General features: G+C 42.1%; 1 protein-coding gene and 4 pseudogenes across 1 annotated transcript; 3 read left to right on the top strand and 2 right to left on the bottom strand.

Moving 5' to 3' along the window:
• Positions 1-3349: 3349 nt before the first annotated feature.
• LOC149994666 (small ribosomal subunit protein uS5-like) lies at positions 3350-4186 on the bottom strand (annotated as a pseudogene).
• A 12490-nt stretch (positions 4187-16676) lies between these two features.
• Positions 16677-17712, bottom strand: LOC149994665 (small ribosomal subunit protein eS4, X isoform-like; annotated as a pseudogene).
• Positions 17713-35332: 17620 nt separating this feature from the next.
• On the top strand, positions 35333-36169 carry LOC149994664 (small ribosomal subunit protein uS5-like; annotated as a pseudogene).
• Positions 36170-36226: 57 nt separating this feature from the next.
• On the top strand, positions 36227-36868 carry LOC149994663 (pancreatic progenitor cell differentiation and proliferation factor pseudogene; annotated as a pseudogene).
• A 13895-nt stretch (positions 36869-50763) lies between these two features.
• Positions 50764-52985, top strand: LOC149994662 (galectin-10-like). Its single transcript, XM_090260071.1, has 2 exons — positions 50764-51075; positions 52771-52985. The coding sequence occupies exons 1-2, from the start codon at positions 50842-50844 to the stop codon at positions 52882-52884; spliced, it is 348 nt and encodes a 115-aa protein (XP_090116197.1). The 5' UTR covers positions 50764-50841; the 3' UTR covers positions 52885-52985.
• The last annotated feature ends 3841 nt before the right edge of the window (positions 52986-56826 follow it).

The raw sequence follows: 56826 nt of genomic DNA, 5'->3' as shown, positions 1-56826 counted from the left end.
CTCCGCGGCCATCTTGGTCCCCCTCACATAAACTTTTTAAGGTACAGGATACCGTCCCTTTGTCCCCCAAATCATACAAAATGTACATACAAAGGAAAATAAAGAAAAAGTTACCCAAATATACTGTTTATTTAGAGTTATTTTATTCATATAAAGGCTATATATTGTTACTATAAGTCAAATTGTGTACAAGTAGTAAAGTTCTGCTACCAAACATACATATTAAGGTATTTTATCTTTTCAAACGACAAGCTAGGAAATGCCAAAATGAGATACTTGAAACAGTCTCCTTCAGTTGGCAAAGCTTTAACAAATTGTTTCATGAGAGCCAGTTTTATGTGCAGAGGTGGGAATATAATGTTATTTCTGTCAACAAGTGGCTCATGTAGAATGTTTGGATCCCCAGGTTTGAGGTCAGATTGTGGAGGCCAATTCAACTTTATCCAATGCTTCTCATGAGCTCTGCTGTCCCACATACACAGAAAACAGGGATACTTGGTGTATCCGCGTTGCTAACCAAGAAGGAAGCAGACCATTTTAAGGTCAACACAGATAATCCAATTATGCTTGTGGTATTGCAACAGATCAATGACTCTTCATGTGTTAATATTCTTCACGAAAACAAACTGAATGGCCAATTGAGACTGCACCAAATAAATTGCTATTGTGGAGGAAGACACTCTTCATGGTCCACTCTGAGCTTTCGATGGACAGTCGCCATTCGGTTGCGTTATAGATTGGAATTCCCATTTCCTCCATTAAACAACGTATGTTATGGCGATACACAAAGCCACCATCACTTCGAATGTACTGCAGAAATGCACTTTCTCTTGATCAAAAGTAGGATGCCTTCGCTCCTTTTTCAAGCAAGTTTTTCTCATTCAGTCCTCCTGCTAGGAGTCCTGAAGCCTTTTTGGATAGTCCCAAATCTCGTGCCAAATCATTCCACTCATGCTGATCAAATTTATTATGAACTGAGTCATCTTCAATTTCAAAATCTTCATCGTTGCTGAACTTAGTTCTTCACCATACTTCTGTTTTTTGAAAGAGGGTAGTTCAGTGAAAACTGGCACTGGGATTTCAGACGAATGAGGCATTGCATGTACAGCTGATGGTAGACTTGGATACTCTATTTCACATTTATTTTTCTTGTTATATCTTGACGTTTTCACTATACAAAAGTAACAGTCATTTGAATGATCTCTGGGCTCTCACCAAACCAGAGGTATACCAAATGGCAATTTACCATATGTTCCCTTTGTCCACATCCATGAACTCTCAACACACTGCTTGCACACCTTGTGACGGGCCCAAGACTTATTTTGGTCACCAAGTTTTACTTTAAAATATGCAAAATAGCCTTGCCTGACAAATGCGCTGATGTTTGTCCTTTGACTGGGAATGGTGAAACTGCCACAGGTATAATAACAAAATGAATCAGGGTTGTTTAGGCACTAACGATGAGAAATAGCAGAGGCAGACATGATCTGAAGGAAAGGAAATAAGTACAAATGTAAATCAAAAAATAAATTCTGCTAACTCCTTGTATACAGACAAGAACTGAGAATACACTTCGGAATATGATTCACTATATAGAGCGCCACACAACCTCTCACCACACTGTCTCATGTGTAACTGAATAGCCTAGACAAGTATGAACCTGTCACTGGTCTCCAAGGTCATCCCCTATCGCTCCCTACTCGAGGGAGGTTTGCTCTCAGCCAATAGGAGAGCACTAGTGCTTCCCTTGATCCAGGCTCCATGCAGCCTAGAGTCATTGCATTAAGATAAGCTGTACAGATAAAACTTGACGTTACAGAAGAAAACTAACTGCAGTTTTGAAATCAGCATGCCTATTTAAGTCTAAAACAGCTGAAAAATAGAACTCAACGAGAATTTTGTTAAAAATTGTTCCCTTGTGTAATCTTTACCTAGATTTGCCTATTAATGTTTTACCTCATATATTTTCTCTCTGTCTGTCTGTCTGTCTGTCTCTCTCTCTGTCTCTCTCTCTCTCTCACACACTCACACACACACACAGTTTTTTTTCTGCACCATTTGAGGGTAAGTTACATACATTCTGGCTCTTTACCCCCAAATACTTTGGAATGTATCTCCTAAGAATAGGCATGTTCTCTGCTATAACCAAAGAATAGTTATCACTTCATCATTTCAACATTATGCCACACTTTCATCTCATAGTCTGTCCATATTTCAGTAATCTAAAGTGACACAGTAATGTCCTTTGTAGCATCTCTCTCCATTACATGAGCCAGCCTAGGATCAGGTATTTCCTTTAATTGCGACCTTCTTGAATCTGGAACATTCCCACAGCCTTCTTTTGTCATTTATGGCATTGCCATTTATGAACAACACAACCCCTTCCCCTTAATAGAATATTCTCATTTCGGGCTTGTTTGATGTTTCCTCATGATTAAGTGAGATTGTTTGTTCTCAGACAGAATACTGCAGAGGTGACATATGTCCTCTGGAGGTGACAGGTCCATTACGCCTCATTTGGTTCACTCAGTCACGGTGGTGTCCACTTCCCCTCTGTACAGTTCACTTCCTCCATCTTTTTGCAGCCAACAAGCAATCTGGAGGAGACGTGTTAAGAACGTGCAAATACTCTGTTCCTCATCACAAATTTCCCATAGCTGCAGTGTCCATTGATAACTTTTGTCTGACCCAGACTTTACCATGATGCTTACAACCTGATTTTCCATCTTCAGAGTTCATTCCACATCTTCTAGCCAGCGCTCTGCATCCTGGGCAAGAGCGCACATCTTCTCCCTCTTCATGCACGTGTGCACTTATTTATTATCAGTATGGGCTCATGAATTTCTATTTTTTTCCAGTGACTGCTAACTCATCTCTGTGAGCACTGTTTTTAAACATCCCCCTGTGTTTCTATGTGCAGGTATAGTTCACATCTGAGAGCTGGACAGGACTCCTTGGTGTGGGGCCCCCTCGTTACTCTCTCCAGTGTGGTGGACACGCAGGCTGTCTCCAGCTCTGGTCACCATTGTAAATGATCCTGAAGTGGACACCCTCATGCCCCTCCTCTTCTTTAGGATGACACCTAGGTGCAGAATTGCTGGGTCACAGGCTGCTTTGACATCAGGAGAGAGCATACTGTCCTCCAGGATGGCTGTTGCCACATTCCCACCCCCACGTGGTATTATCTAGCTTTCTGCTTTTGCCAGTCTACTAGGTGGAAATGACAGCTTCTTGTTCTCATCTGCATTTCTTTGATTACTCATCATGTATCTGATAGCCTTGTGTGTTTCTTTCTCTCTCTCTTTTTTTTATTAAGAAGCTTAATTCACTTTATTTTTCTTGTATAAGATTATGTGGTAAGCACAGCTGGGACCTGGGTCCTCTGCACAGAAAACCTAGTGCAGGTCTTAACAAGATGGTCAGTGAATCCCTGACAGGGAGACTTGGTGAACATGGCTTCTTTCCAGAGGTTGGGGGTGAGATAGCTGTAGGTCTTAGAGATGACATTGAACGTGGCCTTGGCGAAGTTGCCCAGGGTGGCAGTGCAGCCCCTGGCTGAGGTGCAGCAGTCATCGATACCGGCCATCAGTAGTAGCTTCTTGGGCACTGGGGCTGAGATGATCTCAGTGTCCCTGGGGGAGGGGCTGAGGCACACCAGCACAGAGCCACAACACCTGGTCATCTCGCAAAGGACAGTATGGAGCTTGCTGATCTTGTTCCCCCAGTAGCCTTAGCACACAGCGACAGCAGAGAGCTTGGACAGATTGATGGCCCCATGGACGGCAGTGGCTACTACCTTTGAGCATTTAACACCCAGGCCTACATGTTTATTGTAGTCCCTAATGGCAACAAATGCCTTGAACTGATCTTCTGGCCAGCGTGTGGCTGCTTTTGCACAGGCATAATTTTTAAAACCTTGCCCTTGAGGGATGCCCTCAAGAAAATGTCAATGATCTCAGATTCCTTGATGGACAAGGAGAAGAGGTAGATCTCCTTCAGGGACTTGATCTTCATGTCATTGACCATGCGACCCAGCTTGGTGACAGGGATCCACTCCTTGTCCTTGGCCTTGCCTCTGCGAACTCCAGGGCCTTGACCACGACCTCGACCTGTCCCTGATCCTGGCCCCTCGTTCCAGGGCCTCGGGGTCTCTGGGCCCTCCTGCAGCACTGGCATTATCTCCCATTTGGTGTTTCCTTGGAAAAGAAAGTGGCCTTGTGTGGTTATTCGGCAAGTTGTTCACATCTTGTGCTCTTTTTTTCTATAGGGATTTCTGTCTTGTTCTTGTTGATCTGCATAAATTCTCTGTATTGTTTAGATATTAACTGTCCTTTCTTTTAGAGATTACACATAATTTTTTCTGTCACCTATTAACTTTGTCCTGTGGTGAAAAGGAATGCTTTGTTCTGTTGTGATAAAATTAATCAGTTTGGACTTGTGGCTTTTGCTTTTGAGGCTGTATCTAAGATGCCCTTGCATGCCCTTTAGTGATCAAGATATTGTCATTCGCCAACTGAGGAATACCACAAGGGTCCAGCAGACATATTTCCTCCCTGTGGAGTCCTCTTCTCACTTGTTAAAACCTAACTTCTATAAACCTGCACAACCCATTTTTTATGTCACTTTCACAGGGTCAGGAAGTCCTGCCTGAAGTTTAACTACAGTTCTAGTTTTTGCCACTTCAGCTCATTCAGGCTGGGTGATCGGGACACTTACAAGGGGGCTGAGATGACTTCTCTGAAGCGCCCCTAGCTTTGCTATGACCCCTCTTTTTTTTCCCCTTCATCACCCCTGGCAGGGGATTCTACAAAATGCGAGTTTTGAGCTTCCCCGGAAGGTCACTGTGTGGCCCACTGTTGGGCTTATCTACAATATTTTGGGGAAAGGGGGAAGATGAGAGGGGGCTCAAAGAGGGCCAGGTCTTCTTCCTTTCTTATTCAGATGCCAGGACAGAGAGGAGGATCGAGAACATGGATACAGCTTCAAAGCCTCTCGCCCCACCGAAATAAGGAGCTCAGAGACATGGAAACACAAACACACACATGAAAAATGGGCTCACAGAGACACACGTCCTCATGCCAGGCCCCATTACTACACACGTAGTGTGACACACATAAACGCATTCAGACACAGATCCAACCATTCATTCATTCCTTCTATACATGGGCACTGAGCACCCTCTGTTAGCCATGCACTGTTAAGTGTTGGGCACATGTGGGACAAAATCCCCACCCTTGTGGAACACTCATCTCATGGGGGAGTTAATGAACAACTTAACTAACTGAAATAGAATATAGAAAGTGGTAAGTTCTATGGGGCAAATGAGGGACAGATTGAGAGAAGGGTCCACAAGCATTTTTGTATATGCAGTTGTATGGGGTCAACAAAGTGTGACATTCGAAGAGGTGAAGGAATGAGTCAAGCCTCTTAATAGTTTTGTGTGTAGGGAGCTGATCCTTGTGGTTTAGGGAATTGTAGCCCCAGCTTGAGCATGACCAGCCACCGGCATTCCGGCTGTGCTTGTCTTTAAGTCTCAACAACAGCTGCGTGGGAGACATACCCTAAAACTATTCAGAGGGTTTCCATGGGAATTGGATTTAAAGAATACTTATTATGCTTTAGAACTTGCTCTTCTTTTATTTATCTCTTAATTAAGTAGAAACAATCTGTAGTAAGGAATATATGAAATCTTGTACCTAGTGCCAGTGTGAGGTTAAGATGTTTGGTAGACCTTGGTACAGACCAGTCCCTGCTATACTTTAGCTTGTAATCTGTTATTGTCAATTATAATCCAGGCACCTGAAAGCCATTGATGATTTCTAAATTTTGATCTTGTAACTCCCATGCGTATTCTTCTCAATAAAAGGCAGGAGGGACGGAGGTCTGGCTACTGTTCTCCACTAGAGAGACAGACACCTTCCTTCCCCAAGACATAATATAGTGTCCTGGGTAGATTTGTTCCACCATGGTCATGAAACCTCTGCTGGACAGAGTGGCTTCCACCCGAGCCTAGGGTGTATGAGGCACCTCCGCCTCATTGTGAAAATAAGAAACCTGACAGGCATGTTGGTTGGTATATTTTCCTGACATGCTGTGGCAGAGGACAAAATACTATGAGCCTCACTGACTTTGATGGAGAAAAGTTCTGAACATTTATATTGACTGGGAATGCAGAGATGTCCACGCCACAATCATCACAACGGCAACCAAGCCTAAAATCTGTCAACTGAGTGGGCTCACACGTTCTTTCTGAAGGGTGTTTTCCTGGGACTTGGCACTAGTGTCTGAGGTTGTGTGAATCTGAGGGGAGCACTTTGTCAAAGGGTAGTTGCTGGAGCAGATTTTATCTTCACAGGGAACGCGGCATGCTGAAATAATTATGAACAGTCACACGTCTTGTTTTACTAAGATAGCTAGTGCTTCCCTTGATCCAGGCTCCATCCATCCTAGAGTGGTCACATTATGATAAGCTGTACAGAACAAATTTGATGTGATAGAAGAAAAATACCTGCAGTTTTGAAATCAGCATGCCTATTTAAGTCTAAAACACCTGAAAAATCACTCAACAGGAATTATGTTAAAAATTGTTTCCCTGTGTTATTCTTCTTAATCCTTGTATCTTTCTCCCCCTTCACCCCTCCCCACTGATAACCCTCCATATGGTGTTCATGTTTGAGTCTGTTCCTCTTCTAGTGATTAGTTTGTATTTCCTTTTTAGATTCAGATGTTGATAGTTGTGAGTTTGTTGTCATTTTACTGTTCATAGTGTTGATCTTCCTTTTCTTAAATAAGTCCCTTTACCATTTCATACAATAATGGCTGGGTGATGATGAACTCCTTTAACTTTACCTTATCTGGGAAGCACTTTATCTTCCCTTGCATTCTAAATGAAAACTTTGCTGGATAGAGTGGTCTTGGTTGTAGGTTCTTGCTTTTCATCACATTGAATACTTATCAGTCCGTTTCTGCCTGCAAAGTTTCTTTTGAGAAATCAGCTGATAGTCTTATGGGAACTCCTTTGTAGATAACTCTCTTCTTTTCATTTACTGCTTTTATGATTCTCTATCTTTAGCCCTTGGCATTTTAATTATGATCTGTCTTGATGTGGTGCTCTTTGGGTCCAACTTGTTTGGGACTCTGTGCTTCCTGGAATTGTATGCATATTTTCTTCACCAAATTAGGAAACTTTTCTTTCATTATTTTTTAAAACAATTTTTCAATTTCTTGCTCTTCCTTTTCTCCTTCTGGCATCCCTATGATTCAGATGTTGGCAGTTTTGGAGATGTCCCAGAGTCGTCTTATTCTCTCTCTCTCTCTCTCTCTCTCTCTCTCTCTCTCTCTCTGTCTCTCTTTGAATTCTTGTTTCTTCCTTCTGTACTTATTGTCTGTTTATTTCGTTCTTATGTTTCAATTCATTGATTTGAACCCCAGCTTCCTTCCCTTCACTATTAGTTCAATGTGGATTTTTCTTTATTTCACGTAGTATAGCCTTCATTTCTTCCCTTATGCATTTGCCATACTCAATCATTTCTCTGAGCATCGTTATCATCAGTGTTTTGAACTCTGAGTCTAATAGGTTGGATAGCTCCTTTTCACTTAATTCCTTCTGGAGTTTTGATTTCTTCTTTCATTTCGGCCATACCTCTTTGTCTCCACCATTTGAAAGCCTCCTTGTGTTTGCTTCTGTGTATTAGGTCGAGCTGCCCAACCTGTTACATTGTAAAGGGCAGAGCCTTAGGCATTCATCAGTGTGGAGTGACCCGTTTCACCACCTTGTGTTGCTGTATGTGGGGAAGGGGTTAGAGAGGAAACAATGCCACTTGCTCAGCACTTGCCCCTTTTCCAGTCACTTCACCTGCTTCCCCTATGGGACTGGAGCCCCACTAGCTTTTGCCCTAGTCATGGTTCCCAGAGTGGGTGGGTTTGCATGCATTCTAGGACCAAGGGGGCAATCTAAATGAACTCTCCTGAAAGACAGACAGTTTCTTCCACTGCCCCAAACCCCACTGGTTTCCACAGCCAGAAGTTATGAGGCTTTATTTTCCTGGCGCTGGAACCATGAACAGTGTGGTATAGATAGCCTGGAGCTGGGATTGCTCCCCAGTTTGCCCTCCCAGTTTTTGTCTGCCAAACATGAATGTGGTATCGCTTGTTACACTAGCTGCAGCCATTGCCTTGCTACCACCACCTTGCCTCCACCACACCATGTCTTCTCCATCCCAGCTCCCCATCTTCACCCCTCCTACCCATATGGATGAATATTTCTTCTTTAAATCTTTGGTTGTCAGACTTCCATACAGTTTGACTTTCTGGAAGTTCTGGTAGCTTTTTTTGTTTGTTTGTTTTGAGGTAATTGCAATCCTTTTTATGTTTGTTTGAGGAGAGGAAGCATGTCTACCTATACTCTATCTTGGCCAGAAGTCTTCTCATTATTTTTGTTTTAAATTTTATTTTTTCTCTTTCTATGACTTGTTTCTTTTTCTTTAAAAAAAATTGTTGTTTTATTACAGTAGTCCCAATTTTCCTGTTTCTCTCTCCTACCCCACCAACCTCCCCCCACCACTTCCACAGTTAATCCCCACCCTGTTGTCCATGATTCTATTCTGCACTCTTACTATTTCTCCTCCCTCTAGCCTCTCAAAACCATTTTTCTTGTCATAAATCATCTCATATTGTTTTTTCCTCTCTTACAATATCCTTATTCTCTCTCCATCTTTATTAATCTTTGCTCTTTGGTGGTTGATATGGTGTTTGTTTTTGCAATTCTTCAATTATATTCCTGGATGTTCACTATTTTTATATTTTAAATCTCAAATTTTACTGTTCCCCTCTCTAACTCCAATTTTCTTTCTCCTCCCCTTTCATTTTTCATTTTAAATTTCATTTTTCCCTTTATTAGCCAGTTTTTCATTCCTCACTTTTATTATTTCTTCTCCCTCTATCCTCTCAAAATTCCCTTTTCTTCCTTTAGACATTTCATAATCTAGTTCTATTTTTTCCTTCTTAGTAAATTTCCCCCTGTGTTAATCTTTGTTCATTTGTCATTGATATTGCCGTGTTGGATGTTTTTCTTCAGTTTTGTTCCTATTTTTCACTATTTTCAAATTTTTTTATACCTCATATTAAACTCTTTCCTTTTCTTACTACATGTTATCCTCATCCCTCCCTTTTTTATTTACAATGTAAATTTTATTTTCTTCTTTTCTTTGCATTGTTTCTATTCCCTACTCTTATTATTTCTCCTGCTTCCCTCTCAAAATTGTTTTTTCCACTAGTCACCTCATATTAATTTTTTTTCTTATAATAGGCTTGATCTCTTTACACCTTTGATAATATTTGTTCATTTGTTGTTGATAGTGTGGTTGTTGGCGGGGGTTATTTTTGTGGGTGTGAGTTTCATTTCCTGGGTTGTTTTGTTTTGTTCTGGCAGCACCTGTATAACAGTATTTGAGGCCTGGTAGGCAGTGGAACTCATAGTCAGCCAGCCAGAGGGAAGAACCCATCAAAGAACAACCCAACAACAACAAAAATCCAATTACAAGAAGAGAGCCCACACAGGTGGCATAAAGGGAATCCCAAGAGCATCATGCTCAGGAGATTAAGGAGAATGCACCACTGAGTCCCACAGGTCTACCACCACAGAAGGAAACCCCGTCAAGACAGAGAATCAAAGAAGATTAATCTAATATGCAGAAACAAACAAAAAGAGTCATCTAAAATAAGGAGACAAAGAAACAACCCCTAATTGAAAGGAAAGGAGGAACCCCCAGAAAGAGCACTAAATGCAATTGAGGCAAGCAATCTATCAGACACAAAGTTCAAAACAATGGCTATGAGGATGCTCAAGGAGCTCAGTGAGAACTACAAGAAACTCTATGGAAGCTACAAGGAACTTATTGGGAACTACATCAGCATGAAAAAGAACATAGAAATTGTGAATAAGAGCCAGGAGGAAATGAAGAATACAATGTCTGAAATGAAGAATACACTAGAAAGAATTAAAAGCAGTTAGATAAAGAGGAGGATCAAATTGGTGAGTTGGAGGATAAGGTAGGAAAAAACACCCAGACAGAGCAATGAAATAAAAAAGACTATATATATAATATTCATATCATAGGGATACCAGAAGGAGAAGAAAAGAAACAGGGGTTAGGAAACGTGTTTGAAAAAGTAATGACAGAAAACTCCCTTAACTTGGTGAGGAAAAAATTCATGCAAGTCCAGGAAGCACAGAAGATCTCAATCAAGATCAGAGCAGAATTAAATGACATAGAGACTAAAAGAACAATTTAAAGGATCAATGAATCCAGGAGCTGATTCTTTGAAAAGATAAACAAAATTGACAAGCTTTTAACCAGACTCATCAAAAAAAAAAAGAGGACCCAAATAAATTAAATCAGAGATGAAAGACAAGAAGTTAAAACCATTATCACAGAAATACAAAGGATAATAAGAAATTATTATGAACAACTATATGCCAAGAAATTGGACAGCCTGGGCATAGTGGACAAATTTCTAGAAACATACCAATCTTCCAAAACTGAATCAAGAAGAAGCAGAAAGCCTGAATAGACTGATAATAATTAGTGAAATTGAAGCAGAAATCAAAAACCTCCTGGCACACAAAAACCCTGGAGCGTACAGCTTCTCAGGTGAATTTTACAAAACACTTAAAGAACTAACTTTTATCCTTCTCAAACTATTCCAAAAAATTCAAGAAGAGGGAAGACTCCAAAAATCTTTCTATGAGGCCAGTATTATCCTAATTTGAAAGCCAGAGCAAGACAGAACAAAGAAAGAAAACTACAGACCAGTATCTGTGATGAATATACATGCTAAAATACTCAACAAAATACTGGTAATCCAATTCAGAAATACATTAAAGAGATCATATACTGTGATCAAGTGGGGTTCATCCCAAGGATGCAAGGATGGTACATCATTTGCAATCAATGTATGTAATACACCACATAATAAATTGAAGGACAAAAGTCACATGATCATATCAATAAATGCTTAAAAAGAATTTGATAAAATCCAGGACCCATTTATAATAAAAACACTTGGCAAAATGGGAATAGAGGGTGCATAGCCCAACATAATAAAGGCCATATATGAGAAACATACAGCCATCATTATACTCAATGGGAAAAAACAGAAAACTTTCCCCCTGAGATCAGGAACAAGACAAGTGTGTCTGTTTTCACCACTGTTATTCAACATAGTACTGGGAGTTCCAGCCACAGTGATTAGACAAGAAAGAGAAATAAAAGGCATCCAAATTGGAGAGGAGGAAGTAAAACTGTCATTATTTGTAGACAACATGATAGTGTACATATAAAACCCTATAGTTTCCATAAAAAAACTACTTGATCTAACAGGTGAATTTGGAAAAATAGTGGAATACCAAGTCAAATTCAGAAACCAATGGCATTTTTGCACACCAACAATAAAACAGCCGAAACAAAAGCTAGGAAAAAATTCCATTTACTATAGCAACAAGAAAAATAAAGTACCTAGGTATAAATTTAACCAAGGAATTAAAAGGCCTGTACTTGGAGAACTACAGAACACTGAAGAACTTAAGAAAGATACAAATAAATAGAAGTATATACTGTGTTCAGGGATTGGAAGAATTAACATCATTAAAATGTCCCTACTACCCAAAGCAATCTATAGATTCAACACAATTCTTATTAAAATACCAATGACACATTTCACAGATCTAGAACAAATAATTTTAAAATTTATATGGAATGATAAAAGACCCCAAATAGCCTCAGCAATCTTGAGAAAGAAGAACAAAATAGAAGGGATAACAATACCTGATATCAAATACTAGAAGGCCACTTTTCAAAACAGTCTGGTACTGGCTTAAGAATGGACACATAGATCAATGGAACAGACTAGAGAACCCAGAAATAAACCTAAGTCTCTATGGTCAATTAATATTTGGTAAAGGAGGCATGAACATACAATGGAGTAAAGATAGCCTCTTTTATAAATGGTGTTGGGAAAACTGGACAGGTACATGCAAAAAAATGAAGCTAGACCCCCAACTTACACCATACACCAGAATAAAGTCAAGACAGATAAAAGACTTAAATATAAGTCATAATGCCATAAAAGTCCTAGAGTAAAACATAGACAGAAAAATTTCAGATATCCCACATAGCAATATTTTTGCTAACATAAATGAAAAACAAAAACAGAAACAAATGGGACTACATTAAACTAAAAAGCTTTTGCAAAGCTAAAGAAACCATTATCAAAGTGAAAAAGGAACTGACTGTGTGGGGGAACATATTTGACAATAATACATAAGACAAGGGTTTGATCTCCAAAATATATAAAGGACTAATATGACCCAACATCAGAAAGATAAAAAATTGAATTAAACAATGAGCAAAGGATATGAAAAGACACTTCTCCCAGGAGGACATATGGTGGCCCATTGAGATATGAAAAGATTCTCAACATCACTAGCCATCAGAGAGTTGCAAATTAAAACAATGAGATATCACCTTGCATCATTCATAATAGCTATCATTAATAAATTAACAAACCATAAGTGCTAGCAAGGATGTGGAGAATAGGGAACCCTAATACACTGTTGGTAGGAATGCACACTGGTGCAGCCACTGTGGAAAACAGTAAGGCGGAGGTGCCTACAACACCCTGGGCTTGGTTGGAAACTACTCTGTCCAGCAGAGGTTTCATGACCATGGTGGAACAAATCTACCCAGGACACTATATTATGTCTGGGGGAAGGATGGTGGCTGTCTGTCTAGGGGAGAACAGCAATTAGACCTTCATCCCTCATGCTTTTTATTGAGGAGGATACATATGGGAGATACAAGGTCAAAATTCATGAATCATCAATAGCTTTTAGGCATTTGGATTACAATTGACAATAAACAATTACATGTACCAGTACAGAGGGCACAGTGACCCGTCTGTGTCAGGGTTTATCAAAGATCTTGATGCCACACTGGCATTAGGTGCAAGGTTTCATACATTCCTTGCTAGAGATTGTTTATGTTACATTAAAGATAAGAAAAGCAGAGCAAGTTCTAAAGCATAATAAGCATTCTTTAAATCTAATTCCCACGGAAACCCTCTGAGTAGCTTTCAGTTATGTCTCCCACACAGCCATTGTTGAGACTTAAAGACAAGCACAGCCGGGGTGCCGGTGGCAGGTCATGCTCAGGCTGGGGCTACAATTCCCTAAACCACAAGAAGCGGTTCCCCACAAAACAGTATGGAGTATCCTTAAAAAACTAAAATGGAACTGCTTTTTGACCCAGCAACTTCACTGCTGGGAATATACCCTAAGAATCTTGAAACACCAATTCAAAAGAACTTATGCACCCCTGTGTTCTTGGCAGCGATATTTACAATAGCTAATGCTGGAAACAATCTAAGTGCCTATCAGTAAATGAGTGGATCAAAAATCTGTGGTACATTTACACAATGGAACACTACACAGCAGAAAAAAAGAGGGAACTCCTACTTTTGCGACAGCATGGATTGAACTGGAGAATATTATGCTAAGTGAAGTAAGCCAGTCAGTGAAAGAAAAATATCATATGATATCACCTTTAACAGGAATCTAATGAACAAAATTAACTACAAACAAAATAGAACCACAGGCATGGAAACATGCAACAGACTGAAAGTGACAAGAGGGGTGGGGGAGGGAGATAATGGAGGAAATAAGGAGAAGGGACTAGACAAAGAGCATGTATGAATGACCCATGATATAAAAAACGGTGTGGGAATTAACTGTGGGAGTGGGGGTGTGATGCGTGGAGGAGGGCAAAGGGGGAAAGATTGGAACAACAGTAATAAAATAACAATAAAAATGATTAAAAAAAAAAAGAAATATACCAAGATCACCCAACTGTGGAAAGAGGGGCAAGCTGGAGGAGGAGGAAAAGGAGGAGGAGATGGTACTAATAAATACCCAATAAATTCTATTTCTATGTTGTGTCACACACAAAAAATCATGTATTCCAATAATTAAAATGATTTTACAGAAAATTGGCACTCTGATTAAACTTCATTTTACAGCCTGCAGGACACCTTGGACCAGCTTGGTTTTTACTTTTGATTTCACAATAGACAGTCAGCTCCAGATGGGGCATACTCAGAGTTCTCTTTCCATTTTCTCCACACTCTGGTGAATTTCCACTGTGGCTCTCTAGGTGACCCCATCATTCCTTTTTATCCCCATGAGTCCTTGAATAGGGAGGTACAAGAGGGATAGGACACTCAACAGCTTGACCTTGAGTGACTGGAAGTCTTTTGAGCAGCTCTTCCTGAGCTTGGAGCCATCACATAGCTTAGGGGATGTAGGGACAGGGAGGCCATTAGAAGATAAATAGGTGAGCTGTATTAATCTATGGGAGATGTCACAACAATACCACAGACCGTGGCTTAAACAATAGATATTTATTTTTGTACAGCTCTGAAGGCTGGATGTCCAAGATCAAGAAGCCAGAAAGGTTGGTTTCTGGTGAGACCTCTCTCTTTGGCTTGCAGATGGCTGACTTCTCTGTGTGTCCCTACAGGGTCTTTTTTATGTGCACACATGTCCCTGGTATCTCTTCCTCTTTTTTCCCATGCCATATTTTTTAAAGCATATTTTATTATGTTGTTACACTTCTCCCAATTTTCCTCCTTTGCTCCTCTCTGCCCAGTACCCCACTTCTCCCAGTAACCTCACCCCACCTTAGTTCATGTCCATGGGTCATGCACACAACTTCCTTGGCTTCACTCTTTCCTATATTATTAACATCCCCCTGTCTATTTTGTACCAACCAGTTATGCTTCTTAATCCCTGCACCATTTCCCCATTTCTCCCCCTTCTCCCTCCCAGCTGATAACCGTCCAAATGATCCCCATACCTATGATTCTGTTTCTATTATGGTTTGCTTAGTTGGATTCTGTTTTTATTTTTTAGATTCAGTGTTGATAGTTGTGAGCTTGTTGTCATTTTAGTATTCATAGTTTTGATCTTTTTCTTAAATAAGTCCCTTTAACATTTCATATAATCATGGCTCGGTGATGATGAACTCTTAGCTTTACCTTGTCTGGGAAGCACTTCATCTGCCCTTCCATTCTAAATGATAGCTTTGCTGGATAGAGTAGTCTTGGCATCACATTGAATACAGCTTGCCAGTCCCTTCTTGCTTGCGAAGTTTCTTTTGAGAAATCAGCTGACAGTCTTACAGGCACTCCTTTGCAAGTAACTCTCTGCTTTTCTCTTGCTGTTTTTAAAATTCTCTCTTTATCTTTCACCTTTGGCATTTCAATTATGATGTGTCTTGGTGTGGTCCTCTTTGGGTCTAGATTGTTTGGGGCTCTCTGTGCTTCCTGGATTTGTCTATCTATTTTCTTCACCAAATTTGGGGAGTTTTCCTTCATTATTTTTTCACATAAGCTTTGAATTTCTTGCTCTTCCTCTTCTCATTCTGGCACCCCTATGGTTCAGATGTTGGCACGTTTAAAGTTGTCCCAGAAGTTCCTAAGCCTCTCCTCAGGTTTTTCAATTCTTGTTTCCTCATTCTGTACTGGTTGACTATATTTTTCTTCTTTATGTTCTAAATCATTGATCTTAACCCCAGTTTCCTTCCCTTCATCATTGGTTTTGTGTGAATTTTCCTTCATTTCACTTAGCATAGCCTTCACTTTTTCCCTTATGCATTTGCCGTACTCAAGCATATTTATCAAGCCTGTGAGCATCTTTATCACCAGTGTTTAGAATTCTGCATCTGTTAGGTTGGCTATCTCCTAGTCTGTTAGGTTGGCTATCTCCTTGTCACCTAGTTCTCCTATTGGAACCTTGATCCATTCCTTCTTTTGGGACATACTTCTCTGTCTCCTCATCTTGACATGCTCCTGTGTTTCTTTGCCTCTGTGTCTTAGGTAGAGCTGTTGCTCCTGTTACGTTGTAAGAGGCGGAGCCTTAGGTATTCGTCAATACAGGGCGACCCATTTCACCACGTTGTGGCACTGTATGTGGGGGAGCGGTCAAAGAGGGAACAATGCTGCTTGCTCAGCACCTTCGTCTTTTCCAGGCACTACATCCACTTCCGTATGGAACTGGCACCTCTCTAGCTGTTGCCCTGGCCATCGTTCCCAGAGTCGATGGGTCTGTGGCTGTTCTAGCGCTGTGGTGGCCCTTTAAACAAGAAGACTGCTGAGAGACTAGCAGTTTCTTCCTCCACCCCAACCCCCACTGGTTTGCACAGTCAGAAGCAATGAGGCTTGATTTTCCCTGGCACTGGGACCATGAGCTGCAAGGTCTGGTCAGGAGCTGGGAACGCTCCCCAGTGTCCCTCCCCACTTTTTAAAACATGTGACTGCTTTCTGCTGACCTGCAAATGCTGCCGCCACCACAGCCACCACACCGCATCCTCTCCACTCGGGCTCCGCCCCTCCTACCTGTCTGGATGAGTATTTCTTCTTTATATCTTTGTTTGTTGGATTTCCATGCAGCTTGATTTTCTGGAACTTCTGGTTGTCTCTAGTTTTGAGGTAGTTGTATTCCTTCTTAGTTGTGGAGGGAGACCCAGTGTGTCTATCTAGGCCTCCATCTTGGCTGGAAGTCCTCCCATGCTGTATTATCTTTAATTATGTACAAAAACTTTTCCAATCATGTCACCGAGAGCTCATTTCTCCTCTGCTCTGTTTGGTGCCAGTCTCTTGCCCCTCTCTTCAGCAATGGTGAGGTAGATACCCTGTCCACAGGGAAGCAAAATCTATGGCTTTTTGCCTTTGCCAACAACAAAAATGTTGGAGAGCCAGGTGTCAAAGCCATTGTCATTGGAATCGTTCACATGAACTACACCAAATGAACCAGGGTGTCTTTCTCTGTTGGGTATCACACAAATTCTTCCCAAGTTAGCTCCTCCAGTCACCATACACAGGTTACCAATGTCATACTTGATAAAATCAGTAATTTTTCCGATCTCCAAATCAATCTGAATGGTGTCATTCACCTCAATTAGGGGATCAGGGTTGCGGATGGTGTGAGTATCATCGGTTTCCAGATGTGGGATTCCTTTTGTGCCCACAAAGATCTTCCTGACTTTGCACAACTTGGACCTGGCCTCCTCAGGTGTAATATGATGAACAGCAAAGCAACCCTTTGTGTCACAGATCAGATGGAAATTCTCTCCGGTCTTGTCAATGCTGATCACATCCACAAAACCAGCAGGAGCCCCTGGCTGCTGTGGCTCAGTGAATTGAGCGTTGGCCTGCAAGCCAAATGTCACTGGTTCGATTCCCAGTCAGGGCACATGACTAGGTTGCACGTCAGGTACCCAGTTGGGGGCGCAAGTGAGAGGCAATCACACAGCGATGTTTCTCTCCCTCTCTTTCTCCTTTCCCCTCTCTCTAAAAATAAATAAACAAGCAAACAAATAAAGAAAGAAATAAATTATTTAAAAAAACCCCAGCAGGGTAGGTTATATCGGTTCGGACCTTGGCATCAATCTTAATAAACTGCTGCATGCAAATCTTCTTTATTTCATATTCTGTTAGGGCATAGTTAAGTCTGTCTTTTAAGGAAATGAGAGGGAGCCATTCTCTCAGCTCCTGGGGACTGGGAGATGGCCAAGAAGCAAACACACCAGTCAGTTCATCCAGCATCCAGTGCTATGGAGCTGCTATGTGCTTCAGATGGTCCTTGGGACCACAAGTCATGGCTTCACTAGGCACAGAAAAGGACCTTCTATTTCTGGTGCATCCAGAAGAAAGAGTAGGAGGCTGTGCATCGGTGTTTCTTTCTCTTATTAGGACACCAGTTCCGTTGGATTAGGGCCTTACCCTTATGACCTTATTCAACCTTGATTACCTCCTTAAAGTCCCTATCTTTAGACATGGTCACATTGGAGGTAAGGGCCTCAACATAATAATTGGGTGGAGGCACATTCAGTCTATAACATGAACTAAAAAGTGTATCTAGTAAGTGCTCAAAAACGGGGAGCAATGGTAATAATAATGAGGTAATAATAATGAGATTCATGGGAGGAGAATCAGCACCATGAACCATGGTAACAGGGTTAATGTTCTTCTTGGCCTGTCAGTAATTGTGAGCATCAATTCACTAAATACTTAACCACTGGGCTGGGTTATGTGGAGGCCTCACGTTGATATCCAACAGCATCCTGTAGCCTGCACCTGGGAAGAGCAGGCTTCCTCCGCAACTTAATTAAGCTCCTGTTGGCTGGGGACTGAAGCTTAGAAAACTCACAAAATGGTGCTTGGACCCAGATCTGAATGTCCCAAAGTTCAAGTTTCTGGATATTTCAGCTTGAAATTTGAGTGTACCTGTAATACAAATTATTGTACATATTTCCTTGGGACATGGAAGACACTAATATTTCTCCCCTTTGTTATTATATTTGGCAGCTGTAGCCATCAGCTGGGAGATGGAAGAGCTGCTCAAGCATTTAGAAGACAACATCAGCCTCTTCTAGGGGAGCGGTCTCCATGGCTTGGCACCAGGACTCCCAGGAAACTACTTTCTGTGGAGAGAAGATTCCCAGGATTGATCTAGTCAGGAAACTCTGGCACTGCAGCTTGATAAAGGACTTGTTTAAGGAGGAAAATGGTTCTGTACTTTCTTGTCACTAGGGATAGAGTTTGCAATGACTCAGCCTGAGTTACTTATAATGCAGTTAAATTAGTAACTATTGTCACTCATTATTGGCTGTATTCATGAATATTTATTTTTAAAAAAGTGTTTGTGAAATTGCTAGGTCTGGGAAACATGAGGACATCTCTCCTGGGGGTAGAAAACAATAATTTCTCTGCAAGAGGACGCTGTCCTGGAGAGTGGACTTCTGTCAGACACAACCACAGTTTCATTTGTAAGCTTTGTGGCTTTACAGCTTAGAGAGAGAAGCAAAATATCCATCTTTAATACACCTTCTCCTGGTGAAGGAGGTGCAAATAAGAAACAGTGCATTAACTGAGTAACGATTTGCCAGGAAACACAATGTCACTTATATTGTTAAATTGAAGTGAAAAGAGAATGGTTCTGAGTATGGTGGAAATCTTGGTATTGTGAAAGAATATGTCCCCAAAATATGAATTCATTTATTCAACCAGCATACACTTTTGTCAAAACTGTTATTGGTGCTAAAATAAACAAGGGGGTGGGGGTATAGGTGTATTAAAGTGAAATATTTTATGGTATTTAAGTTGCCCAGTATTGTACATAGGTTTTCAATAATCAGAAATGAAGTATGATATAGAACAAGTGATATTCTCATTAGTTTTTAAACTGTAATTACTGGACTATTGCAAGAGTGGTTAGAACTGTGATTCTAGTGTGGACTACACATTAAAATGATCTGGAGAGCTGGAAGGTCTTGGGGTTCAATGATAGTGCATCTTACTCCAGATTAGAAGGTGGCATGTTCAAAATTACTTGGGGAGCTCTTAAGAACCCCAATTTTAGGCTACCTCTGATGATAATCAAGTCAGAATCTCTTGGAGAGGGACTCAGGCATCAGTAGTTTGTAAAACTTCCCCGTGATTCAAACACACCTGATATCTGGTCAGTGGGTTAGAAAAATAATTTGTTTATGGAGGTTTTGGAAAACACTTACCTGGGTGTAACCTAATTTTAACTGGCCTGGCAGAATGAATAAGCCCAGCTTCCATATCATTTTCTTTAGTGAAACATAAAGGGAAAAATGGTACTGAAACAAAAATGTGTTACCATATGATTTGTGTATTAAAAGTAATGGCATCAAACTTCCAGCCTTGATGGAGGCATAGGTAGATATGCTTCACCTCCATGGGAAGGATTACATCTACCTCAAAACAAAAAATAACCAGAACTACCAGAAAATCACACTGCATGGAAGTCCAGCAAACAAAGATATGAAGAAGTAATACTCATACAGACAGGTAGGAGAGGCGGAGACTTGGAGCAGGTGGGGAGAAGACGCAGTGTGGAGGTGGTTGTGGCATCAAGGCCATAGCTGCAGATGGCCAATGGAACAAGCAATCACACATTATAAAAGCCTGGAGGGACACCTGGTGAGCAATCCAAGTCCCAGGCCAGATCACACAGCTCATGGTTCCAGCACCAGGGGAATAAAGCCTTATTGCTCCTGGTTGTGAAAACCAGAGGGGGTTAGGGCGGCAGAAGAAACTGCTAGTTTCTCAGGAGAATCCACTTAGAGGGCCCTCATGGTCCTAGAATGTCTGCAAAACCACCTACTCTGAGAACCATCACTAGCACAATAGCTAGAGGGGTGCCAGTCACATACAGGAAGCAGGTGAAATGACTAGAATAGGGGCAAGTACTGAGCAAGTGGCATTGTTCCTTCTCTGACCCCTCTGCCACATATAACATCACAAGGCCATGAAACCAGTCACCCAACACTGATGAATATCTAAGGCTCTGCTCCTTACAACATAACAGGTATGACAGCTTTACCTAATATAGGAGGCTGTCAAGTTGAGGAGATAGAGAAGTATGACCCAGAAAAGGGAGCAGATCAAGGCTCCGGAGGGAGAACTAAGTGAGGAGGAGATAACCAACCTAACAGATGCAGAGTTGAAAACACTGGTGATAATGATGTTTCCAGAAATAATTAAGTATGGCAAAAAAAAAATAAGGCAAGAGTGAAAGCTACACTAAGTGAAATGAAGAAAAACCCACATGAAACCAATGGTGAAGGGACAGAAGCTGGGGTTCAAACCAATGATTTGAAACATAAGGAGGAAGTAAACATTCACCTACAACAGAAAGAAGAAATAAGAATTGAAAAAATGAGGACAGACTTAGGAATCTCTGGGACAACTTTAAACATACCACCATCTGAATCATGGGGTGCCAGAAGCAGAAGAGGAAAAGCAAGAAATTGAAAACCTATGTAAAAAAAATAATGAAGGAAAACCTCCCTAATTTGGTAAAGAAAATAGACATACAAGTCTGGGAAGCACAGAGAATCCCAAACAAGCTAGACCCAAAGAGGACCACACAAAGATACATCATAATTAAAATGCTAAAGGCTAAATATAAAGAGAGAATCTTAAAAGCAGCAAGAACAAAGAAGAGAGTTACCCACAAAGGAGTTCCCATAAGACTGTAAGCTGATTCCTCAAAAGAAACTTTGCAGGCAAGAAGGGACTGGCAAGAAGTATTCAAAGTGATGAAAACCAAGGGCCTACAACCAAGACTACTCTCTCCAGCAAAGCTATCACTTAGAATGGAAGGACAGATAAAGTGCTTCCCAGACAAGGTAAAGCTAAAGGAGTTCATCATCACCAACCCCTTATATGAAATGTTAAAGGGACACATTTAAGAAAAAGAAGATGATCAAAACCATGAACAGTAAAATGACAAGCAACTCACAACTATCAACAAATGAATCTAAAAAGCAAAAGCAAACTAAGCAAACAACTAAAACAGGGACAGAATAATAGACAAGGATATCACATGAAGGGTTATCAGCTGGGAGGGGGTAGGGGAGAATGGGGAAATGGTACAGAAATCAAGAAGCATAACTGGTAGGTACAAAATAGACAAAGGGGAGTTAAGAATAATATAGGAGACTTCTGGCCAAGATGGAGGCTTAGACTGACACGCTCGGTCTCTCTCTACAACTAGAAAGGAATACAACTACCTCAAAACAAAAAATAACTAGAAATTTCAGAAAATAAAACTACACGGTAGCCCAACGTATGAAGTTATAAATCAGCGGTGCTCGTTGGACAGGTAGAGGGGCGAGAAACCGGGCGGTGCTGTTTGTGGTAGCACCAGGGACAGGGGCAGGGGGAACAATCCTGGCTGCAGTCGAGCCCCGGCAGATCGTGACCCCACTGCTGGGAAAGACAGCTCCCTCATTGCCTCGGAGGGTGAGGCCCAGAGAGCGGGAGGATGGATCCTGGTCTCCCAGCGGAGAATAACGGCAGGAATCCATCTTGGACCCCTGTCCCTACACAAAGCGCCACAGTGTCGCGAAAAAGGTTGCAGATCACCACTGGTCGCCGGGTAGTGACGACAAAGCACCACAGCGTGGTGAAAAAGATAGCTGATCGCCGCTAGTCGCCGGCTTCTGACGAGTACACAGGCTCCACCCCCTATAGACGGCCCAAGAAGCAAAGCAAAACACAAATCTGTCAAAATGAGGCAGACAACTATAGAAATCCCTGTGACGCAGCTCACCAGGCAACAGATGAAGAATCTGACAGATGAACAAATAAAAAACCTGTCAGAGGCTCAGTTCAGAGCTATTGTTATAAGGTCGCTTACGGAATTAACAAAAGATTTGGAACAAGATGAGAAAGGATTGAAAGCCACTCATACTGAAAGGAACGAAAACACATATGAGACAAGTGGTGAGGAAATAAAATCCAGAGATCAAATCAACAAACCGGAACATAGGGAAGGAACAAACAATCAACCAGTGCGGAAAGAGGAAACAGAAAGCAAGGAAAGTGATGAGTGAATCAGAAACCTCTGGGACAGCTATAAGAGATCGAACATACAGATTATAGGATTGCCAGAGGGTGAAAAAGAAGAACTAGAAATTGAAAAATTATGTGAAAAAGTAATAAAGCAGAACTTCTTGAACTTGGGGAAGGAAATAGACTTACAGGTCCAGGAAGCAAAGAGAGTTCCAGAAAAATTGGACCTAGGGAGAAACACTCCAAGACACATTATAATCAAATTGTCAAAAATTAAAGATAAAGAGAGAATCTTAAAAGCAGCAAGAAAGAAGAAAAGAATCATGTACAAAGACGTCCCAATTAGACTATCAGCTGACTTCTCAAGGGACACCCTGCAGACAAGAAGGGACTGGCAAGAAATATTCAAAGTAATGAAAATCCAAAACCTACAGCCACAAATACTCTATCCAGCGAAAGTGTCATTCAGAATAGAAGGGCAGAGAAAGTGCTTCCAGGACAAAATAAAACTGAAGGAGTTCATTAGATCCAAACCACTATTATATGAGATGTTAAAGGGACTGGTTTAGAAAAAGGAGGATCAAAACTATGAACATTAAAATGAAAACTGCATCACAAGAACCAACAACAGAAGCTAGGGAATTGAAACAAAGGCAAACTAAAAAGGCAACGAGAATGGAAAAAGAACTATAGGTATGGGGAACATACTTGGGGAAGGTCAGCGGGGGGGAAGGGGGAAAAGGAGGGAGATAGTACAGGAATTAAGAAACATAGTAGGAGGGAATGGAATAGACAGGAAGAGGTTGAGAAGAACTATATGCACAACCAATGGACATGGACTAAAAGGGGGGAACAACTGGAGGGAGGGGGGCCACCAGATGGAGGGGAGCAGAGGGAAGGGAAATTGGGACAATTGTAACAGTATAATCAATAAAACATTTAAAAAAAGAATAATATAGGAAAGGGTGGAGCCAAAGAACTTATATGCACGACCCATGACATGAACTAAGGTGGTGGGTGGTGGGGATTGCAGGAGAGAAGGGAGGTACCAGGCACAGTGTGGCAAAGGGGAAAAAAATTGAGACAACTGTAATAGCATAATCAATATAATACACTTTAAAACACCATGGCAACAGTATATTTTAAACAGGGAACCTCAGTTCTACTTCTGAGGGGATGTCCAGAAACAGCCCATCTCAAAATACATACGAAATTTCAGAGGAGATCCCCACTCAACAAGTTAATGATAGAGGATGCACTAAATAACCTGACATGAACCTAAACACACACAGGAAGAAATGAACCACGCGTGACAGCTTGCATAGAATTTTCTCTCCTCATCAACAGTCTCAGAAGCCATGAGATCTGGGAAAGTCTCTTGGAACTGTTCTATCAAGCCCTGTTATCTATGAAGAATTTGACTTGGCTGCCCTCTAGTGGTCAGAACACTGACCAGGGTGACAATGGAGAAAAATGATGGGCTCAGCTATCGATACTCTGCACAGTGCTCCTAACTGGAGTGTGGATTCTGGGCAACTATCTCCAGGATCCTCTGAGTACTAAACTCTGTTTAGAGATTTATGTGGACATTTCTCTTTCTGAGGTCTGTTTATAGTAATGACTTCAGGGAAAGGACAGCAAGAAAAATATTAAACTCGGACAGCAGAAGAACACTACCGAAATTTTGAGTTAGCCATTGTATGCTAAAGATTAAAGCAAAATTGCCATCTTTTTCTAAATACCTTTTTTGAAGAAGAACCAAGAGGATGTCATGGATCTAGTAAATGATTATTAATCTGTCAGAAGCTCAATGTAACACAAATTATTTCTTTAAGACTTGGGAAGAGTTGTTGTGCCATGCTGGAAATATTTGGTCTGTGGGGAAAAAAGTTATTTTGTTTTAAAAATATATACTAAACATTTCATATGTACCAGACACTGTTAGCTGCGTTCAAGACAAAGGGTGGCCCAAAGTATCATTACGGTGAAATATTTACCAATAATTAGTAAGTTGGCCTTTATCATGGTGCGTTAGGAAGAACAAAGACTAAAGATTATACAACAGAATGAACATCACAGAGATCTTGGTCATATCACTGTTCATCTTATTAGCCATCAGAGAATATGACTGTGCCTTTTGCAAGCGTTTGGTTAGAAGATAATAACTTGTAGGAGAGATGTTATTACAACGTTGATACCCTCCTCTTTTTAAGATCCAATGGGATTTTTTTGGAAATGCTTCAACCTGTAAACCAATATTTAAGTGGACTAGGAGAATTCATGAGTAAAAACCTCCAACACATTGAGACCAAAGGGGGAATGTACAAAGGCAAGAATTTGTCATTGAATTCCTTGCCGACCAGAAGTCAGTGAAACAGTGAATTCGGGGTATGGAATCTCAGTCAAAGTGCATGGGTTATCTACTGAAATTTACAAAGAAGATCTTCACCTTGGCTGGTGTGGCTCAGTGGACTGAGTGCCGACCTGTGAACCAAAGGGTTGCCAATTCGATTCCCAGTCAGGGCACATGCCTGGGTTGCAGGCCAGGTTCCCAGTTGAAGGTGTGCAAGAGGCAACCACACATTGATGTTTCTCTCATTCTCTTTCTCCCTCCCTTCCCCTCTGTCTAAAAATAAATAGCTCTGGCTTGTGTGGCTTTGTGGATTGAGCGCTGGCCTGAAAACCCAAAGGTCACTGGTTTGATTCCAGTCGGGGCACATGCCTGGGTTGCAGGCCAGGGCCCCAGCTGGGGACATGTGAGAGGCAACCGATTGATGTACCTCTCACACATCAAAGTTTCTCTCCCTCTCTTTCCCCCTCTCTTCCCCTCTCTGTAAATATAAATAAATAAAATCTTTTTAAAAAAGAATAAATAGCCCTGGTTGGTGTGGCTCAGTGGATTGAGTGCTGGCCTATGAACCAAAATGTCACCAGTTCGATTCCCAGTCAGGGCACATGCCTGGGTTACAGGCCAGTCCCCCGTTGGGGGCGCACAAAAAGAAACCATACACTGGTGCTTCTCTCCCTATCTTCCCCCCTCTCTAAAAATAAATAAATAAAATATTTTAGATAAATAAATAAATAAAAGAATAAGTAAATATATAAAAATCTTTCTTAAAAAGAAGATCTTTATCCATCAGAGCTGGGACTCACGACCACATTTGTCTGATTTTTAACCACTGAAGAAGTATATGAGTCCCCTAGATCAATATTTAATTATATAGTTTAAATGAATAATATCTTGATACTGGCATAACTTTTTTCTACCTAAATAGAATCATAAACCCACTTCCAACTTGAAATCCAAAGCCTGGGGAAACCATGCTGGCAGCTCCTGAAAGCATTCTGAGTTTTCTGTGCTTCTTGCCTTAGCCCTGATGACAAGCAGAATTCCGCCTGAATTCTGGAGTTGTCCAGTTCTACTGAAAGGTGATTACAAACCATTAAAATTCCTGAGAACAAGGGGTAGCTTGATAGAAAATATGTTTAAGGAAACAACACTATACTTCCGGCCACGGTGGGGGCGTAGGTAGATACACTTAGTCTCCTCCCAACCATTGGAATGATTAATCTACCTCAAAAAAAAAAAAAAAAAAAAAAGAAAAAAAGAAAAACCAAGAACTACCAGAAAACAAAACTGCATGGAAGTCCAACAAACAAAGATATAAAGAAGTAATACTCATCCAGGCAGGTAGGAGGGGCAGAGCAGGAGTGTTGGGGTGGAGAGAACACGGTGTGATGGTGGTGGCAGAAAGAGCAGCCACACATTATAAAAGCCTGGAGGAACACCTGGGGAACGATCCCAGCCCCAGGGCAGACCATGCAGCTCATGGTTCCAGCACTGAGGAAATAAAGCCTCATTGCTTCTGGAGGTTGAGGCAGCAGAAGAAACTGCCCATCTCTCAGGAGAGTCCATTTAGAGAGGGTCCCTGTGGTCCTACAACATACACAAACACACCCACTCTGGCAACCATCACCAAGAGGGGCACCATACATATATGGGAAGCATGTGAAGTGACTGGAAAAGGAGTGAGTGCCCAGCAGGTGGCATTGTTCCCTCTATGATCCCTTTCCCATTTACACCACCACAAGGCAGTGAAACCATTCACCCAGCACTGACGAATACCTAAGGCTCTGCCCCTTAAAATGTAACAGGTGCAACAGCTCTACCTAATACACAGAGGCAAACACACAGGAGGCTGACAAGTAGAGGAGATAGAGAAGTATGGCCCAAAAGAGGGAGCAGATCAAGGCTCCAGAGGGAGAACTAAGCAACGAGGAGTTAGCCAACCTAACAGACACAGAATTCGACATCCCGGTGATTATGATGCTCACAGAAATGATTGGGTACAACAAACACCTCAGGGAAGAAGTGAAGGCTATACTAAGTGAAATAAAAAATCCATATGAAACCAGTGGTGAAGGGAAGAAAGTCAGGGTTCAAATCAATGATTTGGAACATAAGAAAGAAAAAACCAGTCAACTGGCACAGAAGGAAGAAAACAGAATTGTAAAAAATGAGGAGAGGCTTAGGAACCTCTGGGACAACTTTAAATATACCAACATCTGAATCATAGGGGTGCCAGAAGGAGAAGAGGAAGAGCAAGAAATTGAAAAATTATTTGAAAAAATAATGAAGGGAAACTTCCCAAATTTGGTGAAGGAAATAGACATACAAGTTCAGGAAGCACAGAGAGTCCCAAACAAGCTAGACCCAAAGAGGACCACACAAAGACACATCATAATTAAAATGCCAAAGGTTCAAGACAAAGAATCTTAAAAGCAGCAAGAGAAAAGCAGATCATTACCTACAAAGGAGTTCCCATAAGACTGTCAGTTGATTTCTCAAAAGAAACTTTGCAGGCTAAAAGGGACTGGCAAGAAGTATTCAAAGTGATGAAAAGCAAGAACCTACAACCTAGATTACTCTATTCAGCAAAGCTACCATTTAGAATGGAAGGGCAGATAAAGTAAAGGTAAAGACAAGGTAAAGCTAAAGGAGCTTATCATCACCAAGCCATTATTACATGAAGTATTAAATGGACTTACTTAAGAAGAAGAAGATCAAAACTATGCACATTAAAATAACAACAAACTCACAATTATCAACAACTGAACCAAAAAACAAGCTAAGCAAACACACAGAACAGGAACAGAATCATAGATATGGAGATTATATGGAGTGTTAGCTGGGAAGAGGAAGGGTGAGAATGGGGGAAATGGTGCAGGGATTAAGAAGTACAAATTGGTAGGTACAAGATAGATGGGGGGGGTGCTAATACAGTAATGTAAGGGGCAAGGAAATGGTGACTCTCAAACCAGTAGAAAATAATAAGCAACAAAGGACAAATGTTTTTAAATCTTGAATCAGGGCGTCTCCAAGCCAGAGTGAACAGTATCAGCACACTTATAAGTCAGGAATGGGCATTCTGCAGCTCAGCACAAATGCTTGAGGACAAAGGATATGTGAGATCAACGGCGGGGAGATATTCTTCACAAAACTCTGGGAAATGGGAAAATGTAGCTAGATAGCCCAGCAAACAAGATAGAAGAGCTGGAGACAGACCTATAACCAGATCACCTTGAGTTAATTATCATCCTCAGTTAATTTAGTTAATCACAGTAGATTGTAACTCCGGAGTATCCAGCATGGAAAAACGGAGGAGAAGGAGGGGGAGAAGGGAAGGGGGCGGTGGTTTACTTGTGTTGGGATAAAAACGGCCAGCTCCATTTTGTCAGTGCACGTTCCCCTGGCTGGCTGTGCGCCCGACTCTGCAGACTCGTGAATAAACGCCTCGCTTTGCTGCTCAAGTCCTGTGTCCCGGTGTTTTATTGTGAGCGTTTCTCACAGTAATGAAAATGGAGTAGTCAAAGAACTTATATGCACGACCCATGGATGTGAACTAGGTGGGTATTGCTGGAGGGGAGGGGGGCTACTGGGTGGAGGAGGACAAAGGAGAAAAAATTGGAACAACTTTAACAGCATAATCAGTAAAATATAGCTTAGAAAAACTAAAGAGAGAAGGAAAGAAGATGCCCTGGCCTATGTGACTCTGTTGGTTGGATCATCGTCCCACAACCTTTCGACTTGCATTCAGGGCATATACCTAGGTTGCAGGTTCAATTCCCAGTCTGGGCCCCTACAGGAGGCCGCCATTGATGCTGCTCTCTCAGATCAATGTTTTCCTTCTCTCCCTTCTGATGGGGGACTCAAATGTTGGAAAATTTTAGTTTCAGGTAACAGCTAATAATCAATGTATGTAAAAAGCTGATGTTTCAGGAACAGGAGGTATGGCCCACCCTGACTCCAGGAGACCATAAGCAGTTCCACCCTTGTGCCTCAGGGGGCCTGCAAGCCATCAAGGTGGTGTCTGAGCCATTGTTCTCCAGGGTGGACAAACGCCCACAACACGGAAGAAAGAATGCTGCAGCTTTTATCCGATTAAGCTTCTCTCTGAACTCCAAACCCCTTACCTACACTTTTCTTCTCCTTATAAAAAGGATCCATTTATAATGAAATTTACGATGGTCAGTTAGGGTAGAAACCCGCTGTCTTCTCAGCTTGCCGGCCATCTGAATAAAGAGCCCATAAAGATTCAGTCGCTGGCTCAGTGGATTGAGTGCCAAGTGTCGCTGGTTCGATTCCCAGTCAGGGCACAGAACTAGCTTGCAGGTCAGGTCCCCATTTGGGGGCACGCGTAAGGGGCAACCACACAGTGATGTTTCTCTCCCTCTCTTTCTCCTTTCCCCTCTCTCTAAAAATAAAGAAAGAAAGAAAGAAAGAAAACTAACAAATAAATAATTTTAAAAAATAAAAATAAAAACAAAATAAAAAGATTCAGTCCCTGTCTCTGCTTATTGGGTCTGGTAGGGGACAGGCAGCACAAACACCAGCTTTTCTGGTTTCACTTTTATATGTCCTATAATTTTCCTGTAATAAAGTTTTTTTTATCCCAGATATTATATTCTTTCCCTTATAAATATTACAATATTTAATGAACATAAAATATCTTTATCATAGCTAACAAAACTAACAGAAATTTTTGTCTTATGATACCCAATTCACATACAATGGCTTTTTACAGTTGGTTTTTAAAATCAGAACTCCAACAAAATCTACACTTGCATTTGATTGACGTCTCATAAGTCTCTTTTAATCTGTAACAGTTCCCCTTTACATCCTTTTTTGTGCCATTTATTTCAAGAAACTAGGTTAGTGAACTGCAGTTACGTTAATAAAATGACTTAGTTCCATTTTGCTAGAATGTACAGTTAAAATACTGTTTTAAAATCACATTTCTGTTTGGTCATGCCTTCAACTTGAAATACAGTTAGCTTTATTGGTTTCATTTAGTTTTGTATTTGTAAAGATTGCTTTGTTATTCTCTTATTTAATTTTAGATTTGTTAATACTCACAACTCAACTGGGTAGAACCTCTCCAAACACAGCGGAGACCCTCAATTTGGAAGGGGCCTTATGATGGGACTAAGGTCAAGGGGACAAAGGAAGTCTGGGGGCTCCCCCCAAACCCTCTTTGAGGTGGGATCTCCTGGGAGTCCTTCATGGCAGACGCTGTCATGATGCAGCCACAGCAGCGAGCCTCAGGAGAAGACCCAGGCTCATCTGGACAGGGTTTTCTCTGGAGCCTTCCCTTCCCTGGTGCCAAGAAGCAAAAAAGCTAACAGTTAGTTGTGTGACATGGTGTGAGCTCCTGGGTTAAGTGAGTGTGGCTGGATAAGTCTCCTCCTGCCTTTGAGTGACCATGTACACTCATGCGTTGCCTCGGTAAGTGTGACGAAGTGACAGTGGAGTGAGGGGAGGCTGTGTTTCTTGGTGTTACTTTGCGAGAGTTGGTGTGATTGAGAAGTTGCATAGGAGAGGAATAATAATAACTAGTATCCAGGGTTCAAAAGAAGGTTCCTTCACATTTTTCCAACATGACCCACTCACACTACAAAGCCTTTCACTTTGATAGACTTGAGTGAAGATCAAGACTTGAGGGGTCCACAGGGCTGGAGTCACCCCATGGAGGACACAGCCGTCCCATCTGGCCTGCTTCCACCTTCTCTGTACCTCAACCTTTTCTCCCCCTCTCCTCTTCCCCTTTCCTGTCAGGAGCAAAATCAAGTTCTCTTATCTCTCACAGAATTTTCAGGGGCTTGAACAACTTAGGGGGCATGTCAGCATGGAGAGTGATTTTGTTAAAATATTTTTATTTATTTTTAGAGAGGGAGAAAGAGAGGGAGAGGAATATCAATGTGTCAGAGAAATATCAATTGGTTGCCTTGCACACATCCCCTACTGGGGACCTGGCCTGCAACCCAAGGCATGTGCCCTGACTGGGATTTGAACCAGCAAACTTTCCGTTAGCAGGCCAGCCCTAAATCCACTGAGCCACACAAGCCAGCGCTGGTTAGTGACTTCTTACACCAACTCCCCAGAGTTAGCCCAAACTTCACAGGTTTGGGACAGAGTCCTCCGCAAGACTCCCTCACTCCAGACACTAGCTGCAAGTTCACGGTCCCCAGGCCACTCTCAGTTCTCACCAGGTTGCTACAAGTACAAGGATTCCCACCACCCCTTCAGGTTTGATAATTCACTAAAATAACTCACAGAACTCAGGAAAGCACTGTAGTCATAAACACAGCTTTATTATAGCAAAGAATACAGAGCATAAGCAGCTAAAGGGAAAGATGTATAGGGCATGGTCTGGGAGGTCCCAAACAGGACAGTTCCGTCATTGTTAAGGATGCATCACCATTCTTGCTCAACAACATGTAAAAACATGCAGTATTGTCAACCACGGAAGTTCATCAAGCCCTGAAGCCAGACTGATAGCATGGGGCTCAAAGCCTCAACTCTCTAAAACTATCAAGTGTGGTCCAATGGGCCCACCACCAATAAGAAAGACACCCCTATCACTGGGAATTCCAAAGATGTATAAGTTACCTTCTGGGGAACAGAGACAAAAGCCAGCCAAATTAGTCATTACACAGCGCGGTGGTTCTTCCAAACTAATACTGGCCTCATCCTGATCAGTGTAGCTCAGTTGGTTGGACATCATCCTGCAAAGTAAAAGGTTGCTGGTTTGATTCCTGGGTTGCGCGTTTGGTCCCCAGTCAATCAATGTTTCTCTCTCACATCGATGCTTCTCTCCCTCTTTCTCCCTCCTTTCTCCTCTCTCTAAAAATATTTTTTTTTTTTAAGAGAAAGAATTCTGATAGCGCTCTGGCTAGTGTGGCTCAGTTGGTTTGGAGCATTATGTCCTGTAAACTGGAAGGTTGCAGGTTCAGTCCCCAGTCAAGACATATACAAGAGGCAACTGACAGGTGTTTCTCTCTCACATCAATGTTTCTCTCCCTGCCCTCTATCTCCCTCTTTCCCTCTTCTCTAAAATCAATAAGCATGTTGTCAGGTGAGGATTAAAAAATGAATTCTGATAAAAATGAATCTCCATCTGCTGATATTCAAGTTTCAGTCATCTATTGTTGTGTAACAAACAACCCCCAAACCTGGTGACTTTAAATGACAACATTTTATTATCATGCGCTATCCTATAGGTTGGCGGGGCTCAACTGAGCCGCTCCTCTGCTCCACATGACGGCGGCTGGAAGCCCAGCTGGGCTGGAATGTCCAGGACGGCTCACTCACATGTCTGTCATCTTGGTGAAGATAGACTGAAAGGCTGAGCCTCTTCTTAATGTATTTCCAAGGCCTCTGCCTCTTCATCTGGTCTCTCCAACAATGTAGCCAGATTTCTTTTATGATAGCCTCAGGCTCCCTAATTGCAAAGGTGAAAGCTTCCAGCTCTTTTTAAGGCTCAGACCCAGAACTGGCACACTTCTGCCTCATTGTGTTGGTTCCATAGACCAAGCCCGTTTAAAGGGAAGGGCATGATCCATGGGAGGGAATCCTGAGAGCTGTGACTCACTGGGCGCCCTCTTTGAAAACCGACCACTACAGGTGGCTTTGCCACCATTGCCACTTGTTAAGAGTTTACACAGCCAGGCACAGAGCTTGGTGATTTATATGTGGTATCTCAACAAATTCTCACAATGCCATGAGGTAAATAATGTTAGTATATCCATTTATAGATGGGAAAAACTGAACTAAGTCTGGCTCACTGTATTAGTCAGGGTTCTCCCAAGAAATGCAACTAATAGGAAAGACTTTTCTCTCTCCTTGTATATAGGTGTACTGTACACGTACCATATATGCACATATACCTAATATAGAAGTATATATGTAAAGTGGGGTGACGTTAACAGTATCTACCTCATAGAATTACTTTATAAAAAATTACCCAGCCCTGGCCAGATGGTTCAGTAGGTTGGAGCATAGACCTGTACACAAACGGTTGCAGGTTCAATTACCAGTCAGGGCACATGCAGAACGAAACTAATAGATATTTCCCTCTCACATTGATGTTCTTCCCCACCCCCCACCCTGCCGCTTCCTCTCTAAAATCAATAAACATATCCTCGGGTGAAGATGAAAATAATTATCCAAAGACGGTACAATTTCAGTTAATGGAAGTCTTCAACCTTGACCAAGGAGGCAATGAGCCGCCCAGCGCTGGGAGGTACGGGTCTGCTCACTAAGCCATTTCAGAGAACCTCCTCTGATGAGGCCTCAGTTCAAATGAGAATGCCCACAAGCACATCAGTCTAGCTCTCTTAGTAAAACAAGACATGTGACTATTCATAACTATTTCAGCATGCCACGTTCCCTGTAAAGATAAAATCTGCCCCAGCAACTATTATTTGACTAAGGGCTCCCCTCAGATTCCCACAACCTCAGACACTAGTGCCAAGTCCCAGGAAAACACCCTTCAGAAAGAACGTGTGGGTCCACTCAGTTGCCAGATTTGAGGCTTGGTTGCCCTCGTGATGATTGTGGCATGGACATCTCTGCATTCCCAGTCAATATAAATGTTCAGAACTTTTCTCCATCAAAGTCAGTGAGGCTCATAGTATTTTGTCCTCTGCCACAGCATGTCAGGGAAATATACCAACCCACACGCCTGCCAGGTTTCTTTTCACAATGAGGCGGAGGTGCCTCATACACCCTAGGCTCGGGTGGAAGCTACTCTGTCCAGCAGAGGCTTCATGACCACGGCAGAACAAATCTACCCAGGACACTTTATTATATCAGGGGGAAGGAAGGTGTCTGCCTCTAATGGAGAACAGCAGCCAGACCTCCGTCCCTCCTGCCTTTTATTGAGAAGGATACGCATGGGAGATACAAGATCAAAATTCATAAATCATAAATGGCTTTCAGGTGCCTGAATTACAATTGACAATAACAGATTACAAGTACTGGTACAGCAGGTACAATGACTAGTCTGTGCCAAGGTCTATCAAACATCTTGACCCCACACTGGCACTAGATACAAGGTTTCATATATTCCTTACTACAGATTGTTTCTACTTAATTAAGAGATAAATAAAAGCAGAGCAAGTTCTAAAGCATAGTAAGTATTCTTTAAATCCAATTCCCATGGAAACCCTCTGAATAGTTTTAGGGTATGTATCCCACGCAGCTGTTGTTGAGACTTAAAGACAAGCATAGCCAGAATGCCGGTGGCTGGTCATGCTCAGGCCGGGGCTACAATTCCCTAAACCACAAGGAGCGGTTCCCTACACACAAAACTATTAAGAGGCTTGATTCATTCCTTCACCTGTTCGAATGTCACACTTTGTTCACCCCATACAACTGCATATACACAAATGCTTGGGGACCCCTCTCTCAATCCCTCCCTCATTTGCCCCATAGAACTTACCACTTCCTATATTCTATTTCAGTTACTTATGTTGTTCATTGACTCCCCGTGAGATGCGAGTTCCACAAGGGTAGGGATTTTTGTCCCATATGTTCCCAACACTTAACAGTGCATGGCTCACAGAGGGTGCTCAGTGCTCATATATAGAAGGAATGAATGAATGGTTGGATCTGTGTCTGAGTGCATTTATGTGTGTCACACTATGTGCGTTGTGATGGAGCCTGGCATGAGGAAGTGTGCCTCTGTGAGCCCATCTATTCATGTGCGTGTTTGTGTTTCCATGTCTCTGAGCTTCTTATTTGGGTGGGTGAGAGGCTTTGAAGCTGCATCCATGTTCTCCATCCTCCTCTCTGTCCTGGCATCTGAATAAAGAAGAAGAATACCTGGCCTCCTTTGAGCCCCCTCCCACCTTCCCCCTTTCCCCAAAATATTGTAGATAAGCCCAACTGTGGGCCACACAGTGACCTTCGGGAAGTTCAAAACCCCCTTTTTGTAAAATCCCCTGCTAAGGGGTGATGAGGGAAAAAAGAATAGGGTAGCCAAGTTGAGGCACTTCAAAGAAGTCATCTCAGCCCCCTTGTAAGTGTCCCAATCATCCAGCCTGAATGAGCTGAAGTGGCAAAAACTAGAACTGTAGTTAAACTTCAGGCAGGACTTCTTGACTCTATGAAAGTGACATAAGAAAGGGGTAGTGCAGGTTTATAGAAGTTAGGTTTTAACAAGTGAGCAGAGCACTCCACAGGGAGGAAATATGTCTGCTGGACCCTTGTGGTATTCCTCAGTTGGCGAATGACAATATCTTGATCACTAAAGGGCATGCAAGGGCATCTTAGATACAGCCTCAAAAGCAAAAGCCACAAGTCCAAACTGATTAATTTTATCACAACAGAACAAAACATTCCTCTTCACCACAGGACAAAGTTAGTAGGTGACAGAAAAAATTATGTGTAATCTCTAAAAGAAAGGACAGTTAGTATCTAAACAATACAGAGAATTTATGCAGATCAACAAGAACAAGACAGAAATCCCTATAGAAAAAAAGAGCACAAGATGTGAACAGCTTGCCGAATAACCACACAAGGCCACTTTCTTTTCCAAGGAAACACCAAATGGGAGATGATGCCAGTGCTGCAGGAGGGCCCAGAGAACCTGAGGCCCTGGAACGAGGGGCCAGGGTCAGGGACAGGTCAAGGTCGTGGTCAAGGCCCTGGAGTTCGCAGAGGCAAGGCCAAGGACAAGGAGTGGATCCCTGTCACCAAGCTGGGTCGCATGGTCAATGACATGAAGATCAAGTCCCTGAAGGAGATCTACCTCTTCTCCTTGTCCATCAAGGAATCTGAGATCATTGACATTTTCTTGAGGGCATCCCTCAAGGGCAAGGTTTTAAAAATTATGCCTGTGCAAAAGCAGCCACACGCTGGCCAGAAGATCAGTTCAAGGCATTTGTTGCCATTAGGGACTACAATAAACATGTAGGCCTGGGTGTTAAATGCTCAAAGGTAGTAGCCACTGCCATCCATGGGGCCATCATCCTGGCCAAGCTCTCTGCTGTCGCTGTGTGCTAAGGCTACTGGGGGAACAAGATCAGCAAGCTCCATACTGTCCTTTGCGAGATGACCGGGTGCTGTGGCTCTGTGCTGGTGTGCCTCAGCCCCACCCCCAGGGACACTGAGATCATCTCAGCCCCAGTACCCAAGAAGCTACTGCTGATGGCTGGTATCGATGACTGCTGCACCTCAGCCAGGGGCTGCACTGCCACCCTGGGCAACTTCGCCAAGGCCACGTTCAATGTCATCTCTAAGACCTACAGCTATCTCACCCCCAACCTCTGGAAAGAAGCCATGTTCACCAAGTCTCCCTGTCAGGAATTCACTGACCATCTTGTTAAGATCTGCACTAGGTTTTCTGTGCAGAGGACCCAGGTCCCAGCTGCGGTTACCACATAATCTTATACAAGAAAAATAAAGTCAATTAAGCTTGCTAATAAAAAAAAAGAGGCCTGTCTCGGTCGTAGGCAGGCCTCGCGCAGTCTCCTCTTCAAATGGGCTCCGTGGCCTAGCGCCTTCGTTCCCGCCACCCGTGATCGCGCGCCGAAGTCCGCGAGGGGTCGCCGCCGAGGTTCCCAGCAGCCCACAAGCAAGACCATGGCGGCCATCCCCTCCAGAGGCTCGCTCGTGGCCACCCACGGCTACTACCGGCGCCGCCTGGGCTCCACTTCCAGTAACAGCTCCTGCGGAATTGCGGAGTACCCCGGGGAAGTTCTGCCCCACCACCCTGGTCTCCCCAAGGCTGACCCAGGTCATTGGTGGGCAAGCTTCTTTTTCGGGAAGTCCACTCTCCCATTCATGGCCACCGTGTTGGAATCCCCCGAGCACTCGAAGTCCGCCCAGGCCTCCAGCAGCATGATCACAGGTGACCTGGCTCGGGAAGCCACTAGGAAGCCTCCTGGCAGCCAGCCTGGCAGCGTCAACGCGGGCCCGCGTCCTGAGTGGCCGCCACCAGCCACCAGACATTCAGAGGCGCTAGGTTCTTTTGAGCCCCTCCCCCTCACCTTCCCCCCTCCCCCCTCCCCATTCCCCACCCATAGACTAGCCAGGCTGCAGCAAGCAGAAGCAGTGGGCTCTTTTATATCAAAAGCAGCGTAACACCAAAAAGGAGGTTGAGAGAGCCCCCTCCTTATACCCAGACCACATGCAAGCCTTCCTAACCCCTGTGACCACGTGCCTTGCCCCCAGTGGAAAATAAACCAGGAGCAGCCAGCAAAAAAAAAAAAAAAAAAAAAAAAAAAGAGAGAGAGAGAGAAAGAAACACACAAGGCTATCAGATACATGATGAGTAATCAAAGAAATGCAGATGAGAACAAGAAGCTGTCATTTCCACCTAGTAGACTGGCAAAAGCAGAAAGCTAGATAATGCCACGTGGGGGTGGGAATGTGGCAACAGCCATCCTGGAGGACAGTATGCTCTCTCCTGATGTCAAAGCAGCCTGTGACCCAGCAATTCTGCACCTAGGTGTCATCCTAAAGAAGAGGAGGGGCATGAGGGTGTCCACTTCAGGATCATTTACAATGGTGACCAGAGCTGGAGACAGCCTGGGTGTCCACCACACTGGAGAGAGTAACGAGGGGGCCCCACACCAAGGAGTCCTGTCCAGCTCTCAGATGTGAACTATACCTGCACATAGAAACACAGGGGGATGTTTAAAAACAGTGCTCACAGAGATGAGTTAGCAGTCACTGGAAAAAAATAGAAATTCATGAGCCCATACTGATAATAAATAAGTGCACACGTGCATGAAGAGGGAGAAGATGTGCGCTCTTGCCCAGGATGCAGAGCGCTGGCTAGAAGATGTGGAATGAACTCTGAAGATGGAAAATCAGGTTGTAAGCATCATGGTTAAAGGCTGGGTCAGACAAAAGTTATCAATGGACACTGCAGCTATGGGAAATTTGTGATGAGGAACAGAGTATTTGCACGTTCTTAACACGTCTCCTCCAGATTGCTTGTTGGCTGCAAAAAGATGGAGGAAGTGAACTGTACAGAGGGGAAGTGGACACCACCGTGACTGAGTGAACCAAATGAGGCGTAATGGACCTGTCACCTCCAGAGGACATATGTCACCTCTGCAGTATTCTGTCTGAGAACAAACAATCTCACTTAATCATGAGGAAACATCAAACAAGCCCGAAATGAGAATATTCTATTAAGGGGAAGGGGTTGTGTTGTTCATAAATGGCAATGCCATAAATGACAAAAGAAGGCTGTGGGAATGTTCCAGATTCAAGAAGGTCGCAATTAAAGGAAATACCTGATCCTAGGCTGGCTCATGTAATGGAGAGAGATGCTACAAAGGACATTACTGTATCACTTTAGATTATTGAAATATGGACAGACTATGAGATGAAAGTGTGGCATAATGTTGAAATGATGAAGTGATAACTATTCTTTGGTTATAGCAGAGGACACGCCTATTCTTAGGAGATATATTCCAAAGTATTTGGGGGTAAAGAGCCAGAATGTATGTAACTTACCCTCAAATGGTTCAGAAAAAAAACCGTGTGTGTGTGTGAGTGTGTGAGAGAGAGAGAGAGACAGAGACAGAGACAGACAGACAGACAGAAAATATATGAGGTAAAACATTAATAGGCAAATCTAGGTAAAGATTACACAAGGGAACAATTTTTAACAAAATTCTCGTTGAGTTCTATTTTTCAGCTGTTTTAGACTTAAATAGGCATGCTGATTTCAAAACTGCAGTTAGTTTTCTTCTGTAACGTCAAGTTTTATCTGTACAGCTTATCTTAATGCAATGACTCTAGGCTGCATGGAGCCTGGATCAAAGGAAGCACTAGTGCTCTCCTATTGGCTGAGAGCAAACCTCCCTCGAGTAGGGAGCGATAGGGGATGACCTTGGAGACCAGCGACAGGTTCATACTTGTCTAGGCTATTCAGTTACACATGAGACAGTGTGGTGAGAGGTTGTGTGGCGCTCTATATAGTGAATCATATTCCGAAGTGTATTCTCAGTTCTTGTCTGTATACAAGGAGTTAGCAGAATTTATTTTTTGATTTACATTCATACTTATTTCCTTTCCTTCAGATCATGTCTGCCTCTGCTATTTCTCATCGTTAGTGCCTAAACAACCCTGATTCATTGTGTTATACCTGTGGCAGTTTCACCATTCCCAGTCAAAGGACAAACATCAGCGCATTTGTCAGGCAAGGCTATTTTGCTTATTTTAAAGTAAAACTTAGTGACCAAAATAAGTCTTAGGCCCGTCACAAGGTGTGCAAGCAGTGTGTTGAGAGTTCATGGATGTGGACAAAGGGAACATGTGATAAATTGCCATTTGGTATATCTCTGGTTTGGTGAGAGCCCAGAGATCATTCAAGTGACTGTTACTTTTGTATAGTGAAAACGTCAAGATATAACAAGAAAAATAAATGTAAAATAGAGTATCCAAGTCTACCATCAGCTGTACATGCAGTGCCTCATTCGTCTGAAATCCCAGTGCCAGTTTTCACTGAACTACCCTCTTTCAAAAAACAGAAGTATGGTAAAGAACTAAGTTCAGCAACGATGAAGATTTTGAAATTGAAGATGACTCAGTTCATAATAAATTTGATCAGCATGAGTGGAATGATTTGGCACAAGATTTGGGACTATCCAAAAAGGCTTCAGGACTCCTAGCAGGAGGACTGAATGAGAAAAACTTGCTTGAAAAAGGAGCGAAGGCATCCTACTTTTGATCAAGAGAAAGTGCATTTCTGCAGTACATTCGAAGTGATGGTGGCTTTGTGTATCTCCATAACATACATGGTTTAATGGAGGAAATGGGAATTCCAATCTATAACGCAACTGAATGGCAACTGTTCATCGAAAGCTCAGAAAGAGTGGACCATGAAGAGTGTCCTTCTCCACAATAGCAATTTATTTGGTGCAGTCCCAATTGGCCATTCAGTTTGTTTTCATGAAGAATATTAACACATAAAGAGTCATTGATCTGTTGCAATATCACAAGCATAATTGGATCATCTGTGTTGACCTTAAAATGGTCTGCTTCCTTCTTGGTTAGCAATGCGGATACACCAAGTATCCCTGTTTTCTGTGTATGTGGGACAGCAGAGCTCATGAGAAGCATTGGATAAAGTTGAATTGGCCTCCACAATCTGACCTCAAACCTGGGGATCCAAACATTCTACATGAGCCACTTGTTGACAGAAATAACATTATATTCCCACCTCTGCACATAAAACTGGCTCTCATGAAGCAATTTCTTAAAGCTTTGCCAACTGAAGGAGACTGTTTCAAGTATCTCATTTTGGCATTTCCTAGCCTGTCATTTGAAAAGATAAAATACCTTAATATGTATGTTTCGTAGCAGAACTTTACTACTTATACACAATTTGACTTATAGTAACAATATATAGCCTTTATATGAATAAAATAACTCTAAATAAACAGTATATTTGGGTAACTTTTTCTTTATTTTCCTTTGTATGTACATTTTGTATGATTTTGGGGACAAAGGGACGGTATCCTGTACCTTAAAAAGTTTATGTGATAGAGAAACGCTGGGGTCATTTTTGGATTCAGATGCCAAAAGTTAGTAAAAAGCAAGTGTCAGATCTAACTCAATGAAATTTGTGTTTCCAGTGATAATTGATAGATACAAAACAGACAGGGGAATGTTAAAATACTATAATAAACAGAGAAGCCAAAAAATTACATGCATGACCCACAGACATGAACTAAGGTGGGAGATTGCTGGAGAGAAGGGGGTACTGAGCGGAGGAGGGCAAAAGTGAAGAAAATTGGGATAACTGTAACAGCATAATCAATAAAATATACTTAAATAAGAAGAGGAAGGAAGAAGGGAAGATGGAGTGAGAAAAGGGAGGAGTAAAATTTACAATTTGAAATGAACTTAAAAAAAGTGAAATACAGGTAAAAGGAAAAAAACTAGAAGAACAAGAAAAATATTAAAAAGCTATGCAGGAGAAAACATAACACAAATAATGAAGAAGACCATGGTGGAATTTGTCTCAGCACAGCCTAGCGTTTGCCACTGTCTTATATGTCTGGATCCACCACCCCAAGTAATGTCACATGGTGTCCTAGTATAACCCTAGGCAGCCTGTTTGAGACTACAAGCGATCCACTGTCTGTGGCTGTCTTCTTCAGGCTTGGCTGGTCCCCACTCTTCTGTCCCACGGGCTTTCCATCGGCACAAGGCCCAGGCGTGTTCATCTAATGCCCAAGAGCACTGCCAGTACCACTTCACCTGCCTCCAGAGGGGGCCTCTGGTGCATTTTCAGGGAAGATGGTAGGAGTGTTTCCCCACCCCTTCGCCACTGGTCTTGGTCTGTCCCAAGATCACTTCCAATAATGTATAGCTCCTGGTGAATTACCTGTCCATTTTCTGTGAGGGGCCAATCTGTGTAAAAGGAGCAGCTTTTTCCTGCTTTGTGCAAACAGCAGCTCTGTATATGAGCTGAGGCTGGGTGGGGCCCTGGTCACCCCTTGTGGCACCTGTCTCTAATCTCTGCTCCACTGGTTTCTCAGGATCAAGGCCCGAGGAACAGTGTAGCTCCTACTATCTGGAGAACAGTGCCCTTTCAGAGATTTTCCTTCTTTCTCCAGTGGATAAGCACCCAGCAGGGGGCTCCTGAACCTGGCCTCACTGGTCTGCAGAGCCTGCAATCCCGCAGGTGGGGGTCGGGCACTCCTGCGTGTGGGGGGAGCTGCCTGGCTGCAGCCAATCTCAGTTGCTCAGCTCCTGGCCGTCCAGTCCCCAGCCTGCCACTCTTACAGGGAGCCAGGCCTGAACTCTGGGCTCTACACAGCCCTCTGCTCATCAGTGATGCCGGGTCAGGACCCACAGTCCCTTCAGTGTGACACTTTTTGTTCTTCCTGTGTAACTGGGCTCTAGTGGGATCATACTGCACTTCTACTCTGGTGTCTTTGTTCGCAGAGCCACTGCACATGTGCACAGGGTCCCTGCCAAGTCTCGCCTCAGCTCCTGTTTTAAGAGTCTCTGTGTGGCACCCACACTGCAGCACCAAGCCCTGGGCCAGTCTTCATGTGCTCCACCTCCTCAGAAAGCACAGAGTCTCTCTCGGTCAGGGCTGACCGCAGCCTGCCCGTGCCTCCCGCAGTTTTAGAGATAGTTTCTCTCTGGCACTCTCCCAGTTGGCGCAGCAGCTATGGACATGCTGCCCCCTGTGTGTGTGGAGCCTAAGTCTCCCAGACTTTGTATATCCTTCCAAGCCTCTCCCAGTCAGTGTTGGGGGGGTTTCCCTGTGTGGGACCAGGGCCCGCTCCAGGAGGGGAGAGAGAGCCACTGAGCTGCATTTTTTGTCTAATCTCTCCCCTGCTGCAGGCACCTCACACAGGGCATTTCCCCAACTTATAAAATCTCTTACCAAACGGTGCAAAGCATCCTCTGTACTCCTTGGCTTCAGAACTGCTATCAGTTGAGATTCCATTGATTGTTCAGGTCACTGGTCAGAAGATCAGTCTAAAACCCGTGCTCGGGGCACAAGCAAGTGGGCTGGGCTTGCACCTACTTGGCGGCCATCTTCCGAATCTCCTGCTCATATATTTGAAAACATGCATTTGTACCATGTGATTAAGATTTTAAGTTAACATGTGAAACAATTTTTGATCTCTTCACCAAAAGTTTTTGTCCCCCTCTATTCATTGTAAATTACTTCTACACAGCTGTTGAAGACATTAAGGCTGCCATTTTTCTGATTTTCTCCCTTACCCATTCTCAGTTCAAATCCAGCAAATAATCCTCTAAGTCTTAATACATATTTGCCCTCCTTCTGCTATTTTTTCTAACTTTCCACATACATTCTTTGCCTCAAAGGTGGTGAGCTATATGATCATTTAAATTTTAATTGTTTCTTCAAAAATACCGCCAAGAAGCCTGTGCTATTTATCACACCCTCCTTGTATGAACAACCTAATAAATATATGTTAAGCATACTCAGAGTAAGTCAGGGAGCTTTGCTTAGAAATAAGCAATAAAGATTTACTCAAGAACCTTAGGACTTGCAGACCAGAAACATAACTAGGCAATACCCAGACTGTTCTGAAAAAGAAAGAAATGCCATGCGTGTTTGTTAATAACAAGTACATTTTTTTAAAAGAATCAACTCTGTGTTTAGGCTATGGATAGGTTTGAGATGGTAATTTTCTAGACGACCGGTGTTTTGGAGAGTGGATGTTACTTGGTCTGGATACTTGAACATTTTTTTCTTACTTTTTCTGGGGGTAATCAGATGGCTACCTGGAGGTTTGATGTATATCTAGGCAATAATGGAGAACTGGAAAGTTCAAAAGTTTAAGTTCCCAGCCTAATGAAAACAAGAATAGAATTATTTGCTCTTTAACAGCTGCCTTTATGTTTGTAATTCAGCAACTTCACTGTAGTGGTTCCATTTTATTTCTTCATCCTAATCCTCACATAACATATTAGTCACTTCTCTAGAAAATGAGGTAATCATCATCACTTATTATTTGCAATTTAGTCTTCCTAGTGAGATTAAGCATAGTTGCACAACTGATAGAATTGTTAATTCTGGGAACTGGTCTACTTATATATTTTGCCAATTTTTCTCTTGCACAATCTTTTTATAATTTTGTTCAAAGCCTTTATGTATTACACATTTTTTATGTGGTTTTAAAAATATTCCCTCCTGGTTTGGCAATACAGCAAGGGTTGTCACAGGTGCTGAGTACAGTTTACATCAAGAACGAAGAAGATATTTACAGCATGTGTTCACCAGAGATTATATTTTCTTATGCTGAGTCAACTTTTAATCAGAACTTGAGATCTTTCTAATTCCTGTTTTCCTTAGGTCATAAAATCACAAAGATTCTGAAGTAATACTTAACTGAGATTTCTTAAGTAGTAAAAACCACTGCTGACTTTGGTAAATGCTATATATTTTTTATTTTTAAAGAAGAGAAGACATTAAACAAATGGTTATAAAATAATTGTGAAGTATATATTATAAGCAAGGCATATTTCTAACAAATGGGAATGCAAAAGTAAATACACTAGGTAAGACTCCTGGCCTGGAATTGATATAATATTATACCTCAATTAATAAGAAAAAAAAAAGAGAAAAGTCATTGGAAATGTAAATATTTTACCTTGTGCGTAGGTCTTGTTAAGGAGCACAGAGAGCTCTGCACATATTTTGCTATGAGCACTCCCCCATCTGTTGGAAGCACCAGGGGAATTTCTCTGATCTCCATAGTGAAAACCCAGTAGCGTTACTGGAAGTGTTACAGGGTGAGGAAACAAAGGGGTCCCCAAAATTCCCCACAGCCCATGGTTTGGGAAGTGGGGGATGGGACTCAATGGAGCACAGCCATTTTCCCTAAAAGATGCCTTCGCATATTTATGGCGGGTAGCTAGCGTCTTAATTATGCAAATGGCCCATGGCCTTCCAAGCTGCCAAAGAGGGGGAAGGGGTTTTGACCAGAGAATGATGACAAAGAAGCTTAGGGAACCTGAGTAAGGTTCTGCAAATGGTCAGAACGGGTTACCATGCCCACTGCATCACAGGCAACAGTGAGAAATTTAAAAATAAGATGGCAGCCATTAGCAGGGGAAGCCATGTGGTTTTGAAAGGGCAAGGAGCCATGCAGTCTGAGAGAAAGAAAGGGAGGCCCAGCGGCCTGGGCTAGTAAAAAAGCCCACCCGCAGCTGGCACGCTGCTGCTTTATCGTGCTGACTTTTGGACTTTGGAACTCGTGACAAGCAGAAAGGACTTTGTTAAACCTGGACCTCACCATAATCCAGTGCAATGTGGCTCATGCTTTCCTGGACTATTATAAGGAGGCTGATGACATTGTAGCCCAGATCCTGAAGGAGAGAGCTGACAGATAAGGAATGGGGCATAACTTTGGCTTCTAACCTTTTGGGGAGCAAGGGAAGTGCTAGGTCCCATGGGAGAACAGGGCCCTGAGTTGAAGTGCTCACTGCCCTCCCCAGGTTGGAATATTGTAAATAAAGACCTGTTTTCCTCAACACTAGTTGTTGGGTTTTACACCAAGGCGCCACGTGAAAGAACCCTCTTTTGCTTGGTAACAGAAGTAGAAACACTCCAATAACAAAAAAGTCTAAATCCAGACCTTTCTATTTTCATCTTATTTGACAATCTTCTCCTCTATATTAAAAAGCAAAAGCAACATCATATAGTCATATGGGCAGACCAGCTACTCAATATCATTTATGCTGTAACCCAATTCATTGAGAAATTAAAAGTAATTTTTCTTATTTTACAAATCTTTACAGAATGAGAAATGTAGCTCTAGAAAACATTCATAGTCTACCTATCCTTTTTACCAATCCCAAAGCACCCCTATTTATTTCAAAAGGCTTATGGTGATTAAAATTCTGACCTTAGAAATCAAAAGACCTTCCTGGAGGTACATGCGTTCTTTCTCTGTGCCGTGAGATGTAAATGTCCTGCCTGGTCTTCTTTAGGATCCTCTCTGAAATGCAAGAGGGCAATTCTTATCAGAAGAAAAACTAAAGGGAGAAAGTTGTTTGGGACTTAAGGAAATGAAAAATCTTAAGTACCTTCTCCACAGCTATTAGTAAAATGCTAGCCATCTGAACAAGTAACCTTAACATATTCTATCTGCCAGAAACACAACTGGAATTCAATTTCTTTTATTTTTTATTTTTTCATATGTCAACATGTATTTAATGTGTTTGCTCACACCTTTCACATATTTCTTCAACAAAAAAAAATGTGAAGAAAAGAAAAGATGGAGAGGGAACTTATTATAGTTTAAAAGCAACTGAACAAACTTAAAATTGTTATGACACTTGTTTGAGACCATTGGAAATGTGAATACTGATTGAAGTTGTTTTTTTTTAATTTAATTTAATTTTATTTTATTTTTTAATGTTTTTTATTGATTATATTGTTACAACAGTTCCAATTTTGTCCCCCTTGCTCCCCTCCACCCAGCACCCCCCTCCCCCAGCAATCCCCCCCAAGTCCATACCCCTGGTTCGTAAAAATTAACTATCCCCCCCCTCTCAAATATTAGGACCCTTTGTAATCTTGTAAAGGACAATTGAAGTTGTTGATATAAAGAAATCATCTTTAATTCTTCAGCGCAATAAAGATGCTGTAGTTGTGGATTTTTTAAAAAGGCCATCCTAATCCTTCAGAGATACATATTGAAATATTTGTGGAAATTATTGGGTATCTGGGACTTCATGTAAAATAATGACGTGACATGGGGGGTGAGTTTTATAGGATTATACCTGTTTATACTTATTATACTTTAAGTTTTTTATGATACTACCTGAACTTTGAAACCCAGCTGACAACATGCTTTTGTTTCATTTTGCCTTGGAGTCATTAAACCGTGAGTAGATGCAGAGGACACACACAGTCTATAGATACTTCTTTGGTAAAATCACTGCTGATTTCTGAGAAGTGCTGTGTTTATATTCCAGAAGGAGTTGTAGAAAAATGCATTTACTTATTAAATAAAGAGTTAGTAGCAAACACAACAGACAAAATGTCTACCCTCATGGACTAGCAGGTCATGAGAAGTGGTCAACTCAGGTTCTTATAGTAAAGTTGAACCACTAGATTCTCTGGAAGGAAGAAATGAAGGAGAGAAGGACGAGCAGTCTCAAATGATTTGATGTCTCTATGCTAGAAGCAAAACTTTCAGAAACAAAATTGATAAGTTATTTAAATTTTTTATCATTCAGAAAATTTTAAATCTATATCTTCTTTTACCCAAAGGAACCATGCTGATAGTTTCACATGTAGTTTTCCAGAGCCATTGTGAGGTTATTTAATCACAAGAAACTATGATAAAGATTGTATTCTATGTATTTTTACAAGTTACTATACCATTTGGGAATCTTAATATTGGAAAACGTTCTGATTTAACTATTTTTATTTATTCTTTTCTTCCATTTTTTAAAGTATATTTTATTGATTATGTTGTTACAGTTGTCCCAAGAATTGAACCAGCAACCTTTTGCTTTGTGGGTTGATGCTCTACCAACTTAACTATGCTTGTCAGAGCAAGACAAGAATCTTTATATCTTGATGCAGGTCCTACGCTTTGCTTTTTTCTTTGTTCTGGCAGTAGGATGGGGTGAAAAGAAACAATTTTATGGCTTTTCTAGTTAGGTTTTCACTTGGTGCAGGAAAAGCTTTGAGTGACCTCACCTATGAACATGTCCCTGCTGTGACTATAGAATCTGAAACAGGAAAGAATCATCCCCACCCATCCCACCAGTCATGATTTCTTCATGGAAGACTGCAGAAAAAAATCCCAGACTTAATAATAATGAACAATGAACACAATGAATTGCCCAATACAAGAAGGATCTTTCTTACAATCACCTAAAGGCTATATTTACTTAGAGCTATTCTCTCTTTCGGTTATCAAAACCCACACAAATACCACATGAGGCCACATTTTGCAGAGTAAAACTGAAGAACATTTTCAGCTTTTCAGCTTATGACATTATGTTGCTTTCAGAACTTCATTCCCCTATCTAAACAAATAAACCAAGAAAGAATAGAACACACAAAAGCAAGTACCTTATGGCTATCACATAAAGAATAAAACTTCCTAAGAACCCGTATAAAAGACTCATGGACATGGACAACGGGGAGGGATATGATTGCGGGAGAGGGGGTGGGTTGGGTGGGGGAGAGAAATTAGGGGAAAAGGGGACAACTGTAATTGAAAAACCAAAAAAAAAAAAAAAAAGACATTAAAAAAAAAAAGAATAAAACTTCTTGACAATTTTCAAGGGCATAGGCATCATTGAGAACAACGTTGGAGAGGATGCTCTTGGACAGCTGCTATGCAGAGACCCTGAGTGCCTGAAAATGCACTCCCCCAAGGCTAAAAACCTCTCTTCGTAATCCCTTCAGAGCCACAGAAAAAAAGAAGCCTCAGTGGATGAAATTAATCAATTGTTGAGTGTTCAGGTAATGAAAACATTATTTGTGTCAATAGTGATTACACTGAATATGTTTCAGTTTTGAATTTCTAATTTGGGTTTTGAACTTGAAGAGGGTCCTCAGTCCTCCACTCCAGGTAAAGACTGAAATATGGCTGAAATTCTGTCACCTGTACTTGTACCTGTCCTCAGACAGCCCTGGATCCAAAGAACACACAAATCCAAGAGGAGAATTCAAGGATCTCACATTTCTCCCTGAACCTAGAGGAGAATCAGGGTCTGTGATTTGGATGCATGTAGTAGATACCCAGGGAGACATAAGAAGGTGTAGCTGGAGTCCGGGTGTGTCAGAGAACAATGTGCAGTTGGCATTGACAGGGCAAAGGGTCCTGCTGGGAAATAAAGAAGACACGAAGACTTTCTCTATGTCTGTCTCCAGGTGTGCTGAGAATCAATTTCCATGTTCTCCCAGGAACTCTGGAAGAGAATCCTTACCTCCAGGACCACCAGTTCTTTGCCATTGCTCAAGGTAAAAAATGTGTACCTCTAGGGTGGGTTCAGCACTGGGAGGTAAATACTTGGTGAAAAGCATGTAGGCTGGATTTTAGAGCCACTCACCCACTCACTCCATCACCCTTATTTGTGCACTTTTCCTGCACTTTCCTCACCCAAAATTTCCTCACTGAAGCTTCTACTGCATCACAGATGCCTCCTGCTCAAGGAGAGGTCCAAACGCATCGTGTTGATTGATTCCATTTCTGACACCCCACCCCTGCTTACTTGGTGAAAATCTTGCTAGAAGAGGCTTAGCAACCTGAAAAGAAGCCAGAGGGTGGGGCTACCAGGAATCATTTATAATCTGCAACTTGTGGAGGTCACACACAGAAATAGACGCAATTTGAAAGAGCTGTCCAGCAGAAGACACAACAATGGCAGTAGTACAGGTGAGTGGAAAAGTCACAGCCTTGAATGATCCCAGGTCCCGTAAAGGAAGGAGGAAAGAGTGTGAGGTTGTATAAGATGAAAATATTTGGAATGTTTACTAGGGGTTGTGAAAGGGTGGATGAGAGAGACCCCGGGGTACGACGATGGAATCCTCATGAGGAATCATGCGTTGACCCTGGGCCAGTATAATCCAATGCTAGCATTTGTTGGTGTCAGACTGAGGTGAACTCTGCTGAGACACTGTGCCGTTGTGCAGGAAGAAGACAGTCGGCAGGGGTGAGAATGTATGCATGGTTCCAAGGGATGTGGTTGCACATTTGTCTTCATGACTCTGAATGTGTGTGTGTGAGTGCAGCTGTTGAGTAACTGCATGTGTCACGTGAGTGGGAGTGTTGGGAGGTATTCGTGACACAGTGAGCTCCATGTCTGTGTGTGATTCTATGTGTGTGTATGTGATAATCTATGATTGGGTTTGAACTGTGACTATGTGTGCGGCTCTGTCAGCTCGTGAGGGTTCTCCCCTATATATTGATCATAGTGACTGTTTAAGTAACAGTAGGTCTTTCCATGTCTCTCAGTGTGGATTCTGGTTGGCAGAACTGGCAGTTGAGGATAACGGGTTTCCTAAGACTCCTCTCTGAACATTAATGAGAGCAGAATGAGTGAGTCCTCAGATGCCTCTTCTCAAGAAGGGAAGGGAAAGATAAACTCAGACTGTCGAAGCACTGGATCTCCTGTCTGGGTTGGCACAGAATGAACCCCTACCCCCACGTTCCTGCCTCCGGTCTCCTCCCCCAGCCAGTCCTTCCTTGTTCTACAGGGTGAGAGCGAGCAGACCCTGGCCCTCTGGGGAAGGCTGTTGGGAAGCTCGGTTTCAGAGAATGGATCACCTCAAGTCAGAAGGGACAAAATCAGCTTCGGTTCAGGGAAAGCCCACAGTACATATCGGTGAACAACTTGTAGATTCTATCTAGTTACTTTCCTGTTTCAGGTCCTCTCTGCAGGTACTGACTGTGTCCTCAGGCACTGGTACATGTTTCTGAAATAACATTCATGCCCTTGAGAATCCTGATGCATAGATACCCCACATAGAGGGGTCTCCTTCCCCATTATTTCCCTCTTTAAACAACTTTTATATTGGAGTGAATCTTTATATTTTTTTATTTTTACATCCTAAAGCTTTGTCTTTACAATTTCATATACAAAATGTGTCAGGGAAGTACTCTAGACAGGGCCCTCTTTTTCTGATTGGTCACCCTTGTATACACCTTATACATGCCATTGGCCAGGCTAAAAGTTTTACATCATTGGTTCAGCTATTCCTGAGAACACTTTACAAAGTAGTTGTTTTTTATAATGGTCGTACTGAGGAAACTGAGGCAGGGGCAGTTTAAGATAGGACCTAAGATCTCACTGCTAGTCAGAGGCAGAATAAGCATTAGAATCCAGGACACCTGGCTCTTGAACCCTTGCTGTTACCTACAACCCTCTCGTCTGTTCAAGGACACAGGGACCTGCCTGTGGTGAGGTGGGAGGAAAGGGGTCCTCAGAGTTTGTCCTTTGATGTCTAACCTGCTTACCCACTGGGTGTTGTATGAGGAAACAACACACTTGGCCTTGGTCAGACTCTCATCCACTCTCATCTCCCATGGTAGGTCCCATACACAAAACTTTCTTCCTTGAGTATTGGTTCTTCAGTGACCATCAATGGGGCACCAGCCATGTCTTTCTGGTGAGTACTCTATAGCCCGTGGTGGGGAGGTGAAGGAGAAGTGAGATTATTGAAGCTTCGCGGGTCACTTCATGCATGAGAGATATTCAAATATGCAATTGGCATGATGGCAGCACAATGCAGGTGCAGGCTCTGGAGACTCATATGGTGTCCGGACTTGTAGGCAGGTGTTGGAGTCTGAGGGCTGGGGTCTGTCAGGCATTGGAGCTGTGGCTCATTATCAAGGGGCATAGTATTTTCAGGGCATTAACAAGTAGCTCCAGGTCAGTGACTGCTGCTCACTTCGAGTCATGGTCTAAGAGACAAGGCGTCTCATCACCCTGGGCAGGATGCAATGAAGCAGCCCCACAGGGTTAAGTACTACAATATCCCCAGGAAGGTCTTCCTTTGACCATGGCTTAGCTGGGAAAAATGTGTATGTGTGTGTCGAATGTGGGCCCCATGAGGAAGGGTTCTGCTCAACATGCTGTGTGCTTTGCCCTTCAGCATGAACCCAGAACTACAGGTGGATTTCCACACTGGAACTCAAGAGAAGTCAGACATCGCCTTATATTTCCGTGTGTACTTTGGCCACTGTGTGGTGATAAACACCCGTCAGTGTGGGGACTGGCAATCTGAGATGAAACACCTTTGTATGCCTTTTGTGGAGGGCCAATCATTTGAACTGCGCATCAAGGTGCTGCAAAATATGTACCAGGTGAGTGTGCCCAGGAACATCCACCACCTGGGTTCTAAGGGCTGTCCGAGGACGATACAGCTCTCCCTGGCCTGTCCCCTAGAGTCATTCAGAGTTCATCTCTTGCCCCTTTAATCTCAGAGCACCCTCTGCTCATACTGCCATGCTCACGTCTTTTCCCAGATCGAACCAGGGTCAAGATGAGCTCACATGCTATTTCCCCTGTGGTAGAGAATTTCCCGTCTTCACTCACAGAGGTCTTTTCTACCTATGCTGCTATTCATTCAATTTTCATGCAGAAAAATTGCTTTAAAATGCACATAAATAATTATAATTAGACAAAAACGAAGTCTTTCCAACACTCCCAAACTCTGGTTCCTCTCTGCAGGGCAAGAGTATTAGTCTCTTTATGTTCCTCCAGAGCAGCACTTCTCAACCTGTGGGTCGCGACCCCTTTGGGGGTCAAATGACCCTTTCACAGGGGTCACCTAAGACCATCGGAAAACACATACATAATTACATATTGTTTTCGTGATTAATCACTATGCTTTAGTTATGGTTGGGGGTCACCACAACATGAGGAACTGTATTAAAGGGTCGCAGCATTAGGAAGGTTGAGAACCACTGCTCCAGAGACATTGTATGCTTCTATAGGTCTGTCTATCTCTCTTCATCTACCATCTATCCGTATCTGCATTTATTTTTTGTAAACAAATAATGTTATGTTTTTCTACAAATCACACATTGAGGACTAGAGTTTATTTCTATTGCAAGAATGTATTGAGAGAAATTATTCTCTCTGTGATACCCCTACATTATTTAATGTTTCCATAGTATTTCAATTGAAGCATTATCAAAAAGATTTAACTTGACACTTACTCGTACACGTTTAGGTGGTATTTATACTTCGCTCGCACGAACGATGCCGCATTGTCTATCACACTTTTGTCATTATCAACCTCCCAATACTTATTTGCGAGGACAATTTCAGAGAAATGGAAGAACTGGTCCAAAATTTGTATGCATTTTAATTTTTAAAAATTAAGACCTGAAAATGTTGACTGTTTCTTCAAAGCCATACCAACGAAGTATATGTGTAGACAATCTGAACTTTTCAAACGGAGAAACAAAAATTAATGTCTCATTATGATTGAAGTGATGCATCTTTTATTATACTTTAAGCTGATTTTAAAATCCTCATTTTAAACCACATGTATAATTCCACCTCTTTAAGAACACTCAAGTTTTAATTTTTTCCTCTGTGATTTCAAATCTGGGCTACGGAAAGGAATAATGGGGTCATCAGGAGGAAATGGCAGTAAATTCAGCAGGATTGAAGCTAATGAACTCAATGAAAACTTATCAAACACTTAGCCTGTGATGCTCTGTGCAAGACACAGAGACTCAAGTCTCAGGAGACACAGTTCCTGGCCATGAGAATCTTCTAGGCTCTAGGGAAGGCCATGAAAACATAGACAGTGAAATGGAGAGTGGTATCAGCTCAGTGGGGGATGAGAAGAACACAGAAAACAGAGTGAGCAGCTGTCTGAAAGAGTCACAAAAGGTAGGCTATAAAAAGAAGCATATCTATCTACTGGGTTTTAGAGCATGATTAGGAGTTTCTGGGTGGATGGAGTGTGTATAGGGCACAAGTGGAAAGTAAGATGGTAAGTTGCCCAGTGGGATACTGTACTTCTGACACATTTTGCCTTCCAGATATATGTAAATGGCCGTGAATGTTTCGATTTCCCCCATCGACTCCCACCAGAATCTGTGAAGATGATCCAGGTGTGGAGAGATGTCTCCCTGTCCTCAGTGACTGTTGAGTAGAGAAGATGTGAGTGACCAGACTCCCCTTGTCTAGGGGATCCCTGCATCAAAATGGCCACATGATACCCAGAGCTCACTAACATTGTGGGTTCTCCTCAACTTTCCCCCACACTTGATCATTAAAACTATGGAAAACTTAACAAGATTTGTTTCTTGCTTCAGAGGGGAAAAAAAGAAAGAGTAAACTGTCATCACTAAAACGGGCGTGAGAGTACTGTGAGAGGCATTGAGGAGTCAAAGAGGATAAATATTTCTCTGGCCCAAGGAGTGAGGGACAGGGTCACTGAAATGTCTGAGATTTCCTGGCTTTGAGTAAGATGGGCTGAAAAGATATGACAAGACCAGCACAACCGATTTTAATCAAGAAATAGTTGAAACACTGAGAAGATTTACCTTAAACAATTTCTTTTTCTTATTATTCAAACAATCGCAAGATTTGTCCAATTTACTGAGCAGAAGCCTGAGGCATGTTTGTTAATGAATTGCTATGCTTTTAAATCAAGGAGAATAAAACTTATTGTTGGACCAAGAACAATTTCTACACATGGATGCAGTGATGAGACTCTGACTTTGACACTGTCTCAGAGAAACATGGCAGAATACCAGTTTCCCCAAAGTATGCTGGGTTTTTTACACAATAATTTATCTTTATCTCTCCCAGCTTTTCAGGTTTATGGCACTCGTACGGGTACCATATCATGAAGCCTTAATGAGATTGTGGTGGGAAGTTGAATTTTCTGATGGATGCTTTTCTCATGGCTGACACTTTGCTTGAGCTGGCTGAAATAACTGGGGGATTGCTGGTTACTTCTCCTTACATGGCCTTCATGGCTGTCTTCGACCTCTTCAAATCACAGAGGTCTCATGGTTTTTTGACTTAATGAATGGTGACTGGTTTTCACCATAGTGAGCCCTTGTAAAGATTCAAGCAGCAGGTGCAAGGTGTAATAAGACCTAGCTCTAGAAGCCATGCAATGTCACTCTCATCACATCCTATTGTTCAAAAGTGGGTCAGACAGATTGCCGTAGTCATGTGGAGGAGACTACACCAGGGCATGAGACTGTTGACTTGTGGTTTATAGGAAGTCATCCCAGGAGACTGGCTACTCTCAGATCCCAGAGACTTTCACACTTCCCATATACCCAACACACTATGCACTCTCTAAGGAATTCCCAAGGGTAATACAATTATAGCACCAAGCTCAGGACTGAAGTCCAGGATCTTGCCAACTAAACCAGGAACTGGTGCACATAAGTGAACAGAGTATAACTTCTCAGGTGCAGTTCATCTCAGTAAGTGTATTATAGGTGGAAAATACCTGCTTCATACATGCCAAACATACATGATGAAACACAGAAAAATGCACTCCCCAACTTTATTTTAAGAAAGGGAAACAGGAGGTGTATAGTAGTCACTTGTTCATATCATATCTGGAAACCAGCCAAGCTCGTACCTACCATTCTCTCCAGAACTGTTTTCGAAGGAACAGAGTCCACCTTCCACTCTCAGTTTCTTTGAGTCCTTGCCAAGGTGGCAGAATGTTAACTCTAGGGACTCTGATAAGCAGCTTCTTAGCAAATCTGAAGAGCCATGTAAACCACACACTACTTAGAAGGCACTCTTCCTAAAGACAGAATAAGGCAGATTTAAGAAAGTCTTCCGGAAGTAGTCTCTTTGTCCACAAACATTATCTCAGGCATCAATCACATCATCTCTCACCATGTCCATGGCCACAGTCGCTGCTTCAAGTCCAACCTTACTAACTGAACGATTCTTTCCTTAGCCTTCCAACAACCCAACATCCAGAAACCTTGAGGTGGCAACACAGTGCTAATGGTACTCTTCAGACTTTTCTTCTGGGCTTCATGTTATACTGGAATGAAATGTACCCCTCATTATCTGTAAACTCTTGAGTTTTGATTACACACAATCTTCTTCTTTCACTTACTCTGTCTTCATCTTGGTTATGTCTGCATTTTGATAATGGATCATAGGACCCCATCACTAGCCTGTAATTTATTTTTAGGGGATCAGCCAATTCTTGGTCTACATCAATGAAAACTATCCTGGGGTCCCTGGCTTGCTGAGTAGAATGTGAGTCAGATTTTACCTCTACCTTTTGCTTGATTAGTGGTAATTTTATTTGAATAAATTAGACAACTTTACCTGGTGGCCCTGCTATCACAATAATTGCCCTTCTTTGAATGATATTCTTCAACTCAGTTCACTTCACGTGACTTATTACATTCATCTTTATCTGAGATATTGCTTTGTGCCCATGGTGACCAGTAATAATGTCTCAGATGCTAAGATATGACATAGAGAGTTCAAGGAGTTCAACAAGAAATATTTTTTATTTTTTACGTCTCTAGTCACTTGCCATTTTATTTTATTTTATTTTATTGGATTTTCAATTACAGTTGTCCCATTTCTCCCCTATTTCTCTCCCCCACCCAGCCCACTCCTTCTCCCACAATCATATCTCTCCCCGTTGTCCATGTCCATGAGTCATTTATACACATTCCTTGGCTAGACCCTTCCTTTACTTATCCCCCTTCTCTCCCTCCCCCCACCCCCCTATTGACTGCTATTCTGCTCTTTGTCCTATTTAGCTCGTTTATTTATGTTTTTCTTTAGTTTCCTGTATTGGGTGATATCATATGGTATTTTTCTTTCTTTGCCTGGCTTATTTCACTAAGCATAATTCTCTCTAGTTCCATCCATGTTATTGCAAATGGCAGGAGTTCCTTCTTTCTTTCTGCTACATATATTCCATTGTGTAAATGTACCACAGTTTTTTGATCCACTCATCTACAGATGGGCACTTAGGCTGTTTCCAGCACTTAGCTATTGTAAACAGTGCTGCTATGAACATAGGGGTGCATAAGTTCTTTTGAATTACTGTTTTAGGATTTTTTGGGTATAATCTTAGCAGTGGAATCTCTGGTTCAAAAGGCAGTTCCATTTTTAGTTTTTTGAGGTAATTCCATACTGTTTTCCATAGTGGCTGCACCAGTCTGCATTCCCACCAACAGTGCAGTAAGGTTCCCGTTTCTCCACATCCTCGCCAGCACTTGTTGTTTGTTGATTTGTTGATGATGGTCATTCTGACAGGTGTAAAGTGGTATCTCATTGTGGTTTTTATTTGCATCTCCCTGATGGCTAATGATGTTGAGCATTTTTTCATGTGTCTATGGACCTTATGTACGTCCTCTTCGGAGAAGTGTTTGTTCAGGTCCTTTGCCCATTTTTTAATTGGGTTGTTTGTTTTCTTGATGTTGAGTCGTATAAGCTCTTTATATATTTTAGAGATCAGTCCCCTGTCTGTGATGTCATTGGCAAATATGTTTTCCCATATGGTTGGTTTCCTTTTCATCTTGCTGATGTTTTCTTTTGCTGAGCAGAAACTCTTTAGTTTGATGTAGTCCCATTTGTTTATTTTTTCCTTTATTCCCCTTGCCTTAGGAGATGTATCCATGAAGATATTGTTGCGTGGGATATCTGAAATTTTCCTGCCTATGTTTTCCTCTAGGACATTTATGGTGTCATGGCTTACATTTAAGTCTTTAATCAATCTTGAGTTCATTCTCGTGTGTGGTGTAAGTTGGTGGTCTCGTTTCATTTTTTTGCAGGTCCCTGCCCAGTTCTCCCAGCACCATTTGTTAAAGAGGCTCTTCTCACTCCATTTTATGTTCCTTCCTCCTTTATCAAATATTAGGCGAGCATAGAGGCCTGGGTTTATTTCTGGACTCTCTATTCTGTTCCACTGATCTATATGCCTGTTCTTAAGCCAGTATCAGACTGTTTTGATCACAATGGCTTTGTAGTATTGTTTGATGTCTGGTATTGTGATTCCTCCTGCTGTGCTCTTCTGTCTCAAGATTGCTTTTGCTATTTGGGGTCTTTTTTCATTCCATATGAATTTTTGGAGTATTTGTTCT

Source organism: Furipterus horrens, unplaced genomic scaffold, assembly GCF_987537825.1.
Source record: "Furipterus horrens unplaced genomic scaffold, mFurHor1.1.pri manual_scaffold_13, whole genome shotgun sequence".
Taxonomy (NCBI): domain Eukaryota; kingdom Metazoa; phylum Chordata; class Mammalia; order Chiroptera; family Furipteridae; genus Furipterus; species Furipterus horrens.
Note: the sequence above shows the minus strand (reverse complement) of the source record. Positions and strands in the feature narration are given on the sequence as shown.

Excerpts from the sequence above, each read along its gene's own strand:
- LOC149994662 (XM_090260071.1), top strand. The coding sequence starts at position 50,842 with ATGCTGTGTGCTTTGCCCTTCAGCATGAACCCAGAACTACAGGTGGAT. Across the intron at positions 51,076-52,770 it reads TGCTGCAAAATATGTACCAG|ATATATGTAAATGGCCGTGA; the intron begins GTGAGTGTGCCC and ends TTTGCCTTCCAG.